At 22.8% G+C, this 62524-nt stretch overlaps 19 protein-coding genes across 19 annotated transcripts in view; 10 read left to right on the top strand and 9 right to left on the bottom strand.

The window, feature by feature from the left end:
* Window positions 1-177, top strand: part of PCHAS_1246800 (fam-c protein) — a gene marked incomplete at both ends in the record, with an annotated part of 966 nt that extends 789 nt beyond the window's left edge. The window contains one exon of the mRNA XM_016799093.1: window positions 1-177. This exon is cut by the window's left edge and continues 537 nt beyond it. Coding sequence (XP_016652892.1) covers window positions 1-177 — 177 coding nt within the window.
* Window positions 178-1457: 1280 nt separating this feature from the next.
* On the bottom strand, window positions 1458-2154 carry PCHAS_1246900 (conserved rodent malaria protein, unknown function; the record flags this gene model as incomplete). The annotated part of the gene is made up of 2 exons (XM_016799019.1): window positions 1458-1720; window positions 1881-2154. The coding sequence occupies 2 exons, from the start codon at window positions 2152-2154 to the stop codon at window positions 1458-1460; spliced, it is 537 nt and encodes a 178-aa protein (XP_016652891.1).
* A 2965-nt stretch (window positions 2155-5119) lies between these two features.
* Window positions 5120-6374, top strand: PCHAS_1247000 (conserved rodent malaria protein, unknown function; the record flags this gene model as incomplete). The annotated part of the gene is made up of 3 exons (XM_016798962.1): window positions 5120-5146; window positions 5502-5880; window positions 6025-6374. The coding sequence occupies 3 exons, from the start codon at window positions 5120-5122 to the stop codon at window positions 6372-6374; spliced, it is 756 nt and encodes a 251-aa protein (XP_016652890.1).
* An 813-nt stretch (window positions 6375-7187) lies between these two features.
* PCHAS_1247100 (fam-b protein) lies at window positions 7188-8115 on the top strand (the record flags this gene model as incomplete). Its single annotated transcript, XM_016798904.1, has 2 exons — window positions 7188-7256; window positions 7405-8115. 2 exons carry the CDS (start codon window positions 7188-7190, stop codon window positions 8113-8115), a joined length of 780 nt encoding a protein of 259 aa, XP_016652889.1.
* Window positions 8116-11411: 3296 nt separating this feature from the next.
* On the bottom strand, window positions 11412-13405 carry PCHAS_1247200 (conserved Plasmodium protein, unknown function; the record flags this gene model as incomplete). The annotated part of the gene is made up of 2 exons (XM_051321004.1): window positions 11412-11494; window positions 11587-13405. The coding sequence occupies 2 exons, from the start codon at window positions 13403-13405 to the stop codon at window positions 11412-11414; spliced, it is 1902 nt and encodes a 633-aa protein (XP_051176958.1).
* A 2181-nt stretch (window positions 13406-15586) lies between these two features.
* PCHAS_1247300 (fam-a protein) lies at window positions 15587-17089 on the bottom strand (the record flags this gene model as incomplete). The annotated part of the gene is made up of 6 exons (XM_051321005.1): window positions 15587-15661; window positions 15809-16039; window positions 16133-16236; window positions 16407-16476; window positions 16573-16810; window positions 16959-17089. The coding sequence occupies 6 exons, from the start codon at window positions 17087-17089 to the stop codon at window positions 15587-15589; spliced, it is 849 nt and encodes a 282-aa protein (XP_051176959.1).
* Window positions 17090-20654: 3565 nt separating this feature from the next.
* Window positions 20655-22732, top strand: PCHAS_1247400 (CIR protein; the record flags this gene model as incomplete). Its single annotated transcript, XM_051321006.1, has 2 exons — window positions 20655-22499; window positions 22610-22732. 2 exons carry the CDS (start codon window positions 20655-20657, stop codon window positions 22730-22732), a joined length of 1968 nt encoding a protein of 655 aa, XP_051176960.1.
* Window positions 22733-24600: 1868 nt separating this feature from the next.
* PCHAS_1247500 (CIR protein) lies at window positions 24601-25825 on the top strand (the record flags this gene model as incomplete). Its single annotated transcript, XM_051321007.1, has 3 exons — window positions 24601-24615; window positions 24754-25575; window positions 25715-25825. 3 exons carry the CDS (start codon window positions 24601-24603, stop codon window positions 25823-25825), a joined length of 948 nt encoding a protein of 315 aa, XP_051176961.1.
* A 1126-nt stretch (window positions 25826-26951) lies between these two features.
* Window positions 26952-27374, top strand: PCHAS_1247600 (fam-c protein; the record flags this gene model as incomplete). Its single annotated transcript, XM_051321008.1, has 2 exons — window positions 26952-27032; window positions 27150-27374. The coding sequence occupies 2 exons, from the start codon at window positions 26952-26954 to the stop codon at window positions 27372-27374; spliced, it is 306 nt and encodes a 101-aa protein (XP_051176962.1).
* Window positions 27375-28759: 1385 nt separating this feature from the next.
* Window positions 28760-30444, bottom strand: PCHAS_1247700 (fam-a protein; the record flags this gene model as incomplete). The annotated part of the gene is made up of 6 exons (XM_051321009.1): window positions 28760-28864; window positions 29020-29253; window positions 29350-29453; window positions 29605-29674; window positions 29769-30153; window positions 30344-30444. The coding sequence occupies 6 exons, from the start codon at window positions 30442-30444 to the stop codon at window positions 28760-28762; spliced, it is 999 nt and encodes a 332-aa protein (XP_051176963.1).
* Window positions 30445-32129: 1685 nt separating this feature from the next.
* PCHAS_1247800 (fam-a protein) lies at window positions 32130-33560 on the bottom strand (the record flags this gene model as incomplete). Its single annotated transcript, XM_051321010.1, has 6 exons — window positions 32130-32134; window positions 32269-32506; window positions 32599-32708; window positions 32879-32948; window positions 33045-33282; window positions 33430-33560. 6 exons carry the CDS (start codon window positions 33558-33560, stop codon window positions 32130-32132), a joined length of 792 nt encoding a protein of 263 aa, XP_051176964.1.
* Window positions 33561-34971: 1411 nt separating this feature from the next.
* On the bottom strand, window positions 34972-36420 carry PCHAS_1247900 (fam-a protein; the record flags this gene model as incomplete). Its single annotated transcript, XM_051321011.1, has 6 exons — window positions 34972-34995; window positions 35152-35382; window positions 35474-35583; window positions 35752-35821; window positions 35917-36148; window positions 36290-36420. 6 exons carry the CDS (start codon window positions 36418-36420, stop codon window positions 34972-34974), a joined length of 798 nt encoding a protein of 265 aa, XP_051176965.1.
* Window positions 36421-40005: 3585 nt separating this feature from the next.
* PCHAS_1248000 (CIR protein) lies at window positions 40006-42313 on the top strand (the record flags this gene model as incomplete). Its single annotated transcript, XM_051321012.1, has 3 exons — window positions 40006-40023; window positions 40165-41907; window positions 41993-42313. 3 exons carry the CDS (start codon window positions 40006-40008, stop codon window positions 42311-42313), a joined length of 2082 nt encoding a protein of 693 aa, XP_051176966.1.
* A 1319-nt stretch (window positions 42314-43632) lies between these two features.
* Window positions 43633-44055, top strand: PCHAS_1248100 (fam-c protein; the record flags this gene model as incomplete). The annotated part of the gene is made up of 2 exons (XM_051321013.1): window positions 43633-43713; window positions 43816-44055. The coding sequence occupies 2 exons, from the start codon at window positions 43633-43635 to the stop codon at window positions 44053-44055; spliced, it is 321 nt and encodes a 106-aa protein (XP_051176967.1).
* A 2304-nt stretch (window positions 44056-46359) lies between these two features.
* PCHAS_1248200 (haloacid dehalogenase-like hydrolase, putative) lies at window positions 46360-47533 on the top strand (the record flags this gene model as incomplete). The annotated part of the gene is made up of 2 exons (XM_051321014.1): window positions 46360-46431; window positions 46526-47533. 2 exons carry the CDS (start codon window positions 46360-46362, stop codon window positions 47531-47533), a joined length of 1080 nt encoding a protein of 359 aa, XP_051176968.1.
* Window positions 47534-50422: 2889 nt separating this feature from the next.
* PCHAS_1248300 (CIR protein) lies at window positions 50423-53249 on the top strand (the record flags this gene model as incomplete). The annotated part of the gene is made up of 3 exons (XM_051321015.1): window positions 50423-50443; window positions 50574-52853; window positions 52938-53249. The coding sequence occupies 3 exons, from the start codon at window positions 50423-50425 to the stop codon at window positions 53247-53249; spliced, it is 2613 nt and encodes an 870-aa protein (XP_051176969.1).
* Window positions 53250-53302: 53 nt separating this feature from the next.
* PCHAS_1248400 (fam-a protein) lies at window positions 53303-54752 on the bottom strand (the record flags this gene model as incomplete). The annotated part of the gene is made up of 6 exons (XM_051321016.1): window positions 53303-53326; window positions 53482-53712; window positions 53807-53910; window positions 54082-54151; window positions 54241-54478; window positions 54622-54752. 6 exons carry the CDS (start codon window positions 54750-54752, stop codon window positions 53303-53305), a joined length of 798 nt encoding a protein of 265 aa, XP_051176970.1.
* Window positions 54753-56299: 1547 nt separating this feature from the next.
* Window positions 56300-57803, bottom strand: PCHAS_1248500 (fam-a protein; the record flags this gene model as incomplete). Its single annotated transcript, XM_051321017.1, has 6 exons — window positions 56300-56371; window positions 56525-56755; window positions 56849-56958; window positions 57127-57196; window positions 57291-57525; window positions 57667-57803. 6 exons carry the CDS (start codon window positions 57801-57803, stop codon window positions 56300-56302), a joined length of 855 nt encoding a protein of 284 aa, XP_051176971.1.
* A 1334-nt stretch (window positions 57804-59137) lies between these two features.
* On the bottom strand, window positions 59138-60668 carry PCHAS_1248600 (fam-a protein; the record flags this gene model as incomplete). Its single annotated transcript, XM_051321018.1, has 6 exons — window positions 59138-59245; window positions 59392-59610; window positions 59714-59823; window positions 59971-60040; window positions 60131-60350; window positions 60529-60668. The coding sequence occupies 6 exons, from the start codon at window positions 60666-60668 to the stop codon at window positions 59138-59140; spliced, it is 867 nt and encodes a 288-aa protein (XP_051176972.1).
* Between the last annotated feature and the right edge of the window lie 1856 nt (window positions 60669-62524).

Below are 62524 nucleotides of genomic sequence, written 5' to 3' on the forward strand. Positions count from 1 at the left end.
GAAAATAAATCAGAGAATAAATCAGAAAATAATAAAGAATTTCTTCCTTCGGTAGAATTTAAGCTGAGGAATGATACGTATAACCTTGATCCAGAATATCAATATAATTTATCTCTTTTATCACGTTATAAAAAAACAAGAGGAAGACAACCTTCAACTGATAAACAAAGTGAATAATCTTTATATGATAATTATATTAAAGTGATATAGACCTAAAAAACGAACAAAATAATTCTTTAATTATCACTTAAACTACACCGTTTGATTTGTGATCCCTATAGACAAATGAATTGTCTGGGATTTCCGACGTATATTACCTCAAATTTTAAGTTTACAATTTTATTATATAATTATTAAAATAAATGTAATATATTTTGATTATACATTTGAATAAAACGCTGACATATATATTTATATGAATTTGTGCGTTATTTATACTTATTTGTAGTATAGAATTTTGAAAGAATGTTCCGAAAACAATTCATAATTGAAATGATATTGATCCGTTTGCTATAATCATAGTATTTATTATTTGTATACGTATAATTTTATATTATATACATATGTTTATATTTTATATAATGAAAGCATAATTAGACAAATTTTTATCTTTTGATGTTTCTTAATAGAAAAATGCTATAAACAGTTTCATATATGCATTATATACGTTTTTTTTATTCATAGTTTTCTTTCGCCAATGTTATTTGCATGTATAACTTAAACGACGTTGTTTTTGCAGCGTTAGAACAAAATATTAATATATATAACATTTATAAATTTGCTTAAATTAAATTAAATATTCTTTATACATATATTATTTTTACTAAGATAATATTTAAGGAATGAGCGCGGTAAATAGTAAAACGGCGTTATTTATAACCAAAAAGAAAATTATTTTAACAATCAATAATTTAAGTTATAGCAATGACAGAATCGTTCTTACTTAAAAATAATTAAAAAAAATTATTAAACGTTTTTATAAGTAACAAAAGCAATGACATGAAACATATAGACTCGATTGACATCACACAAATATAAAGACAGTTTATTCAATTATGCTAATTATATGGACAAAAATATTATTTCTTAAAAAATACAATCTTCACATACACACACGTTTATTTATGAACAAAAAAAACTTTCAATCACGTTACCGTACTATTTTATCATCTTATAAAAATTGAATAAATATAATAAATGTATTGGAATGTTATGAAAATACAATAAAATAAATACAATTTATTAAAATATATTTAAAAATGATAATACTTTCTTATTATTACAAAAAAAAAATTAATCCATAAGATATGCATCCATTTTTATTAATATATTTTTATGCTTTGTCTTTTCTACAAAATTGTCTGTCTATGTATTAGAAATGTATGAACATGATTCATATACATATTTCGGTTTGAAGCTATAGTAGGGGATATATTTGTTAATATTTTAAATAAATATTATGGATTTTTGTTTTTAATAGCTACTGTTTTTTTTATTAATTTGGAAATACTAGAATTAGGATTTGAAAGGCTGTTTGTGATGTATCCTCTCATAAAGTATAAAATAGTGAGAGCAGTTATTGAGGTTATAGCAAAGGCGTAAGCTTTCTGTCTTTTTGCTATTTTTTCGGCCTTAGCTCTTCTCTTTTCCATTTTACTGACTGAATGTGTAGATTCTTTTTTATTTTCATAAAATTTTTCATTATTTTCTTTTAGTATATCTATTAAGAAATCATATGAAGAAGGTTTAAAGAAAATATATAATTCATGTATTTATTGATACAAAAAGGAATATTAAAAACAATTTAAATATTCTTATATAATAAACAAGAGTAATGTGAACAGTGAAGTAATATTATGATAAGCATTTATATCGGACACAAACTTTTGTATTTACACAATTTTGTATAGTTTGTATGTATGCATAATAGACACATTTATATAAATAATTAATATCAAAATTACCTGTATCATCCTCATCAGTTCTTTGCATATGTTTATTCCCTTTATTATAGTTTTTTTGGGATTTCTTTTTGATCATATTGGATTCATATATATCATTTTTTCCATTGACATTCTTTTTTCCCTGAACAGTAGCACAATAGGCTATTAATAAATATACGAAAACAAACAAGCTGTATAATTTTGTATTCATTTTGAATATTTTAATGGTTAAAAAGGATAATTAAAGTATTTTAAATGTTAAATGTCTTTTTAAGCTTAAAACAACGGGAATAATCCTTTAAAAATTTTTTAACGTATATATATATGATAAATGAATATAAGACTGTGACAAAATGATAAAAATAAAACTGGTAATATTTATATATAAAATGTTTTATTACAATTTTATTATAAAATATATTTGTTATTTGTGAATTATAAAAATTAAATATAACTATTTAATGGAAAGTATAATAATTATTAATACATTGTTAATTAATTTGTAAATTTTGGCTAATGGCCAAAATAAGAAAAATGCTGTAAAACCATTACAATATTATATATTTGTTTTCCATAATAATTTATTATATACATAATTTCATTGTGAAAGAGTAAATATTTTAGATAATCAATGCATGCAAAATTTGCATGCACATAAAATCCTCTTATATAAGATGCTACTATTGTATGCATGTTAGCCATTTGACCTATGCAATAGTTCCATTATACACACACTTATTATTTATTATTATTGCTGTTGTTTGGCGTTTTATTTTTGTTTTATAATATGTAAAACAATTTGAATTTATTTATGAAATATTGGCTCAAATTTAGTGGCTTAGATTCATGATTTTGTTTTGATTTTATTTTTTATTGATGATAATATTTATCGGTTTATATAAGTTCATTAAACATAAATAAACATTATATTATTAAAATAAAAACAAGTGTTTAGCATAACCATTATTTTTAATATCTATATGGGATCTAAGATGTGGCCCACAAAAGGGGAATAGACATTAATATGAAAAGGATCACATAATATATTTTCCATAAAGTACGATATATACAATTGAGTGTTAATATATATTTAATATGAAGAAAATAAAATAACAATATGTCCTATATTAATATATATATTTCCTATATATTTATTGTCTATTTATAAACTTTGTTAATCAAGGGGGTATATTAAATTATGCATAGCACAATATAAAATGTTTCTTTATTTGATGAAACATTTATTTAACAAAAATTATTATTTGTATAATATTTATTTTGATTTAAATCTTATTCTGATAACCGAACAGTATAATGGTCATATATATCAGGGTATAAATTATAATTATGTTCATTTTGAATATCCCTCTATGCTACAATATATATTCGGATTAATATGTGTTTTTAAGATTAATTAAACATAATACTAATATATAATATGTAATCATAAAATGTCGATTGAGATTCGAGAATGCAACGATATCTATAAAATATATATAAGTATATTAATAAAATTTCATATCATATTTTGTTCTAATAAATTTTCTAATAATTACAAATAATATGGTAGATAGAACTAAAGGTATTATTATATACCTATATATATATAATAGTAAAATACTTTACAAATAACTAATATTGAAATATTGTTTTATTTTGGAAATTCCATATAATTAAATATTAATATTAATTTTATCGAAAAGGCAAATAATAATTAATTTTCTTTGAACTAATACACAAGCTTATAAATTTACATTTAAAATGTATTGTTATTATGAAATAATGCATATGTTATAAAATGTTGTACATTAAAACAATAAAACAATGAAAATTATTAATGAGTTTAAAATATGCATTGTGAATGAATCAATTATCTCATTGTAGTATACAGTGGTACACCATTAGTAACAACAACAATAATATTAGATTAATATATTATTAAATACTAACAAATATACTATGCTTGTTTGACACACTACATGGGTATAAATTCATTGTATATATTATTAATCGGCTTATAAAATCAAAATTGTATGCATACAAGATCATATAAAATATTATAACATCTATTTAAGCTTTACTGTGGTAATATTAGAATCAACATTATCAAGCAAAATAACATTAAATTTATTAATAATTCTATATTTTTCATTAAAAATACAACTAGTTAATTATAGAAATAAATAAAATTTTATTACAAGATATGCAATATATAATATATGTTTATATTATAAGAATAAATATGTACTTAAATGGTAGCTCATATTATATTGCTTCTCAAATTAATTCATTATTCTGATCAAATTATGAATACAATATTAAAATTAAAAATTAACATATTTAAATTGAATTGTACGAACACATTTACATTTATTTGTTTTAATGTGTTAAATATTGTTTTAACCATTTATATATTAAATAGATAATACGAATGAAAAGAATAATATACATTTTATATATGCTAACTACGATTCTAAAACTAATTTATACCCATGATTCATTTTAATTGTAATAGTTCAATGAACCTAATTTGTATATTATGTTTTTTTAATTTTAAAAATTAAATAATATATGCACTCATAGCTGTCCATTAATTGTATTATATATATAAACAAATGCTAAGACATAAGCAAAGTTATTATATACCCTAAAATTAATGATTAATTTATGCATACTAATTAAGATAATTAAACGATTATATGCTATTTATTTAGAAAATGGAACAATAATAAATTTAAACATAAATTGTGTTTATATTTATTAGAAATATATAAAAAGTTGTAATATTTCGCGTTGAATAATAACATATATCAACCTCTGTGGTCACATTTAATTAATGAATTGTACAAACAATCCAAAGACAAACGAAGACGTGAAAATGATGATAACTAATATGTTGAATACGTTATGATGTGGCTAGGTTATAGATTATTTAAGGAAGAAAGCTATAATTCGTCAACTTTAAATGGTTTTTATAATGATTATTTAATGAAATCGGAAGTATTTAATAATGAAAAAAAATTTTGAAGGATACCAATCTTTATTATATGAGCCAATATTATCAGTTATTTCAACAAATATCTTATATACTGTGAAATATCCAAAAAATAACCTCAATGTGCAAGGAATTAAAAATGATTCTACCATTTTTTATAATAAGTATACAAGTCTTTATAATGATGTTAACGAATGTGATTCATATCGTAATTTATTAAATAGTTTAAAGACATAATATGAAAATTAAAAAAAAATTCTTATTAATAGCAATCGAAATCGTCGTCATATTAAAAATTCGCTTATTTATAATTTTAAAGATATTCCTTCTATAAAACAACAAAAACAAATAGTTACAGTTGGATTTAATTGCGAAAAATGCAAGAAAGTAAATTCAAGCGCTAAGGAAAAAAAAAAATCTGCGCCAAAAAATTCACAACCTGTAAAGCCTGAAACAGATCATCACAACAAGCAGAACAAGATTCCCCATCATCACCACCAGTATTGACCAAATCGATTCAAAAAGGATCACCCGATTATCAAGGCGCATTAAATGTTGCATAGGGTCAGTTATCAAATCAAGAGAATATATCAGAAAGTTCAGATAGTGGCCAACATAATTCATCAAGTGAAATAAAAGAACAAGGGGATAATATAATAGATAAACCAGAACAATCACAAGATGATCAACAACAAACTTCAGGTTCTAAACACGAAACTTCAAGTGATGCGCTAGAAAATGGAAATAATGATTTAGGAGGTCAAGATATTGAACCGAAAATTTTAATGACTCAAAAGACCTATAAAAGTATTACAGGAATAGATTCATTGAGGCATCATGAAGATTTATGGAAGATAAAAAGGTTACTGGGGTTTTTAATTGGCGCTCAAAATACATTTGAAAAGTATCGTTCCCCTTTTTATAAAGCATTTACTAATATTGGTAATATCTTATATGAGGAAGCAACTTAACCTTAGAAAATGCTTACGATAAATCTATAAATTTTGCTGGTAGCACGATTAATTATGTGAAAGAGCAACTTAAAAAAGCACACAAAACAAAAGCATTCGAGAATATTCCAGCAAGTAAAGAAAATGAACCAGAGCCCGGGCCCTTCTTTGTCAGAACCAGAAAATATCCAAACAACAATACCAGTTGATCAAAGCAATGCTACCACACAAGCGTCACTTCCTACACAAAATATTGGTTCACCAAATAGTAAACAAGTAAATCCTTCTGATTCACCCTCTGAGAAGCAACTTCAACCATTAGTTGATCCTAGCAGTAAAACACCTAGTCTAAATATTGAAAAAGGAAGCACTGGAACCAATGTGGAAGACAAAACACCACAATTAGTAAACTCCATAGATATATTTAAAGGATATAACCGACCTGAAATTGTTGTTACAGTTCTTTTTATATCCATTATTTTATGAATTATGTACAAGGTAAATAAAATAAAACTATGAAGTATACAATTTTTTAAATATTTCCTCACTATAAAATATTATATATTTTTCATAATTTATATTAGTATTTGTAATCCGAATGGAGAAAGGAATTGAAGAAAAAAAAACATGAAAAAAAAAATTTACAAAAAAGTGGTAAATAGAATGCAGAATATTATTAAATAATATTAAGCATTTGAGAAGTATAATAAATAATAAACAATTTAAAGTAAATAAAAACGATGGTTTGTTAATGTTTTCATTATATGTTTGTATTTATTCATATAAAAAAAATATATATATTCACCTAATATTTTATTATTTTAATTGATATTTATTAATTTGGTTGTATGTAAGCAATAATAGAAAAATATAAGTTTCCAAATATTGAAACCGCATCACTAAATATATCAATATATTGTAAATTATATTAAAAGACGATTTGTATAACAAAATTGTAAAAAATATATTTTATGGAAAATTATTATATACATATATATTTTTATAATTAAAATATTAAAAATAGTGTATTTTTAGAGAAAAATTAATATTTATTTGAAAAAGAAATAATATTTATATCCATAAATACTTTTGATGGATATAACGAAATTTATTACAACAATTACATTAATTGATTTTATAGGAAATGGAAAAAATGAATGAAATAAATATTATAGTTTTTTTATAAGTATATTCATTTATTCATAAACTTTAGAGAAAAAAACTAATAAATGCTACTATTTTGTGAATAAATATGAAGCTATCATCAGTATTTCATTTATTTAATAAACAAAATTAAAAATGATAATTAAAATTTTAAAACATGTTTTGCTTTCAATTATTATTTGTTCCTTTGAATATGCCCAAAATGTAAGTTGCACATTATTTTATTATAGTTTTCGTATCTATTTGTTTTACATTAACCTTAATTATTGTTTCATGGGTTGGTAAGACGCTTAAGTTAAAAAAACAATTAAAATGAATTATATATATTAATAAATACTTCATTTCTTTGCAGGAATTATACTATGTAAACGAGAGAAGCATATACCTTGAAAGGAATATAATAAATTTTGGAAATAATAGAGCATTAACAGATGCAGACAACCAATTCGATTTATATGATTTTTATCAATCAACTTTGAGTCTTGGAAATCAATTGAATGACGGCAATGGTGATGACGAAAAAATGATGCCTCTTCGAAACTTTATAGATTCACATATAACGAAGCATAAAGAAAGTAATACATTACCCAATTTAAATGATCTTGATGAAAAAACGAAAAAGTTAATCTATGAACTTCAAAAAGAATTAGAAGAAACAAAAAAGGAGATTGATAATATAAGGAATAATGAATTAGCAATACAACCGGTACAAGATAAAATAATAATAAAAAACGATGGAAATATTTCTGTATCAGAACAAGACTTTAAACAATTGGAAAATGAAGGAAACTTCTTGAAGATTGAAGATTATAACTTTGAAGATGAATATAATGAAATTATATCAAGTGATATTTATAAGGAAATAAAAGATAGTAAAAAAGCAAAAAAAGAATTTAAAAAAACTTTTATAAATATGATGATTATTATGGTAGGTCTTGCTATGGCAATAGCATCAGAAACGTGGTACTTAATATTTCTATACACACCACAGATGCTTTCCCTAGCTAAGAGCTATTGGAAAGAGTTTAAATATCGCATTAATAAACCAAAATATCCAAAATAACCACTTTTTATTATGTTTTATTATATTTGTTTAAATGATTAAAAATAATATATTTAATAATTTATGGCATAAATGTTGCAATTTTTACATTTTATAGAATAATGAAATTTGTTTAATTGTTTGTTTTATTATTATATTATTTAATTTAATATATAATCATTTATGTAATTAATTTATCCTTTTTTAGTGTTTGTCAAAAATTCATTTGTCCTTATTTTCATGCATACATATTATATATTAGTGGATTTTTAATATACTCATTTTTAGTTAGTATTTATAATTGTTTTAAACAAACTTTATTTAAACATATTTATAAATAAAATTATAAACTATATTTGGGGTTATGGTTCAGGAAATAGAGTTACGTTTGAGGAAACCCATATATAGGGTCAGGGGTTTTCATTATGAGTTATAGTTTTGTTTTATGGAACCTATGTTTTGGATTAAAGCCATATTTTAATTAATTTATAATTTGGCCATATTTATTTGTCTATAAATGTTGATTAAATATATGTCATTCCGTATGCTTAATCTCAGGATGGTGTCTAAATGTGGAACTAAAATGTCCATACCCATTAATATGAAAGGGGGCAAGCAACATATTTTCCATACGCTATAATACTTTATCTAATTCGTTCATACATGTTAAATGCGGCAATATTATAACTTCACATTTTATATTTTATTTATAATTTTTGGCTAACTATATATAAGAGCCCTTATTATATACTATATAAAACTTGTTAGCCCATAAATATATCGAATAATGAACAACCCGATATGTTTCTTTATTTGATGAAATGTTTTGTTTTGTCATTATTATTTTTATTTAAATTACAGCATTCCAACCAAACTATATAGTAACCTTATATATGAGGCTATAAATTATAATTATATTAATATAGAATCACTGTCTGCAATATAATATACATTCGGGTTAATATGCGCTTTTAAGATTAATTAAACATATTACAATATATAATAGACAATCATAAATATCGATGTATAAAATATCGATCAAGCTTCGACAATACAACGCTATCTTAAAAGATGTTTTATGCATCTAACATTTTTAATAGCGCAATAAAAATCGTAATGTATATATTACCTTTTTTAAGTTTGAATTGTAGTTACTATTTTCTTTTATTATTTCCTTTACATTTGTATTAAAATTAATTAGTATTAATAAGAATAGTTTTATAAGCTTCCATTTATTTTCCATAAAGGTATAATAATAGATTCGTTATACAATAATTTTTTAAATTCATAAATTTGAAGTATAAATATATTATATTTAAAATAGTTAATATAATTCCGTATAAGAATATTAATAAAATTTAATATTATAGTTTGTTATAATACTTATAAACAATTTGGTATATAAAATTAATGTTATTATTCTAATATTTATATATATAATATTGTATCAATGGTCAAGCAATAAATATTTTAAATTCTGGAAACATGTACAATTATATATTAATGCAAAGTATATAGAAAAAACGTGTAATAATTAATTTAATTTAAACTAATGGTTATATACATACAAATTCACATATATATAATTTAAATATAATGCTTATACAATATAATATATTTGTTCTAAAATAATTGATTTAAAAACTATGAAATAAGGAAAATTACAAATTGGTTTAAAGTATTTTTATTATGCGCATTAATTATTCCGCTGTACTATACAGTGATATAGCAAGAAGCAACAATGATAACAATAGATAAAGTATTAAATACGAAAAAGTCAATAAATTCATTTGATTCGAATACGTTGATATATATTAATTATATATATTATTAAAAATGAAAAGATGTAGACGACAATAAATAATTATTATAATTTATACTTAAGTATAATTTTAATGTAGTAATATTAAAACTACAAAGCCATATATTATTAATTCTATTAACAATTTGAATAAAAATGTAGTTTTCTATATTGAGTTAAATTTTTTATTATAAAATATTTAGTATATAATATGCTTATGCTCTAAGTAGCAACATGCACTAGAATGGTAATTTCACTTATATTGTTTCTAAAAGTTTATTATTACATTTAATCAAAAGTAATTTATAAACTAATATAAGTAACAAATTCGAAGAAAGAAAAAAACATGAAAAGAGTTATAAACTCAACTAGTGGAAAAAAACAAATCCAAATAATTATAAAATCATCTACTAAAAAAAAACAGACTAAAAAGTCTATAAAACCCGTTTATAGGGAAAAACCTCCATTATTAAATATATACAAACATATGCAGGCCGATCCTATGCCATTTATTAATTTATTTTTTTTGTTAATTTTTTTTGTCTATAAAAGAAAACGAGATATTATAGAATCATAAATTTAATTAATGTCTTATATTTTTTTTAAGTAGCCAATGTCTAGATATTAATGGTTCTACAGTTTAAAGTACATATAAATACGTAACAATAATAAATAAGTAAATTCATTTATTGTTATAAATGATTAAGTTCGATGAGATAAATAAAATATGTATTTTTATGTAATAGTTGAATGTAACATTATCATTTGTTATTTTCATAATCTATATAAAGATGTCATTTTCGAGGATTATTATTTTTTCCAAATTTTTATGAATAATAGTGGTTAATAATATATAAAACCTTTTAAAAAATATAATTTTATTATAAATTGAATTATTTATTATTGAAAAAATTCATAATAAAATTTTAAAAAAAAATAAGAATGACCCTCTAAATCTCTATCATACATTACAATATAGAACAGTTTTTTAATAAATATTCAGTAATAATTGCATAAAAATAAATGTATTGTTTCATAAAACCTTTCTATAATTGTCTAATTATATTAATAAAAGCTTTAATATTATATATTTTTTTCATAATATAAAATGTGTATATATAAATATATATATACATTTCCATTCTTTATTAAAAATTATGCTAAGTGTGTATAATAATATTATAGAAATATATGTAATACTTAATGAAGTTTAATTTTTATTATAATAATGTTCAATAAATATATATAGATTAATAAACATTATAAAATCACATAAATTAAAATCAAATTGAAACAAAATCATGAGATTAATCCATGAAACATATTTAAATTCAAATGTATTTTTCCAAACATAGTGTTATCTTATTTGAATAATCACATTAATTAATTTTAGGGAGGTAAAAAAACAAAAAATTACGATTATTAAAATGGAATAGGAAAATAAATAAGTTATACTATCATCAAATAATCGAATAAATGAATAAATGTTGGAAATTCCACACATCTTCTTAGTTGTTTATGATGAATTTCTTAAACTTTGAATAAAGTTCATATAAATGTACATCAATATTATTATAGAAGAGGAGGCAAATTTTGGGGCTGTAAAGGGAAGAATAAGCAAATGATGTTTATATAAGGGGAAAATATGATGTATTTCGATATACTATTAATACGGGGAATATTTCACTTACTTTTATCGGAAGGCGTCACCATGGGATTAACCTGCATTGCTTCGTTTATGTAATTGCCTACGATATTTTTAATGTGTTTCGTATTTATGATTGTTTCATTATTTTGGGATTTTTTTATTTGATTTTTGAATCCATCTAGTGTCCTATTTTGAGGATCAGAATGTCTTGATTGCTCATTATTTGTAATACAACTACTGGGGCCGCTACTATTCGATGTTCTAAAAATATTGTTTATATTGCTAATTTCGATACCACTTTCACGCAAGGCTTTGCTCTTATATATGTCCCATATACATTCATTTAAGCATATCTTAAACTTTGAACAAGTTATTTCTAATAATGGTAAAAGATTATTTGTTATATATCCTTTGAAGAATGAAAATTCAAAAAAATATACGCCATACCGCATATCTATCTGTGTACCATTTTTTCCGCTACCGTCTTCACTAGGAACATCGTGTAAAATCACTGTTATGACAGCTCGGAAAGATTTAAGAATTGGCAACATAGATACAAAGCTAATTTGTGTTTGTAAAACTATACAGCTATCAAAAAAAAATAATTTAATAGTTTCACTAATATCTGATCTTGTAGGTATTGTAAAAATTCCATATACTTTTCTTTTAGCTTTTGTCAATGATATATTATATTTAAAATTAAATGAATGTCCAGATGGAATTTGTATGGTATCGCCTAATTCATTAAACTCGTCATAATTAACACCTTGTGGATCTAGTCGTTTATAAAATTCATAATATGGATTTTTTTCAGTAATCTTCGAAAATACGTTATAATAAACATCTTTAAAATTTTTATTTATATATAAACTATTTGCATATTTTAAATCACTATAAAAATCATTTTCTTCTAATAATTTAATTTCTTCGGGATATAAATTCATAGATATCATATCATCCATATCTTTTATAATTAAAACTTTTTCTGACAATTCGAGAGAGGATGTTATGTCATTTGAATTTAGTTTGTTATTTTGACTTATCATTTGTGTTTTATCGCATGGTGTCGTATTTGTTTCCAATTTTTGTTTTGAATCTATTGCATATTTGATCATGTCCGATATCGAATTATGTATATCGTCTTTATCTAATAATGATGTAAACGAAAATAATTGGTTTTCATCTGGATTTATTTTAAGCCATTTAGGAATTATATTCAACTCTTGTGCATATTTAGATAATAGGAGTGTATCATATTTTACTCTAACAATCGATGAATTTTTTAATATTTGATTAAACTCAGAAACAAAATAAATGGTATCACTCGATATGAAGCATTTTCCTTCAACTAAAACAGGGCTTTTTAATGAAAGTTTGCATTCATCTGTTTTTATTATAGCACGATTTCCTTCATGAGTTTCTTCCACTGTTTCGCTCGAAGAAGCTTTTTGTTGATCATTGCCATCTAGTTCTTCTTTTTTTGAAGTAGCCCTTAAATACTTTGCAACTTTGTCATTTGGGCCCAAATTATTCGATGAACTTTCATTGTTTGTTCCTTTTGGTAGCAAATTTTCATAAACATAATTTATTATTTCTTGATTGATATTTGCATCAGGAATGTCATCTGAAACACTTTCGTCGTCACTTGGTTCTGTCGCACTTTGACAAAGTTCATTCATTCCAATTGTTATATTTTCATTATCGTCTTTTATATTAATTTCAAAAATTTTATGGTAACCTATATATTCATCATTATCATCTAATATTAATTCGGAATTCTGATGGCTGTTAGTAAATAGAGGCGATTCTTCCACCTCAGTTGCAAAATCATGATATTGTTTTGTTTCATTTAACGATGCCATCACCAAATAATGATATTAAAATGAGCTATCATTCGGTATATATATGTATATAATATTGGAGGAAACGGAGTTTGAATTTTTATATCAAATATAAACAAAAACATAAAAATAATATACTTTATTAAGGATGCGACAAATGCATAAATATTAACAAATTTATAAATAAAATTTTAAAAAAGGCGGTAGCCCATGGCACAGAGAGTTATGCCATTTTATATATTTTTATAATATAAAAATGATATTATTAAATCAATTAAATATTAATAAATGGATGAAAACATTATTATTTTTTTTTAATTACTATATATTAGTAGTTCATTTATTATACTATATTAGCAACAACAAATATATATTACAGAATAATAGTACGCGAATTAATATAATAATTAAATTTATAATTATATTAAAAAAATAATGCAAAAAATAAGAAATGTATAATATTTGTCGTATAAAAATAAATTAAAAAAAAATAAATATATTATATTTTTTCTATATGTATTTATTTTCATATAAAAAATTATATGTTGCAGGAAAAATCTGTGTTGTATAATCGAAAAAAACGACTAGCAAATAATAATGTATTCACTATATCATACAAATATATTATTCATATATTATAAATAAGAACGAAATAAAACAAAAAATATTATTTCGCAAAAACATGTAATTTTGCAATATTTAACTATAAAAATATATATGTTTAATAAGTTTAACTAAAAAGTATTTTTTACAAATTTGGATGCAAGTAAATTTTTAATCTAATTTATATTTAAACAAATGTTAGCAATATGATTTATGACGCTATATGTGTAATAACAAAATGTATAGAGCTCAAACAGGTTAATTTATATGTTCTTTTTTATAAAATCGGTATCCATATATAATTATATGATGCTATCATTCATACCAACCAATATTTCTTTGTTTCGTCCTTGATAAAATAGCCTTTAAGCTCATATGCATTAATAGTATAAAATTATGATAATTTAAATGTCGAATTTTTTAATAGAAAATTTATTAAGAAGAAAATATATTTGGAATATTATTGAATATATACACATATGTCCATTTTAACCGTTTTAAAGCATAATATATATAATCAACCATAAGTCTTATATATTGATGGATAGTAGTTTAATATCATATCTTTATGCCAAATAAAAGCGTACAAAGCTATTTTTATTAATATAAATTAAGATTTTAACAATATAAAATAATGAAATAAAAAAAAGGTGAAAATTTTATGAAAATGAAATAATTTCTTATAATATACTTTTTTATTAACATATGTTTTTTAGACATTATAAAAAATGCTTTCATAAACATTTATTGCATTATAGATAATGTAACTTTGTCAAACCGTGATTTATAGTTTGTGTATCAAAAAAATATAAAGATTTATTTCATTAATATTATAAAATATGCGTATTAATTCGGCTATATTATAGCGTAGACAATTGCTCATAATGAATATGATTATACCTATATATATATAATGTTTATTACAGTTTTATCGGCGAAACTATAATTTAAACTAAAAAATGCGACGTATGAAAATATGGAAATATATATACATATAATATAAATATCCATATTCGTGAAGCCCATGCCTTCATAATGATTAATATTCAAAACCCCATTTTATAAATTTCTTTCTTTTTTGTACTCATTAAAAATAATCTCACTTTTACCAATAATATTTCGAATACAGACATATGTTATGTGATGACCTTGATGAAACTGAAATGGCAATAAAATATGCAAACGGGGCTTCAAAATTTTATAAAAACGTGCTGAGAATATGGGAGGTTACTCGCCCAATTCTACAGAAAATGAAAGCAAACCATTTGGCCATATTTATTTGTTTATAAATGTTGATTAAATATATGTACCATCTCGTATATTTAATCTCGAGATGATGTCTATGCTTGTAAAAAAAAGGGGTGAAAAACATTAAATGAAAGGAATATCATAAATAATAACAGCTATATTTGTAGTATTCACAAAATGAATACAAATAAATGCATCCTAATATTAAAAGACATACAAAAATAATATACAAGAAAAAATTATTAAAACAAAAAAAACTTATGATGGTAATTTAAAACAGACATTATGCATGGAAATAAATTGTTTTATTAACATAAATCTTCTAATATTACGGTGGTGAAAAATATATGTTTATGTAGGAAGGAATTCACATTTAAAAACCGTTCCAATCATACATTCGTGATAAATGGAATTATATCCATCAATCTAAGAAAAAAAACATAAATGGATGAATATATAAAATGTTTAAATTTTTTGAAAATTATAGTATATATTATAAATATGTGTATTTATTTAAAACAATATTTTTTTAAAGTTGTTGAAATAAGTTATTAAAATTTGTATATCGCTTACAGATTTAACATAGTTGATATCAACCTGATTGTCCTTTTTTTCAATATGGTATCCAGCTATGTTAACAAACACTTTCTTTAATTTTCCTTTTCTAATATCTTCTTCAGAATCAATTTCTGTTGTGAATAAATTTGCGCTTTCTACGATAGTGTTTTTATATTCTTTCGTGGAAGGGTTGTGATCATTTATATTTGCTGAAGCCATGACAATTACAGTTGTACCTTCTAATGTCTACAGAATTAATAAAAATATATTGCATAAATTATTGTGAATAATATGAAAAATATGATTTATAACGAAATAGAAGAGTATATTTTTCCTTACTTCAACCTTTGTAGCTAAAGCATAAAAATATTTCTGGCGGGATCCCAATTTTTTTTTGTATCGTTGTTGTATCATTACTAAATTTGGGTTGTACACACGGGCAACTTTTCAAAAAAATAATAATTTTACAGTATGTATATTAAAATATTATGAATTTGAAGATATGGAAAACAACAAATAGTATAATATAACAATGGAAATAATAAATCACGAATTTTCGAATAAATAGTAACACTATTATGTTAAATTGCCTAATTATTTGTGTTTTGTATACTTTTAATAGAATCCTCATTGAAAAAATTGATTTTATCGGGGCTCCATATTTTGTTTATTATTTTATTATACTAATGGAAATAAAGAGAAACATATGTATATAAACTATAATAATTTTTTGATTATAATTTGGTTTATAACTTTTTATGTTGTTGGCTATTTGTTACCTTATTCGGATTATTAATTGTATATTGAATTTTACCAACATCTGCTTGACCTTCATGGTTTTTTTTATAAAAAAACGTTTGGTGAACATTATATTTACTACATAATTCATAACCTTCTTTACTTGTAGCAAGATGTTCTAAACGCATTACAGCTTCATTCATAAATTTTTCCGCTTGTTTAATTTCTTCTGGATTGGTGCATAATAGTTGCTTGTTTTCTTCATGTATTTCTTCTGAACTATCATTGATAAAAATGGACATATTTTTTATGAGTACAAAAATAAAGTTATTGTATTTATATTATATCATTGGTGCATAGGCCTATATTTAATATTTTCATAATGAAATATGCAATATATATTATATATATTGTTGCATTTTCTTACGTATCGTTATCATGTGTGGATCTGAGTGGTGTAGCTTTTATTGGAGCGGGCTCAGTTGCAAGGGTTTCATTTTTCACATATAAGGAGATGCTTAAAAGAAAAAAACCTATTTGAATATAAAATTTATTCATTTTGGACTTTACAAACAAAACATTAAAATGTATATTAGTATTTTTTCAATAAAAATTAACAACTTGAAAAATAGCACAAATATAACTAAAATTGAAGCAAACAATTTTCTCCAATAAATCATAAAAAACTAATATTTAAACGACGGAGCATATGTTTTTATTATATTTATAAGTTTAATATATTTTTATTTAAATAATTCAACCACAAGACGACATCAATAGCAGAAGCTTTCATAAATAATGAATATTAAAAATATTATGATTCATAATTTAATTAATATTATAATATATAAAAATAAATAGTTTTGATTATATTATACAAATGATATTTTTAATATATGGAATTATTAATACGCAAGTTTTATATTTTTATAAATGATTAAACTAAAATTGAAATTTATAAAACGGGCCTTATGTATGGAATCACATATATACCTATATTTATATATAATAGAAAAAATAATTGTTTTTACCTAATAGAAAATTAATCATTTAAAATATAAATATAAAAGTAAGAAAATAATATAAAGCATATGTTTGTTTTGATATAATTATATACACTTACCATTAATAATTATATTAAAATAATTGTTTTGTTATTTTTTCCGATTTGTTTTACAACATTTTTTTGATAATACTAGTTTTAATATAAAACATGTCTATTATATTTTTAAATATTAAAATAATTAATTTAATTTGAGAAATGCAGTTAATTTTACGCATTATTAATATTACTATAATAAAAAGATTTTTTGCCTGCCATAATAATAGTATGATAAAATTTATATTATGAGAATCGCACATTCTGAAATTTTTTTGTACCTTTAATACACATTTTTCTAGAAAATTTCTTAATTTTATAAAAATTATTTATTGGTAGTAATATTGATGCTCATGCTTTTTCATATATTCATACAAATTATGAAATTCCTTTTAATAGTAAAACAAGGTATATGTAAAATTTAAAAAAATATAAAAATAAAATAATGAAGCATAATGTTGCAAAATCAGGAAATATGTATAATACATGAAATTAATTTATTATTTTATTTTAATATTCTTGATGCCGAGGTGTTAATGTATTATGGGTCAAGGTTATATATTATGGGTTATTGTTTCATTCACTGGATATGCCTTTTGAGTTAGGGTTCGGGGTATATTGTAATTTAATTTTTTATAATTTGATAATATTTTTGTCTATAAATTGCGATTAAATATATGTACCATCCCCGTATGCTTAATCTTGAGATTATGCCTAAATATGCACCTCCAAAGGAGCATGCCCATTAGTATGAAAGGGGGTACTTAACATATTTTCATAAGCCACAATACTATATCTAATCCGTTCGTATATATTAAATTTGGCAACACTATAACTTCACATGTTGCATTTTATTGCTAATTTTTGGATGGGTATATATAAGAATCCTTATTATTTATTCTATAAGTCTTGTTAATCAGGGGTGATATTGAATCATGAATAATACATTATTTTTCTTTATTTGATGAAACATATTAGCATAATTTATTATTTGTATCATATTTATTTTAATTTCAATTACAAAGTTCCCAAACAAAACTGTAATAACAAAACTGAATAGGCATCTATAGATTATAATAAAAACCATTTTGAATATTCCTCTATATTACAATATATATTCAGATTAATATATGTGTTTGTAACATTAATTAAACAAACTACTAATATATAATAATAAAATATAGATTCATAAACTATCGATCGATGTTCGATAATACAACGTTATCTATAAAAGGCATGTTATGCATCTAATATTTTTAATAACACAAAATTACATTATAAATGTATGTATACTATCCTTTTAATTTTCGATTATATTTAATATCACTTTACGTTAAGGTTTTAAATTCAAATAATAGAAATAGTTATATATACTTTAAAGATATAATATTAGATGCATCACTATTAATTTATAAACTATATAGCTTTGATGTATAAATAAATTATATTTTAAAATAGCTAAAAAATAAAATATAAGTATATTAATAAAATTTTATATCACATTTTGCTCTAGTAATTATAAATAATATTATAGATGGAATATCATTATTATTATATGCTTACATATATAATATAATATAATAAAATACTTTACTAATAAATAATATTGAAATATTGTTTTATTGTGGAAATTTCATATAATTAAATGTGAATATTATTTTGTCGAAAAGGCATATAATAATTAAATTTCTTTGAGGTAATAATATTTATATTAGGTTATTATATATACACAAACTTATAAATATATAATTTAAATATATTGTTATTACGAAATAATATATATTCTAAAATATTGCACATTAAAGCAATAAAATACAGAAATATTGTGCATTGATTTAAAGTGCTCCTATTAAGTGCATTAATCGTATCACTGTAGTATACAATGCTATAGCCAAAACAACAATAACAATATTAGATTAATATATTATGTTTATTTGATACACAATATAGATATAAATTTATTATATATGTTCTTAAAGGTATGATGAAATTAAAATTGTATGCATAAAACATCAAATGAAATATTACAATTTTGATTTAGTATTTTTTTTAATGTGTTAATATTAGAATTAACGATGCCAATAAAAATAATAATTATTATCCTCAAAAGTATAGTTTTTATATCTAAAACTAAATACTTTTTATTATAAAATATGTAATCATAATATATGTTTAGGTTCTAATAAAATTTGGGTATATAAAATGTAAATTATGTTGCACTGATCCAAAATTAATTGATCATTCCAACCAAAGTATGAGTAAAATTATAAATTAAACAAACCGTCGATTTAAAATAACTTATATGAAAACATTTTTATTAAACTCATTTTGATAACATAAAACCGCGTTTATTATATATTTACATATAATATAGTTAATAAGAAAGAAAAATGTGATATATACTAATTATTATTCTAAAAATGTATTATATGCAATGGATTATTTAAGTTTATAATTAGTTCGAATAACCTAATTATATATTATATGTTTTTTAAAATATAAAAAGATAAATAAATATGCACCCAATTATTCATATGATGGATTTATATAGAGAGTAATATTAGGATATAAAAAGGTTATGCACACTTTAAAATGCTTTTTAATCGATATAAATAAATTAAAATGTTTACACATTATATTTCACTCATTTTGGAAAATAAACAATTCAATTTGTTTTTAAAGGTTATATTTAAAACAAAAATTATTTCATATTGTTTATAAATAAGATTCAATATATTATACAAAATAATATAATATATAAATATACTAATGATACATAACTAGCATTTTAACAATTTAAATATAATATATATATATTTCTTAATTCTTATATGGATGAAATATATAAGCTTTGAAAAGTTTTTTATTAAAAAAAACAGGAAATGCATTTCGTTCTTCATCCGTGGTAGCCGAGAAAAGACACTACCTGGAATAGGTTAAAGGGATGAATTATATTCTACAAGATATAAATCATTAAATATTGGGAAGAAATTAAAAGGTTTAAAGGGTGATTTTATTGTAAATATGATGGAATTTGGCGGTCAAACATATGGATTGAAAGGTAAAGATGGTGAATTAAGCGGCCAAACGGATGGATTGGAAGGTAAAGAAAACATATTAAGTGGCCAAACACGTGGATTGAAAGGGCAAAGAGGTGAATCAAGCGGTCAGAATAGTGGTTTCGAAATTATGGGTGAAATAGGCCCCAAAGTGAAGGGATTACATAGAGAGTTGAAGAAAATGAACGGTCAAACGAAAAGATTGAAAGGTCAAAAAGGTGGCTCTCAAGTTGTATTTGGAGGTCGTTCAATTTTAAAGGATAGATTGAAAGGTAAAGAAGGGGATTTTGATGGTCAATCTGATGTATTAAGGGATGGAAAAAAGGGATTGAAAGATCAAAAAGATGGATATATAGGTATATCTGGGTTTCAATCATATATAAGAGATAAATTATCGGGTTTAGAAGGCGATTTTTATGGTCAATCTGATGAATTCAGTGGTTCAACGCAGGGATTGTATGGCCAAAAAGGTAAATCTCTGGGTAGATGGGTGATTCAACCATATTTAAAAGATAGCTTGCCAGGTTTAGAAGGTGGATTAGAGGGTGTTTTAGAAAGTGATTCAAATGAGCAATATAGTACAATAAGTAGCAAGAATAGTGGATCCGAAATTATAGGTGGAATCAGTCCCAAAATTAATATGTCGTATGATACGGTAAAGGGAATAAGTGGTGAGACGCCTATTTTGAAAGGTCAAGAAGGTGATGTTGATGGCCATCATGATGTATTAAGTGTCCGTGGTAGTGAATTTATAGGTGGAATAACCCCCCAAATGAAGGGATTAAGTGGTCATAGGGAGGATTACCCAGATAAAGAAGGTGATTTTTATGGTCAATCTCATGGATTAAGCGGTCAGACACTGGGACTAAAAGGCCAAGAAGGTGGATCTCTAGGTATATCGGGGGCTCAACCAAATTTAAAAGATAGTTTGCCAGGTTTAGAAGGCGATTCAGATGAGCAATATAATACAATAAGCAGCAAGAATAGTCTGTCCGAAATAATAGGTGGAATAAGTCCCAAAATTAATATGTCGTATGATACTGTGAAGGGAATAAGTGGCGAGACGCCTATTTTGAAAGGCCAAGAAGGTGATGCTGATGGCCATCATGATGTATTAAGTGTCCGTGGTAGTGAGTTTATAGGTGGAATAACCCCCCAAATGAAGGGATTAAGTGGTCATAGAGAGGAATATCCAGGTAAAGAAGGTGAACCTCAAGTTTTATTTGGGGGTTATTCAGAATTAAAAGATGGATTGAAAGGCGAAGAAGGTGGGTCTCTAGGTATATCAGGGGCTCAACCAAATTTAAAAGATAGCTTGCCAAGTTTAGAAGGCGATTCATATGAGCAATATAGTACAATAAGTAGCAAGAATAGTGGATACGAAATTATAGGTGGAATAAGTCCCAAAATTAATATGTCGTATGATACTGTGAAGGGAATAAGTGGCGAGACGTATATTTTGAAAGGTCAAGAAGGTGATGTTGATGGTTATCATGATGTATTAATCGATCGAACAAAGGGATGGAATGGCGAAGAAGGTGGATCCTTAAATATGAAGGATGATTTTTCACATTTTACAATTGAATCCGAAAATATTTCAACCATAACAGAAGAAAATGTAAATCCACCTCGTAAAATTCCAACTTTACTGTTTGAAAACCTTTTAGAACATTCAAGCGCTGATTCAACCCCAGATTCAAAGTCAATTTTAACCTCAGTTTCAAACTCATTTTCAAATTTTGGAAATAAAATACCATACATCGTAGTTCCATTTATTTTAATTCTCATTCTTTTAGGAATTTCATATAAGGTAAATAATAAGATAATTTGAAAATATAAAAATTAAAAATATATATTACAACATATTTTGTGAGTGCATAAAAAACAAATAATTATATGTTTTTACCACTTTTATGTTAGTATTTTGGACCTGTGTGGAGAAAAAAGTTGAAAAAAAAGCAAGATACGAAAAAGGTTATAAATTTGTGTGATAAACATAAAAACGAAAAGGAAGTCACAAATACGCTCACCGAAAATAATTAATGGGAATATTATAAATTGAGTTGATGATAAAATGGGATTATTAAATATATAGAAAATTATATGTCAGTTATTATTTTATTTTTTTGTTGATTTTTTTTGTTTATAAAGAAAAAGACTATTCTTTTGAATGATAAGCTTAATTAATAACTTTTATTTTGGGGTTCAGAATCTATGAGTCTATTTTAAAACTCAATATAAGTATTGAAAATTATAAATATGTAAATTCATTTATTATTACTATTATAGGTAAATAAACTAATAATTATAATTAAAAAATGAATTTATGAAATTATGACAAAAAGTTATATATTTTTATAATTGTATAAGGGTGATGTTGTTAGATTTGTTCACTTAATTTTCAACTCTAAATTTATCTATATAATTCTAAGAATAAAAACATTACTAACATAATGAATGAATAAAAAATATATTTTTATAAAATTATTTATTATTTAAAAAATTAATAATAAAATTTTAAAAAAATATAAGCAGTGGCCCTCTATATATCTATCATACATTACAATGTAGAATAGTTTTTTATCCATATTCAGTAAAAAAAATATAAAACTGGATATTTCCTAAGTTTTCCTATATTTAACAGTTTATATTATTGAAATAATAAATCAATGGGATGAAGTAGTGCATTATAAAGGTATCAATGTTATTTATTTTGTTAAGCATATAATTTAGGATATGTAGTTTTGTATTCTAAACTTTTGGATAAATAGAAAAAAGATTAAAGACCTTATTAAATTATTTGTCTTTTATTATTCCATATTAACACGTATTATATTATCACTGTTTTTGAATCATCTTTAATTCAAAATGGCATTATTTTATCATAGAATTTTTAATAAATTATTTGAATGTATATGCAATGACAACTATAACAATAGAATATATAAGATAAAATGAACAATTCAGAATATTTAGCTAACATTTATCTAAATTTATATATTAAAAGAGAAATTATATTTTATCGTTATCCTCTTAAGGTGCAATATAACAGCCTAATTGCGCTTAATTTTCTATTATATTTAAAAGTTTGAATCAATAGTTATTTATTTGTTATATATTTAATATTTACTAAGTATTATTTTAAAAATAATATGTATTTAAGGAGATATTTAACCTTATAAATAGCTCAATAAATATGGGCTCAGTGCTAATTGTTGTTTTAAACCGTAGAAAAGATGATCAAAATATATTATAAAAGAGCCTAAATAGTATATTCCTAAATTGGTGTACATAGGAATCAAAATAAAGTTATTGAATACATTAAAATGGATCATTAATTAATCTATATTAAATAAAAATGATATAAATTTACGTGATTTATATAGAAAATGGAGCATGTGACTAAATTTGAAAATACTATAGTTTTAGAAAAAACTATAATATATTATAAGAAACAGGTATATAAATATTTAATATATCTTATTAAATAACTATTTATATACTTTTAAGGATTATCGTAATATTATTATTTTTAGATTTATATTGTATTTAAGTTTTAGAAAAGGTTATACTAAAAAAGGAGATGCTATAGGTTTTTTATTCTCAAACATAATGCAAGGGGATATTTTTTAAATTAATTATAAAAGAATTTCCATTTTTATAGTAAAGTTATAGCAAATATAGTAAGAATAGTATTTTTTGTATAAGTGCATCATATATACATATGGCAAAAGTATATTAATAAACCCTCTATTTAAGGTAATTTAGCTAATTGCCATAAATAAGTAAATATGTTTAACGAAAGATAATTTCTATGTGAAGAGATTAACCAAATACAGCATATGTTTATGTAATATATATAAACAATATCATCCCACATAATTTCCAAATTATAAAAGAAGTTCATTATAATGATTAAGGATCTGGTATATAATTTTGTTAAATATAATATGTTCTTCGCATGCGATTCGAATAGTTCATTGTCTATAAATTATATTAATTTTCATTTTGATAACATTTACATTTATACTTTTTTTTGTTTAATTCGTAAAATATATTCGTAGTGTGATGCAATTGATGGGATCGATAAATTAATTAAAGTGGAAGTGAAAGGAGACGGAATAATTTTTGAATATGATAAGATGCTTGACACTTATTGTCCTACCAACAAGGAGGCGAAAACGAGGCATCAGGGACAAGATGGGCAATGTTCTGGTTATAGAGAAACAGTTATCTCTGCTTTTATACAATTGCTAGAAACATTTAAGAGTAATGGTGATGATGAAAATTTAAAAAGTAACAAGCTTGCTCAATATGGTATTTTGTTGTTAAGTGATAAAATTAATCAACATCCAAATGTAAATTCTGGAATAAGTGATATTTATAGCTTGATTAGAGGATATAAGTATTGGAATAATAATTATCATAATTACATAGAACAAATAGAAAATTTGATGAATATGGATACTAAAGATACGTCTACATTTTATAATATATTAAAATTATTATGCGACATATATACTGCATTTGATGAAGACAATTTAAATTGCGTAACATGTTTGGAAAAAGCTAAAAAATTTGTTAAAAAATTTGAAGAACTTAATGACGATTCTAGTATTACTGGAAATAATTCATATAGTCAAATATTGTATTATTTATCAACTGATTATAATAGTTTTAAAAGTGATTGTGATGGAAAATGCAATAATTGTAGCGATATTCCATCACTTCCAAATATAAAAGCAGCACAGATTTCTGGACAAGATAATTCAGATGGTTTTGTAGAAATTTCTGAAGCTACATCATCAAATTCGTCGATAGCAAGCAAATTAATTCCAGCTTTATTGATATTTTCAATACCAGCTTTGTTGGGAATTGCTTATAAGGTAAATAATAAGGAATTTATAAATATAATATTTAAAATTTATTTCCGTGATTCCTTATATGCGACTATCAAAAAATGTATATACGTTTACCATTTCTATATTAGTATTCATTATTTGGATTCGATAAACGACTTCAAAGACAATATTTAAGAGAAAAACTAAAAAAAATAAAGAAGAAAATGAATCAATATATATGATTCAAAGAGTAGTTATTATTCCAGGAAGATTAATAATAATTGATATAAGTTAAGAAACTGTCTATTTGGAAATAAGTAATTTTTGATTATAACTTTGGAACATAATTTTTAGGTTTATTAGAATATTTAAATAATATAATCAATAAAATATTTATGTATATTTATTGTATTTTTGCATATTTTTTGTATAATTTTTATATAGTTTTTATGTTGTGTAACCCATATATGGGTTAGGGTTAAGTACCACGTTGCATTTATTAGTATAAATGATTCACGTATAGTATGTAGGGGCCATATTAAGGCTCATTTACCCTATTTTTATAAAAAATATAGAATATTATTAAATAATATTAAACACTTGAGAAGTATAGCAAATAAGAATTTTTGATAATTGCTTTTCATATGTTTGCATAAATTGATTTACAATATATATGCATCCAATATTTTATTACCATAATTAATATATATTAATTTGCATGTAGACATACAAAAATAAAAAATATATGTTTATAAGGTATCAAAGATGTTATTAAATGAGCCTTTAAGTTACACTAAAGACTTACTTTATAAAAATATGCAAAAAATATTTTAGGTTGAATTTGTTGCATAAATGATTGGTTTTATAATTAAAATAATGTATTTTGTACGAAAATATGATTCTATTTGAAAAAAACATAAATATAAAAATTTGGGTAGTTGTATATTACATCTTTGATGATAGCAGTTATTATATATTTATATAATTCTGTATGTATATAAATTAATGGAATAATTTATTTATATTTTAAATATTAAAAATAATTTTGTTATATTTAATATAATGGCGTAAATAAAAAAAAATATTCACGAAAAAAAAAATTTTTTTATGCATTTAAAATATAATATTTATTTATTTTTATTATTTATATTAAAGTAAAAATAAAATATAAAAATTTATTATAATTGCAGGATCATAAAATTTGGATGATTTAAAATAGAACCAAAGTATAATTTTATTATAATATATTTCCATAGATATCATATAACTTGTTTATATAAATTAAAATTAAGCAATTTGTAATATTAAACAATAGCATTATTGTTTTACAAGAATAATATATAAAAAGGAAACCCCAAAGAATACATCGTATATATTATTTAAAGCATCTGCTTCGAAAAACCCTTTTTATCAATAAGAAAATGAATAAACGGATATTTAGTTTAGTTTGTATCATATTGTATGTCATTTTGGCTGTATCAATACATTGCTCGGAGGAGAAAGTAAGTTTCCAAAACAGAATATAAACAAATATATAGAAAATTATATAATATTGGGTATTTACATGCTGTGACGCATATATATATTATTATACTTATTTCTAGCATGATCGATCTAAGGAATCTGGCTTAAGAAATAGAGTCATTCGTGTTATCAAACAAATAAAGAGAAGTAACAAAAAAAATGATATAGCATCTCAACGCGAAACCAAATTAAATAATAATAATAATAATAATTATAGACGTTATGGTGATGATGATGATGATGATGATGATTATTATTACAGCGATGAAGAAACGATCATTACATGCTGTGGTTGTCGTTGTAATAAATGCGCTGGTTAAGAATACGAATAGGCTCTCCATTTCTATATTTATGTATTAATATTTTAAGTTTATGGCTTATTATATAAATGTTAAAATAAATACAATTAGTTTATTATAAATTGTTAATATAAAACTTATGTATTTACTTACATGGAGAATATTTTGGCGTATTTACATTATTGTATATAATTTGTGAAAAATATTCCGAAAATAATTAATAATTGAAATACGATTGATTCATTTGCTATAATCATAGTATTTATTATTTGTATGCGTATTGTTTTATATTTTGTACGCATTTTTAATGTATATTATGTCTTATAGCTTATGTTTGTTTTTGTTTTATTATTTTACACAAAATTTGAGCATGTCACTGTGCATTTAATTTATTAATATATTTGGTGGGACTATTGTTTTGTAGACACCAACCTAGCATTTTTTTATATTTTTTGTAATACTACACAATAATAATTAACTTTATAAGTATCACTTTGCAACATTTAAGAACTCATTAAGTAAAATATAAAAATATATTTTATAAATTGAAGAATAATAAAAAAACGTGAAATTATAGGAAATATTATTATATTTTATATGTCTACTTAGCCAAATAGTTTATAGTTATTCATAAATATTTATTGCTTATATAAAATTGATTAAAAAAATATATAACAAGATTACCATAAATAATGATTTAAAAAATAGCAATGATGGCATTGCTCACTATATGAAGAATAATATCTCCTTTAGACAGAACGTATTCGATATTTTATACAGGTACAATTATTATGTGAATATGTCTGCAATATAGTAATATTAGGAAATAATTATAGTATAAATATCGTTTTTTTAAACTATAAAGGTAAAGATAACTTTAGACATGTGTCACAATTATTCAAAGGGAACATTGATTTATAGACATTCCAAAAAGGAGATATTTTTTATTAAATAAAAAATAAGTACATATATATGTGAATTGTGTTAAATTAGCATAATAATTTAACTTTGTACTTTATTTAAATGAATATTATGTATATATTTCATGTAAGAACATATTTCTCTCTCTTTAAGTTTGTACATATTTTCTTATTTCTCTAGAATCCGCAAATGCTCTTTAAAATCGAATTTATAAATTCATCATTTAATGTTTGGCACCTATGGAGGTTGTTATTTAGTTTTTCATAGTCATATAAATATACAAAAACACTCTCATGGTTTCCAAATATATTTAATTATATTTACAAAAAAAAATATGAACAAATTATATGCAAATCAAACGCTATTTAAAAATCAAATGAGGGTTCCGTAACAATAATTTAAAACATGTATAACCCATGAAAATAAGTTTATTTTATTAATATAAGTATCAATTTTTTAAAAGATGTCATTTGGAAAGACGTTTATTACTTTTTAAAAATATCTCTTAATTCGACAAAATTTAACATTTTGTAGGCTGTCATAGTTCTAATATTATCTTGTGGGATTGTGGGAGAACCAAGATGATCAATCTGAGAAAAAAAAGAAATAATTAATAAATATATAAATGCTCCATTTTTGGTGCGAATGAATAAATATATTATAAATGTGCACATTTATATAGAAAATATATTTTTTTGATAATGGTGAAATAAAATTATGTTACTATAATTTTTATATTGCTTACAGAGCAGAGATGAGTAATTTTAACATCATTAGCTTCCTTTTTAATGAAAAATACCATTAAGTTAATATACAGTTTGGTTAATTTTCCACTTCTAATATCTTCATCAGAATCGATATCAGGAGTGAATGAATTTGCACTTTCTACGATTGTATTTATATAATTTGTATCCCCGAATTTATTATGATCATTCATATTTGATGAAACCAAGAGTATTGCAGTTTCGTCTTCTGATAGCTATAAATTAATAAAAAGTATATTTTCATAAATTAGGATATAATCATACAAAAAAAATATATATAGAAGGATGATGGAAAAGAAAAATTTTCTTACTTCAACTTTGTGGGCTATTGCATGATAATATACATTCCATACTGTGCCGTTGTAAATTTGTTGTATAATAACTAAATTTTCATTGTAAATTCGAGAAATGTTTCCTAAAAAAATTATAATTTTGCATACATGCAAATTAAAACGTGGTTAAATTTAACAAAATGAAAAATATTAAATACCAGATTGGACATTGATAATAAAAAAAAAAATGCATCATAAAGATTGATGAACACATTAAATAAATTAATTATATACCTTTAGCGAATACAATATTGAATTTCTTTTCACCATTGGGATCCCATAACATATTTACTATATCATCATACTAACAAAAAAAGCATATTTATATATTAACAATTATATATTTTTTATTTTAAAACAATTTAATGAATTAAAAATTATTGCCTTTTAATTCATACATTATCAGGGTTGGGGATTGTAAATACAAGCTTTCCAATATCAGTATCGTTTACTTTCTTAAAATATACAATTTCTCCATTTCTCTTAGAATATGGCCTGTAATCATTTGTATGTATGGCATGCTTTTTTGCAATCTCTAAAGCTTCGGCCATAATATATTCTGCGTGTTTAGCTTCTTTAGCTTTTAAAGACAATTGGCGTTTACATTCTATAGGATTAAAACATGTTTTTTGTTTGAATCCTATAGGATTAAAATATTCTTTTTGTTTAAATCCTATAGGTATGAAATGTGCTCGCTGGTTAATTTTTTTAGGGGCGGAAGATAATTTTTGTTTAGCTTTTTTAGGGGGGGAAGATAATTGCCGCTTATATTCTTCATTTGAACTACAAATGGAAAAGGGGATATATTTTTAAATTTATTTAAATTTTTAATTTAAAAAAATATATATTTATAAGAAGTTATTTTGGTTTTCCAAATGTTATACATATCCACATTCACATGAATATATATAATATTCTTATAATAAACAGTATATATTTGATATAGGTATATATGTTGCAATTATTTTCTTACGAACTGGGGGTTGGAGCATGCTCGCTTGCAAATGCTACATTTTCCATATATCTTGCGACGCATAAAAGTGCCAAAACAACCTTAATATATCCTTTATTCATTTTTGGACTTGATATATAAAATAGAATATATTTTTTAGAAATTAACAAATATAAAGGTTGTTATGTATGTTAAATCGAGGCAATCGATTTCGAAGAAATTATAAAATTTAATATTTCTTTAAATATATATATAAATAATTTGTAAATTTTATTTATTTCATCATTTTCAAATTTTTTAATCTAATTATTTTTTTAAATATTATTATACACTAAATAAATATAGAATTTAGTGATGTGTCTTGCGTTCGATATATCATTAATTAGGTTTCGCCTCTTTAAATGTTAGCTATTTAATTATTTTTATTTATATTTATATAAGAATATTACGATTATGTTAAAATTGTATATGAAAAATATAATATATTATAATAAATAAAAATTAACGTAAATGTATTTTTTAAAAAAATGTAAAAATTATTTTTTTTTTTGTTTAAGGCGTTACATATAAGTGCATAATTTATTACAGCTTTAATAAATATTATATAAAAAATATTATATATTTCAAAAATTGTTTTAGTTAATATAACATTATTAATATTTTAAATTATATGTAGACAAGCTTCTTATTTTTATAATTAATAGCATAAAAATAAAACTGAAATATATTAAATTGGGATTGTATGTGAAATTTATGCATACATAAAAAAACTCATATTATATGACCCCAACATTTATTTAGCTAGTAGAAAGTTGATAATATAAATATAAAGGTAGGATAATAGTATAAAAATTATATATTGTTTTAATGTAACAATTTATTAGATTTGATCTAATATACGCAAACAATTATATTACTGAATAAATATCCATGGTAGAAATACACATGGTAATAATTAATATACAAAAATAGTTGTGTTGCTTTTTAACAATAGCTTGATAAAATTTATATTATGAGAATCAACCATTCTGTGATTTTTCATCACTTTTAATACACATTTTACTAAATAAGATTTTTTATCAAAATTGTTAGTTTTATAAAAATTATTTATTGGTAATAATATTGACGCCCATTTTTTTGATAAATGGGTACAAATTATAAATTCCCTTTTAATAGTCAAACATAGTATGCATAAAATTAAAAAATATAAATAAATAAAATATTAAAATAAAATAATGAAACATAAAGTTGTAAAATAAAGAAATACATATGCATACATAAAATTAATTTAGTTTTTAATTATAATATTTTTGATACCGAAATGTTAATGTTTTATGGCTCAGGGTTCTGTGTTATGGAATCTATGCTTTGGATTGTAGTAACATTTTTATTAATTTTTTTATAATTTTATTATATTTGTTTGTAAATGCTGATTAAATATATGTACCATCCTAGCATGTTTAATCTCGGGATGATGTCTAAATATGCAACCCAAAGCTACATACACATTAATATGAAAGAAATATCATAAATAAAATATCTTCATAAATAATAGCAGTTATATTTGTAGTATTCACAAAATTAACACATATAAATTTATCCTAATATTAAAAAACAAAAACAAGTTATATACAAAGAAAACATTCTTAAAACAAAAAAACACTTTATGATGGCAACTTAAAGAGGCCATTATACATGATTTATTAACATAAATCTTCTAATATTATGGTACTGAAAAATATGTATGAAAGAAAAAATAATTTAAAGCCTTTTAGTAATACATTTTTGTTAATTGAAACCATTTTCATCAATCTAAGAAAAAAAACATAAATGGATAAATATATAAAATGTTTAAATTTTTAGCTAAATATAGTATATATTATAAATATGTGCATTTATTTAAACAATTGTTGAAATAAATTATTATGTTATTAAAATTTGTATACCATTTATAGATTTGATATAGGTGATATCAACACAATTGACTCTTTTTTCAATGATGTATCCAGCTATGTTAACAAACATTTTCTTTAATTTTCCTTTTCTAATATCTTCTTCAGAATCAATTTCTGTTGTGAATAAATTTGCGCTTTCTACGATTGTGTTTTTATATTCTTTCTTGGAAGGGTGGTGATCAATTATATTTGCTGAACTCATGACAATTACAGTTTTGTCTTCTGATATCTACAAAATTAATAAGCGTATTTGAGTAAATTGCGTGTAATAATATGAGAAATACGATTTATAACGAAACAGAAGAGAATCGATTTTCTTACTTGAGTTTTTTTGGCTAAAGCATAAAAATATTTATGACGGCCCATAATCGAACCTTTGTAACGTTGTTGTATTATTACTAAATTTGGATTGTATACACGGACAATTTTTCCTAAAAAACAATATTATAAAATTGCATAGATGAAATTAAAATATCACGAATTCGAAGATATGGGAAACAATAAATAGAATTATATAACAATGGAAATAATAAATTATGAAATGTCGAATAAATAGTAACAGTCATATGTTAATTTGGCTAGTTATTTATGTTATGTATACTTTTAGCAGATTTATTATCGAGAAAACTGATACAATCGGGATCCCAAAACTCGTCTATTGTTTCATTATACTAATGAAAACCAAGAAAAATGTATGTATATAAGTTATAATAATTTTTTAATTTTAATTTGGTTTATTACTTTTAATGTTATTCATTAATTGATACCTTATTGGGCCCAGAAACTCCATATATATATTTTTTAACCTGTGTATGTCCAGTATGTTTTTTTTTATAAAGATACAAATTATTAAGAGGATCATTCGCTACAAATCTATAACCATCTTTACTTCTAGCATGATCTATTAAATGAATTGTAGCTTCGTTCATAAGTTTTTCTGCATTTTTTATTTCTTCGGGTTTGGTACACAATAATTCTTTGTTTTTTTCATATATTTCTTCCGAACTATCATTGATAAAAGTGAACATATTTTTTTATGCGTACAAAAATAAAGATATTGCATTTATATTATAACACTGTTGTACAGACATATATTTCGCATTTTCATAATGTAATATACAGTATATTATATATGTTGTTATATTTTCTTACGTAGCATAATTATTTTTTGATATAGTTGATGCATTTTCCTCTGGAACTGGCTCAGTTGCAAGGATTTTATTGTTCAGGTATACTGAGACACTTAAAAGAAAAAAAAATATTTGAATATAAAATTTATTCATTTTGGGACTTTATAAACAAAATATTAAAAAATATGTTAATATTTTTTTAATTAAAAATTAACAACTCAAAAAATAACACAAATATAATTAAAATTGAAGCAAATAATTTTCTCCAATAAAGTATAAAAAAATACAAATTATTATTTAAACGGTATAATGTAGGCTTTTATCAGATTTATAAGTTTAATATATTTTTTATTAAAATAATTCAATCACAAAACGACGTCAACAACAGAACCTTTCATATATAATGAATATAAAAAATATTATAATATCTAAAAATAAATAATTTTAATTATATAAATGACATTTTTAATATATAGCATTGTGAATACACAAGTTTTATATTTTTATAAATGATTAAACCCAATTTAAAATTTATAAAAGATACCATTATGTATGGAATCACATATATACTTACATTAATAATTATATTAAAATAATTGTATTACTATTTTTTACCATTTGTTTTACAACATTTCTATGATAATGCATAGTTTTTAATATAAAACACATCTATTATAGTTTTAAATATTAAAACAATTAATTTAATCGATGATGCAGTTTATTTTTTATATTGCTAATATTACTATATAAAAATATGTTTATTTCATTATAATAATAGTATGATAAAATATATATGATGGTAAATCGTGCTTTCTGTAATTTTATCACCATTTTTAACTAAATTTACTAAATAACTTTTTTCTAACAAAATTGAAAATTTTATAAAAATTATTTATTGGTAGTAATATTGATTCCCATATTTTTTTTTATAAATGAATACAAATTATAAATTTCCATTAATAGTAAAGCATAGTGTATATATAATTAAAAAAATACAAATAAAATAATGAACCATAATGTTGTGAAATCAAGAAATATATATGTGCATATATAAAATTAATTTATTTTATTATTTTAATATTGTTAATGTCGAGGTGTTCATTCATTATGGGTCAGGGTTCTATACTACGGGTTATTGTAATATTTTTATTAATTTGTTTGTAAATGTTTATTAAATATATGTACCATCCTAGTATGTTTAATCCCGAGATATCTAAATATGCACCCAAAAATGGGCATAATCATTAACCGAAAAGAATATCATGAATAAAATATTTTCATAAATAATAATAGTTTTTCATAAATAATAACAGTTATATTTGTAGTATTCACAAAATTACTACATATAGATGTATCCTAATATTAAAAGACATAAACAAGTTATATACAAAGAAAACATTATTAAAACAAAAAAATATTCTATGATAGCAACTTAAAGTGGCCATTTTACATGGTTTATTAACATAAATATTCTAACATTACAATGCCCCCCAAAATATATATAAATATATGTTTATATATGAAGGTAATAACAATTCCACCATTTTCCAATAATGCATTTGTGTTAAAAGAAAATATGCCCATCAATCTAAGAAAAAAACCATAAATGGATAAATATATAAAATGTTTAAATTTTTTGCAAATTATAGTATATATTATAAATATGTATATTTATTTAAAACAATATTCTTTTAACAAATGGTGAAATAAACTATTGTGTTATTAAAATTTGTATATCGCTTACAGAGCCGACATAGGTGATAAGAACACATTTGTCTTTTTTTTCAATGATGTATCCACCTATGTTAAGGAACTTTTTTTTTAATTTCCCATTTCTAATGTCCTCTTCGGAATCAATTTCTGTTGTGAATAAATTTGCGTTTTCTATGATTGTGTTTTTATATTCTTTCTTGGAAGGGTGGTGATCAATTATATTTGCTGAAGTCATGACAATTATTGTTTTATCTTCTGATATCTACAAAATTAATAAAAATATATTGCATAAATTATTGTGAAATATGAGAAGTGCGATTTATATAGAAACATAAGAGAATCGGTTTCCTTACTTGAGTTTTTTTGGCTAAAGCATAAAAATATTTCCAACGGCCCAAAACCGCATCTTTGTAACGTTGTTGTATGATTACTAAATTTGGATTGTACACACGAGCAATTTTTCCTAAAAAACAATATTATAAATTGTATAGATGAAATTAAAATATCATGAGTTTGAAGATATGGGAAACAATAAATAGGATTATATAACAACGGCAATAATAAATTATGAAATGTCGAATAAATAGTAACAATCATATGTTAATTTACTAATTATTTATGTTATGTATACTTTTTGTAGATCTAGGATCGACCAGGTTTTTAATATCAGGATCCCATAACTTGCCTACTACTTTATTATACTAATGGAAGCAATGAGGAATATATGTATATAAATTATAATAATTTTTTAATTTCATTTGGTTTATAAATTTTTATGTCGTTCGTTAATTGATACCTTATTCGGATCATTCTTTCTATATTTGATCTTTACAATATCTGTATTATTGTCATGTTTTTTTTTATACAAAAACGCCTTATATATAGGATTTTCCCCCACACGCTTATAACTGGATTTAGCATGATGTATTAAATGTACTGCAGCTTCGTTCATAAGGTTGATTGCGTTTATAGTTTCTTCAGGATTGGTACACAATAATTCTTTGTTTTTTTCATATATTTCTTCCGAACTATCGTTGATAAAAATAAACATGTTTTTTATGCATACAAAAATAAAGATATTGTATTTATATTATAATATTGTTACATAGGAGTATAATTAATATTTTCATAATGAAATATGTAATATATATATTGATGCATTTTCTTACGTAGCATAACTATTTTTTGATTTGGTTTTTGTAGTTTTTCCTGAAGCAGGCTCAGTTGCAAGGGTTTTATTATTCAGGTATACTGAGACACTTAAAAGAAAAAAAACAATTTGAATATAAATTTTATTCATTTTGGGACTATAAACAAAATATTAAAAAATATGTTAATTTTTTTTTAATTAAAAATGAACAACTCAAAAATCTGGACAAGTATAATTAAAATTGAAGCAAATAATTTTCTCCAATAAAGTATAAAAAATACAAATTATTATTTAAATGACAAAATGTAGGCTTTTATCAGATTTATAGGTTTAATACATTTTTTATTTAAATAATTCAATCAAAAGACGATACAATACAGAAACTTTCATAAATAATAAATGTCAAAAATATTATGATTCATAATTTAATTAATATTATATATCTAAATAAATAATTTTAATTATATTATATAAATGATATTTTTAATATATATCATTATATATGCGCAAGTTTTATATTTTTATAAATGATTAAACCCAATTTAAAATTTATAAAACATCCAACTACGTTTGGAATCACATATATAGTTATATTAATAATTATATTAAAATAATTGTATTGATATTTTTACCATTTGTTTTACAACATTTCTTTGATAATGCATAATTTTTAATATAAAACACATCTATTATAGTTTTAAATATTAAAACAATTAATTTAATCGATGATGCAGTTTATTTTTTACATTACTAATATTACTATATAAAAATATGTTTATTTCATCATAATAATAGTATGATAAAATATATATGATGGTAAATCGCGCTTTCTGTAATTTTATCACCATTTTTAACTAAATTTACTAAATAACTTTTTTCTAGCAAAATAAAAAATTTTATAAAAATTATTTATTGGTGATAATTTGACGCCCATGTTTTTTTATAAATGAATACAAATTATAAAATTCATTTTAATAGTAAAACAAAGTACCTATAAAATAAAAAAATACAAATAAAATAATGAACCATAATGTTGTGAAATCAAGAAATATATATGTGCATATATAAATTTAATTTATTTTATTATTTTAATATTGTTGATGCCGAGGTATTCATGGATTATGGGTCAGGGTTCTGTACTATGGGCTATAGTTTGGTTCACTCAATCTACGTTTTGAGTTTGGGTTCGGGATATATTGTAATTTAATTTTTTATAATTTGATAATATTCATTGGTCTTTGAATACTAATTAAATATATGTACTATCTCTATATGTTTAATCTCGAGATGGTGTCTAAATATGCAACAAAAAATGGATACAACCATTAGTATGAAAGGGGTTGGATATCATATATTTCCGTAAAGCATAATATTTTCACCAAATACGTTCGTATATATTTAATGTGGCAATATTATAAATTCATATTTTATTGACAATATTTGGCTAACTATATATAAGACATGTTTATCAGGGACTATATTGAATCATGAATAACACTGTATTTTCTTTATTTGATGAAACGTTTTATTTGGTAAAACATAATATTTGTGCCGTTATTTTTATTTAAATTATAATATTCTACCAAACTAAATAATAATCTTATGCATGAGACTATAAACTACAATAAAACTTATTTTGAACATTCCTCTACATTACAATATATATTCAGATTAACATATATGTTTTTAACATTAATTAAACAAACTAATAATATATAATAGGTAATCACAAAATATAGATTCACAAAATATCGATCGAGTTTCGATAATATAACGTTATCTATAAAAGGTATTTTATTCTTATAACATTTTTAGTAATATAATAAAAATTGAACTATATATACAATACTTTTTTTATTTTATAATTTTGAGGTATAAATAAATTATATTTAAAGATCGTTAAAAAATAAAATATAATTATATTAATAAAATTTCATATCATATTTTGTTCCAATAATTATTCTAATAATTATAAATATGATATAAATAATAGCGTTATTATACGCCTATATATATAAACTAGTAAACTGTTTTACCAATGACAAATATAGAAATACTATTTTATTGTGAAAACTTCATATAATTAAAATTAATATTAATTTTGTTGAGAAAGCAAATAATAATAAAATTTATTTGAATTAATAATATTTATATTAGGTTATTATATATACAAGCTTATAAATTTACATTTTAAATATATTGCTATTACGAAATAATATATATATTATAAAATGTTATCCTTTAAAACAATGGAACAAGGAAAGTCACTAATTGGTTTAAAATATTTATCGTGAGTGCATTAATTATCTCATTGTGGTATACAGTGATATGCCAGTAACAATAATAATAGTAGTAATAAGGGATTAGTATGTTACTAAATATGAACAAATATATTATGTTTATTTGATGCACCACATATGTATAAATTCATTATATATATTATTAAATGGGTGGTAAGATTAAAATTGTATGCATAAAAAATATCGTATGAAATATTATAACAGTTATTTAAGCTTTGATATGGTAGTATTAGAATTAGCACTACAAGAAAAACAATATTAATTAGAGTAATAATTATATATTTTCATTAAAAATGCATTTATTTTATTATAGAAATAAATAAAATTTTATTACAAAATGTGCAATATATAATATATGCTTATGTTATAAGAATAAATGTGTACTTAAATGGTAATTCATATTATATTGCTTCGCAAATTAATTCATTATTTTAGCCAAAGTATTAATAGAATTTTAAAATTAAAAATTAATACATTTAAATTATATTTATATTCTTTATTGCTTAAATATATTCCTTAATCATTTATATATTAAATAGATAATAAGAATGGAAATAATAATATACATTTTATATATAATAACTATTACACAAAAACTAATTTATATTCATGATTCATTTTAATTGGAATAGCTCGATTAACCTAATTTGTATATTATGTTTTTTTAATTTTAAAAATTAGATACTATATGCACTAAAAACTATTCATTAATTATGTTACATATATAAAGAAATATTAGCACATAAGCAAAGTTATTACATATTCTAAAGTTAATTATTAATTAAGATAATTAAACGTATTATATTCATTTATTTAGAAAAAAGAGTAATATTAAATTTAAACACAATTTGTATTTTATATTTATTAGATATTATATAAAAAGTGTAATATTTCACGTTGAACAATAACATATATCAATACATGACATTCAAATAATGAGATACAAATACATTTTTAACAATTATAGTAATAACACATTTTTAATTCTTTATATATTTATAATAATATAAAATTGGTGATGTTTTTACTATAAATCTAGAGAATACATAGTTCTCTATATAAAGGAATATAATGATTAGAAAATGTGTTTTATTTAAGCTTATTGAAAAGCTACACAAAATAATACAATGAAGCTATTCCGAATATTATTAAGAGTGTCTGCATTTTGAATATGATAAAAATGTTTCAAACAAATCACAGAATAAGGATAATTATCTAAATTGTAATAAAAGTTAATATATGTTTTATTTTATTATATTGTTGCATATTAATTTAAAATTAACATTATTATTGAGAACAATACTAATAATGCGTTTAAGTTTGACAATTTTATATAAAAGGATCGATCCATTGTTTAACCTATTTTGCTGCAGTGTATATATTTTATATAAAAACAATATGATGCCAATCTACAGATTAAAGAAAATCCATTACAATGGACATCGAAAAAATGGTAAATAATTTTATTTTAAAATAAAGCGTGACTTTCCATTATTTTATTGGTTTTGTATTATATATAGATCATATTATATTTTATCTCAATAAAATTTGGATGAATACATATTTTTACTATTTTTTATAAATATGTTCTTAGTGTAATTTACTTATTGAAGCCGATAGTTATTTTACTGGTAAATATGTCAATACGGAGAAAATTAACAGCCAATCAACCATCAAAGGATATTGCCAAAATGATGGTTGTAAAACAAATGAAGCTGGTATTAATGCTTTGGCCGTATATATACTTATGCTATTCAAAGGATCAATAAAAAATGATGACTATAATGATTATGATGAATATTTTTTGATGTGGATAAGTGATAAATTATTTAATATTCACAACGAAAGCAAAGACAAAAAGCCTAAAAAAGCCTATATGGGTACTATGACTTTAAATCAGGCTTATGATAAATATTTAAAGAAACATAAAGTAATATTGGATTATTGGATTCTTTTGAATATTATACCGGGTTTGAAAAATGCTAATCTTAGGTATATGGCCGAATTTTATAAATTACTTAATAATATATGTAAAACAATTGCAGATTATAATGATAACGGTGCCGAAAGTACGAAACTTTTTAAAAATTCAAAAAATTGCCTTAATCAATATCAAAACCTTTATATAAACATTTCTAAATGCAAATCATATCTTCATTTATTGAATAAATTAAAAGGTATATATGATGATTTTAGAGTTTCTGCTATTCAGGGCACTGATCCAAACAATAATTTAGAAACTAATCTTAAAAAACTTACAAAACCAGATGGAGGGGAGATGGACGCGGCGAGAGGTTTTATATTATATAACTTCAGTAATTCAAAATGTTATCCCCAAAAAAAAAACCCTACAATCCCCAAAGCTTCAAAACCTAATCCAGGACCAGCACCACCAATAGCAGCATCATTGCCAAAATCACAAAAACAACATTCACCACCGCCACAGCCACAACAAGTACCACCATCATTGGCACCATCGCCAGAGATACAAAAAAAAGATCAACAACCTCCACCACCGCCACTACCACAGCCAGAGGAACAAAAACAAGATTCATCATCTCCACCACAACCTCCAGAACAACCAAAAGGTAATCAAGAGAAAGCACCATCACCACCTGCAAAAGAATCATCTCAACTTCAATTACAAAATTCCCCCCAATCACAAGAACCAAAGTTAGAAACTAACCAAGAAGGTTCAGATACATCATCAAAAGACCCATCGAGTGAGCAAAAAGATTCAGGAAGCATCAAATTGCAAAATATTTTTAATATCGTCAAAAATACATTTGAAATGTATCGTTCCCCTTTTTATAACACATATACTGATATTGGAAATAGATTATATAAAAAAGCGACATCAACCTTAGAAGATGCTTACGATAAATCTATAAAATTTACGGGTATCACGATTAATTATGTGAAAGATCAACTTAATAAAGCATTAGAGAATGTCCCACCAAGTAAAGAAAAGAAACCAGAACCTTCCCCTTCTTCACAAGAAGGCGAAAAAAAAGAATCACAAAATATTCAAACGCCAACATCAGGTGGTCAAAGTAATGATAATCCAAAGGAACCACCTTCTACGCAAGATCTTGACTCACCAGATAGTAAGAAAGTAAACCCTTCTGATTCACTCCCTGAGAAACAATCTCAAACATCAGTTGATTCTAGCAGTGATACACATAGTACAGAAATTGGATCAAAAGACCTTGGAACCAATGTGGAAGATAAAACACCACAACTAGTAAACTCCATAGATATATTTAAAGGATATAACCGGCCTGAAACAGTAATTACAGTTATTTTAATACCCATTATTTCATTAATTATTTATAAGGTAAATAAAAAGAAAATTATGAAGCATACAATTTTTAAAATATTTCCTGATAAAACACTATATATATTTCATAATTTTATGTTAGTATTTGTCATATGGATGGAGAAAGGAATTGAAGAAAAAAAAAAACATGAAAAAGGTTATAAATTTATTTGGTGTAAATAAAACAACAAAGGCTGTTATAAATTCAACTGATGGAAAAAAGCAAATGCAAATAATTATAAATTCATCTACTCAAAAAAACCAAATTAAAAAATCTATAAATATTGTTTATAGGAAAAAATCACCATTATTAAATATATACAAACTTATGCAGGCTGATCCTGTACCATTTATTAATTTATTTTTTTTGTTGATTTTTTTTGTCTATAAAAGAAAACGAGATATTATAGAATCACAAATTTAATTAATGTCTTATATTTTAATTTTAAAAATATGTGAATACGTATTTAAAATGCAATATAAAATTCAAACAATAGTAAATAAATAAAAATTTATTTATTAGTATAAATAATTAGGGGGTATATGGGATCCGGGCTAAGGACCACCCACCCTATTTTTATAAAAAATATCGATTACATTTTCTATATGAGGAAATATGCTATGTTTATTTTTTATTTAAATAGTATTTATAAAAATAAAACAATGCAGTGTTTAATTGTTAAGGATATAATAATATGTGTTTAATGAATACGACATAATAAAGCGTTTGGTTATTAAGTGTCTTCATTTTCTGGTATCATATATACTAGGTATATTTGAAATATGAATATGTTATACGATTCTAATAGAAAAAACACATTTGATTTTGCATATTCTGAGATATATTTATAAATAAAAATATGGTGTCGATCTATGGAGATAATATATTTTCGCAAAAGTGGTAAATAAAATGTAGAATATGATTAAATATCATACATTTGAGAAGTGTAACAAATATGAAATGTATTTAGATGAAAACGATAAATTTTGTTAATTGTTTTTCATATGTTTGGATAAATTGATTTACAATATATATGCATCCAACATTTTATTAACATAATTAATATATATTAATTTGCATGTAGACAAACGGTAATAAAAAATATAATTTTACAAAGCCCCAAACATGTTATTAAATGAGTTTTTAAATTATATTAAAGGCTTATTTATATAAAAATATGCAAAAAATATATTTTAGGTTGAATTTGTTACATAAACTTATTTGCTTATAATTAAAATAATGTATTTTTACTAAAATTCGTTGTTATTTGAAAAAAACATAAATATAAAAATGTTCACAATCGTATGCTTATATCTCTAGTGGTGGCAGCTATTATATATTTATATTTTAAATATTAAAAATATTTTTTTTGTAATTAATATAATGGCGCAAATAAACAAAAATATTCACGGAAAAAAAAATTTTTTTATGCATTTAAAATATAATATTTATTTATTTTTATTATTTATATTCAAGTAAAAATAAAATATAAAATTTTATTATAATTGCAGGATCATAAAATTTGGATGATTTAAAATAGAACCAAAGTATAATTTTATTATAATATATTTCCATAGATATCATATAACTTGTTTATATAAATTAAAATTAAGCAATTTGTAATATTAAATAATAGCATTATTGTTTTACAACAATAATATATAAAAAGGAAACCCAAAAGAATACATCGTATATATTACTTAAAGCGTCTGCTTCGAAAAACACTTTTTATCAATAAGAAAATGAATAAACGGATATTTAGTTTAGTTTGTATCATATTGTATGTCATTTTGACTGTATCAATACATTGCTCGGAGGAGAAAGTAAGTTTCCAAAACAAAATATAAACAAATATATAGAAAATTATATAATATTGGGTATTTACATGCTGTGACGCATATATATATTATTATGTTTATTTATAGCATGATCGATCTAAGGAATATGGCTTAAGAAGTAAAATCAATCGTGTTATCAAACAAATAAAGAGAAGTAACAAAAAAAATGATATAGCATCTCAACGCGAAACCAAATTAAATAATAATAATAATAATAATTATAGACGTTCTGGTGATGATGATGCTGATGATGTTGATTATTATTGCAGCGATGAAGAAACGATCATTACATGCTGTGGTTTTCGTTGTAATAAATGCGCTGGTTAAGAATACGAATAGGCTCTCCATTTCTATATTTATGTATTAATATTTTAAGTTTATGGCTTATTATATAAATGTTAAAATAAATACAATTTGTTTATTATAAATTGTTAATATAAAACTTATGTATTTACTTACATGGAGAATATTTTGGCGTATTTACATTATTGTATATAATTTGTGAAAAATATTCCGAAAATAATTAATAATTGAAATACGATTGATTCATTTGCTATAATCATAGTATTTATTATTTGTATGCGTATTGTTTTATATTTTGTACGCATTTTTAATGTATATTCTGTTTTACAACTTATTTTTATATCTGTTTTATTATTTTATATAAAATTTGGCTTTAAACACACAAATCTTGGATATGACACAGTGTATTTATTTATTAATATATTTTTTTGTATTATTTTGTAAGCACCAACCTAGCATGTTTTTCTTTTTTTCGTAATACTACACAGTAATAATTAACTTTATAAGTGTCACTTTGCAACATTTATGAACTCATTATGTAGAATATAAACATTGTGTATCTTTTATAAAAAAATTAACATCTATTTAAAAAAAAAATAATATAATATTTACACCCATAAATACTTTTAATGAATAGAATTAAATTTATTGCAACGGCAGATAAATAAATTCTATAGAAATCGCAAAAATTAATAAATAATAGGAAATTAGCAGATGCAGACAATCAATTTTATTTAAATAATTTTTATGAATCAAATTTGAATCATGTAAATGTTTGTAAAGACAATGGAATAAAATGTATTTAAAATGTTATAGATGAGCGTGTATAGAAATGTATGGTCAATAACGTGTTATTCAAATTAAATGGCATAAATATGGGAATGAAAATATTAATTCATAAGGTTGTGATGAAATCATCAAAAATTCCAAAGAAAAAATAATAAGTTAATGATAGGCTACCAGTGGAACAGACACAATATAAGACAATAAAAAAAATGATACGCCATTTTCTGTATGAAAATATAGGCAATTTAAACAATTGACAAGCGACACGGGTATTTTAAATATTGATTATGACCATTTTGAAAACGAATATAATGAATTCTTTGAATAGATAATTATAAGGAATTAAAATACAATAAATTGCTTAAAAAGACGCTAAATATCATATTTAAATGGGAAACATTCAACATAGCATTTATTTTGGAGGTGTTTGTGCATGTGATATTGGAGCGCCATTTGGGATTTTAACTGAAATTGGTTTAAGTTTCAATTTTTGGAACTTTACAATTTATGAAAATAGACACAAAATAAAAAATGAATTAGCATAACCTTTGTTCATTATTATTATTTTTTAATTATTAAATATTACATGTTGTCGATAATTATAAAAGTAAATATATTCATATCCTATGACTCTGGAATTATAGGATAATGTTTTACGAGTTTTATTTGAATTGATTTGGTCATATTTGATAGCATTTGTTGGATTATATATTTTAAAATATTATTATATAAGTTAAGTATAATGTTTTATTTAAAAATAAAAAAGCATATATTATATATAAAAGAAAAACAAGGATTATATTAATGGTTGTAATTTTTATTTTAATTTATTGTTTTTGTCATTAAAGATCAAATGATATTTAGTTATATAAATATATAATGTATTCATTTGTTATAAATGATAACTATACAACGTTAATTAAAAAATATAGGTGGTGTTCTTCTGTAAGTTAATTAGTTTCTTATCACTACATCGAAAATATGATATATAGGATTATACTATAAAATAAAAAATGATATTTTGAAAAGTGTTGTTAAAATACTTATAAATAATGGAAAGTCTAATTATATAAAAAATATGGTAAAATTCAATTAGGAAAAAGAAAATAATTCAAGTTACCAAAATAATTAGACATACTACATGTTTATTATGGATATATGTCGTTAATTAATTATATATTACAACTAAAAATAAATGTATATTGTTAGATCGGCAACATAAATTTTTTGGAAAAATAATTTTTTTTGAATATATAATATATATTTTTTTTAAAATATTAATTAAAAAAATAATAATTAAATTGCATTATTAAATATTTAACGACATTTTTTATGAAAATTTCATATATTTATAGCTTTATTACAAATTAATATAAATAAACGATGCCATATAATATAATAAATCGACATAATTAATATCAAATATCATAGGTACAAATATAATTAAATAAAACTAGTATGATATTTTATATATAAAAAGACAATTTTATTAATTTAAAAAATTTTTTATGGGATTAAAAAAAATAAATATATACTGGAAAGATGAATCCCAAATTAATACAAATAAGTTTATCTCTTCTTTTAATGTGCTTATGCGGATCATACAGTAACGAGGTAAAATATCGTATATTAAATTTATAATATGGTGGCATTTTACATTATAAAATAAAATATAATTTAAATATATTCAAAATTTATGTATTTTTAGAAAAAAAATAATGATGGATTTATGATTGCAAAATCGAATCGATTGCTATCTGAACTCGGAAACGATGAAGTAGGAGTAAAAGTACATGAAGACCAACCAATTTATAAAGAGCAACCAGTTTATGAGGACCAATCAAATTATGAAGTGCTCGTAAGAGATAAAAATGGGAAGCCTGCCGATAAAAATAATTTAAAAAATAATATAAAAATTGTTTTTATCGATTTAGATGGGACATTATTAAATGATCGAAATAAAATATCCAAATTAAATATTGAAAGTTTAGTAAAGGCACATAATAAAGGAATAAAAATAGTTTTTGCTACTGGTCGTTCAATGTTTTTAGCTAATTCTATAATAGGAAAAGACGTTAAACGAAATAATTTAAGTTTAATTCCAGGAATATATATAAACGGCTGTATCGCTTATGGGCCTAATGGTGAAAGAATAATTGATAATTATATTGATGAAAAATTATTAATGGATATATTTAATTTTTCAAAGGAAAAAAATTTACTTGGTTGTGTGTATTGGTGTGGGTTAGAAAAAAGAGATACACTTGAAACGAATGAATGTACTGATGAAAATTTGAGTTTTTTACCTATAATGCCTAATTTTATTGATGAAGAATCATTAAAAGATACAAAAATATACAAAGTTATGATTAGATTAGATAAAAAAAGTGTATCAAGTGTAATAAAAATGTATCAAGACAAATTTTCGGATCGAATTTCTATAGGTAAAAAATTTAAAACATATGTAGAATTGTTTCATCATAATGCAAATAAATTTGAAGGTGTAAAAGCATTATGCAAACATTTCGATATAAGTTTGAATGATGCATTAGCTATTGGAGATGCTGTCAACGATATAGAGATGCTACAAGGCGTAGGAACTTCAATAGCAGTCCAAAATGCTTCTAGTAAAATAAAGGAATGCGCAAAATATGTAGGTCCATCAAACAATGATGATGCGGTACATCATATACTACAAACATTTTGTGATATTTAAATAAAAAAGCCGAAATAGATAAGCATACATATAAAATTCTATGAAAATAAAATAATATTTCTTAAATGGATTGTTATGACTCCTACTATTTTCATTACCCTCCTCAGTGTTATAGTATATATTACTATCAATACTGTTATTAAATTTTTTAATTAAAAATTAATTTTGTTCCCCTTCTACATCTTATGCAACAATAATAATATATATTTATGTTGTATTTTTACATTATCTGGCTTGTTTATTTTTTTTGTTTTTGTCTGTTTAGTGACCATTATTGGTAGAGATGCAATCTTCTACTATACATATTGAATTATGCCACCAAATTTGTGCATACATTTCAGTTTTAAGAAAGACGAAAGAGTATGCTGAATTTATTTGATTTTGAATTTTGATTTTTAACTTTTAATTTTTGAATTTTTATTTTTGATTTATGAATTTTTGAATTTTGATTTTTGGTTTATGGCTCAGGCTTTAGGATTGTGGTTTTTCATTATTCGGTTAGACTTATTACAAAATATAATAAGAAACTATTTAGGAAAATAGGACTGTATGCTTGTAGAAGAAAGACTCTTAATGTATTTATTATGTAATAATAGTAATAATATCAGTATTTATTTTTTCTACCCCGTTTTTATAAATAGAAAAGAAAGCATGGTCATTTACATAAAAATGTAATTGTAATTAAATATATATTTATATAATTTTTGTTCGTATTTTGGGTCAGAGTTCTGTACTATGGGGTATTGTTTTGTTCTATGGAACTATGTTTTGGGTTATTATATTTTTATTAAATTGTTTATATTTTGATCATATCTATTTGTCTATAAATGTTGATTAAATATATGTACCATCTCTGTATGTTTAATCTCGAAATGAAATCCAAATATCCAGCCAAAAATGGCCGTAACTATTAATATGAAAGGGGTCGCATAGCATATATTTCCATAAAGTATAATATATATATTGAGCTTTAGATTATAATAAAATTCATTTTGAATATTCCTCTACATTACAATATATATTCAGATTACATATGTGTTTTAAACATTAATTAAACATATTACCAATATATAATAGATAATCATAAAATATAGATTCATAAAATATCGATCGAGAATCGACAATACAACATTATCCATAAAAGATGTTTTATGCATCTACCATTTTTAATAACACAATAAAAATTGAACAATATATACAATATTTAAAATTTTATAGTTTTGAGGCATAAATAAATTAAATTTTAAAATAGTTAAAAAATAAAATATATGTATATTAATAAAATTTTATATAATATTTTGTTCTAATAATTATAAATAATATGATAAATAAAACTATAGTTATTATTATATACCTATACATATAAAATAGTAAATATTCTACAAATAATATTGAAATATTATTTTATTGTAAAAATTTCATATAATTAAATATTAATTTTGTTGAGAAAGCACATAATAATTAATTTTATTTGAACAATAATATTTATATTAGGCTATTATATATGCAGAAACTTATAAATTTATATTTTAAATATAGTGCTATTACGAAATAATACATGCTCTAAAATGTTGCATTTTAAAACAATGTAGCAAGGAAAATTACTAATTGGTTTAAAGTATTTCTCTTGAGTGCATTAATTATCTCATTGTAGTGTACAGTGGTATATTAGTTGCAATAATAGTAATAATAATGGACTAGTATGGCGCTATGACATTAAGGTTATCAATCAATATAATAATAATTCCATAACGTTCGTTAAAAATACAGTTATTTCATTATATAAATAAATAACGTTTTATTATAAAGTATATAACACATAATATATGTTTAGATTGTAAGTATAAATGTGTACTTAAAATGGTAGCTCATATTATATTGATTCTCAAATTAATTAATTATTCTAACCAAAGTATTAATAGAATTTTAAAATTAAATTATACGAACACAGTTATATTTATTTTCTTTATTGTTTAAAATACATTTATTAATCATTTATATATTAAATAGATAATAAGAATGAAAAGAATAATATACATTTTATATATACTAATTATTATTCTAAAACTAATTTATATTCATGATACATTTTAATTGCAATAGCTCAATCAATATATTTGTAATTATGATTTTTTAATTTTAAAAATTAGATACTATATACCCTCAAAACTATTCATTAATTAAATTTATATATAAAGAAATGTTATTACATATTCTAAAGTGAATTATTAATTAAGATAATTAAACGTATTATATTCATTTATTTAGAAAAAAGAATAATATTAAATTTAAATACAAATATCGTTTTATATTTGTTAGAAATTATATAAAAAAGTGTAATATTTCACGTTGAACAATAACATATATCAATACATGACATTCAAATAATGAGATACAAATACATTTTTAACAATTATAGTAATAACACATTTTTAATTCTTTATATATTTATAATAATATAAAATTGGTGAAATTTTTACTATAATTCAAGAAATGTATAGTTCTCTAATGTAAGAACGTATAATAATTAAAAAATGTGTTTTATTTAAACTTATTGAAATGTTACAAAAAATTATACAATGAAGCTATTCCAAATATTATTAAGAATAGCGATATTTCGCATATGATAAAAATGCTTCGAACAAATCCCAAAATAAGGATACTTATCTAAATTGTAGTAAAAGTGAATATATGTTTTGTTTTATTATATTGTTGTATATTAATTTTAAATTAATATTATTATTGAGAAAGATGCTAAAGTGCGCTTAAGTTTGACAATTTTATATAAAAGAACCGATCCATTGTTTAACCTATTTTGTTTCAGTGCATATATTTTATATAAAAACAATATGATGCCAATCTACAGTTTAAAAACAAAATTCCATTACAATGGACAAACATAAATTAATGGTAAATAAATTTATTTTAAAATAAAACATATCTATCCTTAATTTTATTATGTTTAACTTATATTCAAATCATATTAAATTTTATTTGATAAATTTTGAATTAATGTATATTTTTATAAATATTTTGTTAGTGTAATTTACTTCTCGAAGGTGATAGTTATTTTAATGATGAAAATGTCGATACGCCGAAATTTAACAAACACTCAATCATCAAAGCATATTGCCTTAATAATGATTGTAAAACAAATGAAGAACGTATTAATGCTTTGGCCATATATATATTTAAGAAATTCAAAGATTCAATAAAAAGACAATCTAAGCATAATGATTATGATGAATGTTTTTTGTTGTGGCTAAGTGATAAATTATTTAAGATGGACGACGAAAGCAAAGACAAAAGACGCAAAGTCTATAATATTACTTTAAATCAGGCTTATGAGAAACATTTAAAGGGTCATAAAGTAAAATTGGATCATTGGGTTCTTTTTGATAATATAAAGGGTTTGAAAAATGCTAATCTTAAGTATATGAGCGAATTTTATAAATTACTTAATAATATATGTAATACAATTGCAGATTATAATGATAAAGGTGCCAAAAGTAAGAAACTTTCTAAATATTCTTCCAATTGCAGTTATCAATATAAAACCCTTTATATGAACGTTTCTGAATGTAAACCATATCTTGATTTATTGAATAAATTAAAAGGTATATATGATGATTTTAGAACTTATGCTATTAAGAATAATAGTTTAATCAATAATTTAGCAACTAAGCTTAAAAAACTTACACTAGAAGATGGAACAGAAATGGAAGCGGTGAGAGGTTTTAAATCATATGACATCAGAAGTCAACAATGTAAACGCAAAAAAAAAAAACCGGCCTCATCACAAAAAGCGGAACCACCATCGCCAAAAGAACCAGAACCAGAAACACAACAATCATCATCAACAACACCATCTGAAGAGCCACCTGGAAAACTGGAATTACCTTCATCTTCACAAGAATCTCATAAACCAGGAAAAAATGATCAAAATGAACTAAAGGATTCAGGCAAAGGAGGAGGGGGTCCTAAAATTGAGATAAAGGGACCCGACGTTGAAAGTAGAAATATGAATGGTGAAGTTAAAGAATCCGGAGCTCCAAGTGGTGGGGAAGGCATTCAAATAAGTAAAGGTGATGGATCAAATGGTGAATCGTCTGGTACAAATGCTGGAAAAGGAGACTCAGAAGGTGGATCAGGAAGTTCAAATAATGAGCAAGGTGGCAAAGATAGTCAACCAGGGGGTTCAAGTAGTGGAACCGAAAATCTTGGCCGAGAATCAAGTGATAAGGATCCAGGGGGTAACACAGGAGATAAAAAGAATCTCCAAATCGATACAAGTATTACGCAAGATAATTCACTGGAGAAACACGAAGATTTAAGTACATCAGGAGATTCAGTAGATGATTCAACAAAAGATAAAGAATCCACAAATAATACAATGGAAAAACATCAACAAAATGACTCTCTAGAATCAAATCCGCAAGAAAAACCACAAGATATCCAGAAAGGGACGTCACCACTACAAGAGCCAGAACAACAACAGCAACCGCCTTCAGGACAACCAAAAGAAAGCCAAGATGGATCAGGAGATTCAGAAAATGGACCAGGTAGTGAACAAACCCCCCCGGATAGTGATCTAGGAGAAAAAGAAACTCAAAATCCATCATGGCCACTTTTTGATATTAGATCATACATTTATACGATCACATCAAAAGGCATGGAACAAATAAATAATGCTTCTAATTTTATTATATCACATAAGACCAAAATAACAGAGGGCATTGATAACATTCGTGAATTATATAATACATCTGTATCTAATTTAAAAAACACTTTCAATAATTTTACTGAATTTTTTAATAATTTTATTATCGATCTAAGTATTGATTCTAAACCGATAGAAAAAACTCCTAATTTAGGTGATGATCAATCTGGATCAGGGGGGTCAGAGGGTGATCCACCCACAGATAATGATCCATCACAACGCCAAAAAGATTCAGATAAACAAGATTCAACTCAACAAAATTCACATCAACCTTCATCAGATACACCACAAACTCCCAAAGCTCCACCAACTTCACCAACTTCACCAACTCCACCAACTCCACAAAATTCTAAGGACCAAACTCAAGAACATCGATTGTCTCCAGACACGTCTGGAAAACAAACTTCTGATCGAGCCGATCAAGAAGGACCCCCAAAACCAGTACCAGCTTCAGTAACTAAACAAAAAAATTCAGGAACCGAATTAAAAGGAAATAGAATAACAGAAATAGGTGATATATATATATTAAAAGAATACAAAAAAATTGTAATTTCAATTATAGTTATTCTAATACCCATTACTTTAACTATTCTGTACAAGGTAAATAAAAGAAAATTATGATGTGTACTATTTTTAAAATATTTCCTCATAAAATATTACATATTTTTCATAATTTTATGTTAGTATTTGTCACTTGGACGAAGAAATGAATTGAAGAAAAAAAATAACATGAAAAAGGTTATAAATATGGTTGGTGTAAATAAAACGACAAAAACAGTTATAAACTCAAGTGATGGAAAAAAAAAAATACAAATAATTATAAAATCATCTAGTAAAAAAAAAAAGACTAAAAAATATATAAATTCCGTTTATGGGGAAAAATCTCCATCATTAAATATATACCAACTTATGCAGGCTGATCCTGTACCATTTATTAATTTAATTTTTTTGTTGATTTTTTTTGTTTATAAAAGAAAGCGTGATTTCATAGAATGACAAATTTAATTAACTTATATTTTAAATCGAATTAAAAAAAGTATACATTTTTGTTAAATGGTAGAATATCCATTAATCTAAGAAAAAAAAACATAAATAGATGAATATGTAAAACGTTAAAATTTTTCAAAATATAGCATATATTATAAATATGTACATTTATTTAAAACTGTATTTTTTTTAACAATTGTGAAATAAATTATTATATTATTAAAATGTGTATATCGCTTACAGATTCGATATAGGTGATTTCAAGATCATCGCCTTTTTTTTCAATGAGGTATCCAGCTAAGTTCACATATATTCTTTCAAATTCTTTATTCATAATATAATTTGTATATTCTATGGAAGGACGTAATGAATCTGCTTTTTTTAATATTGGGTTTTTATGTTCTTTCCTGGAAGGGTTTTTATCATCTACATCTACTGAAGTCATGGCAATTATAGTTTTGTCTTCTGATATCTACAAAAATAATAAAAGTATATTTGAATAAATTATTGTGAATAATATGAGAAATACGATTTATAACGAAAACGAAAAGAAAAGGTTTCCTTACTTGAGTTTTTTTGACTATAGCATAAAAATACTTCCGAGGCTCGTTACGTTTTTTTTTGTAAAGTTGGCATATGGCTAATAAATTTGGATTGTACGCATAGAGAGCTGTTCAAAAAAAAAAATAATTTTGCATTATGTAAAATAAAATATTATGAATTGGAAGACATGAGAAGCAATAAATAGTATCATATAACATTGTCAACAATAGATCACGAAATATCGAATAAATAGTAACAATAATATGTTAATTTGACTAATTGTTTATGTTGTGTATACTGAGAACAAGGCCTTTATTGAAAATACTGGGGGAACTGTGATTCCATAACCTGTTTATTATGAAATCATACTAATAGAAACCAAGAGAAATATATGTATATAAATTATGATAACTTTTTAATATGGCATATAAATTTAAAATTGTTCGTTAATTGATACCTGATGGGAAGCATATATATTTAAATTAATTTTTAGAATATCTGTATTGTCGTCATATTTTTTTTTATAATAAGATATACCATCACCAGAATTTTCTATGCATAGTTTATAACCATCTTTACTTGTAGCATGGTATTCTAATTGTTGTATAGCTTCGTCCATAACTTCGAACACATGTGTATTATTATTGGGGTCGTAATCTGGTATGTGCGTTTTTTGTTCATATATTTCTTCTGGGCTGTCATTGATAAAAATAAGCATATTTTTAATGTTTACAAAAATAAAGTTGTTGTATTTATATTATAACATTGTTGTACAGGTGTATATTTATTATTTTCATAATGAAGCATGTAATATGTATATATTGTTGCATTTTATTACGTAGCATAAGGACTTATTAGTTTGGGGTTTGTATCTTCTCCTGAAGCAGGCTCGGTTGCAAGGGCTTCATTATTTCCATATACGAAAATGCTTAAAAGAAATAAAGATATTTGAATATAAAATTTATTCATTTTGAACTTTACAAATAAAATATTAAAATTTACATTAGTATTTTTTTTTAATTAAAAATTAACAGGTCGAAAAATAGAATAAATAATTTTCTCCAATAAAGTATAAAAAACTAATATTTATTTCAAAATGTAACAATTTTAAAATTTTATTTATTTTTTTATGTCATCCAGTTATCCGATTTTTAAATATAATTATTTTTTAAAATATTATTGAATGCTAATAATACATATATAATATAAAATTTAGTGGCGTGTTTTGTATTCTCTACATTATTAATTTTGTTGGATATTTAAATGTTAACTATTTAGTGATCATGCCAATTTCATTTTGTTTTAAAATATAATATATTCCAACCATAAATCTTATATATTGATGGCAAATAAGTAAAAGCATCCAAAAAATTTCTATTAATACAAATTAAAATTTTAACAACAATATAAAATAATGAAATAAAAAAAATAAGTGAATTTTTTTTGGAAAAGAAATAATTTTTTATAGTATAATTTTTTATTAATATATGTTTTTTTAGACATTATAAAAAATTCTTTCACAAATCTGTATTTTGTTATAAATAACATCGATTTGTCGAATTTCGATTTATATTTTGTGTATCTGCAATTTATAATCGTATATTAAATTATATACATATTTATTTCATTAATATTATAAATATGTGTATTCATCTGTCCATATTATAGCATAGACAATTACTCAAAATGAATTTGATTATGACTTCATATATAAATTTTTTATTACTGTTTTATCGGGGAAATTAGAATTTAATTAAAATATAAAAGCGTATAAATAAGAGGTTATGTTAAATAAAAATATTCATAAAATGAGCATGTTATGATTATATGAAGGTATGAATTATAATTAGGTTTATTTTGAATATTCCTTTACATTATAATATATATTCAGATTAGCATATTACCAATATACATTATACAGTCATAAAATATAGATGCATGGAATATTGATCGAGAATCAACAATACAACGTTATCTATAAAATATTATTATGCATCTAACATTTTTAATAATACAATACAAATCGCACTATATATACAACATTTGTTCAAGTTTTATAACTTTGAGGCATAAGTAAATTAAATTTTTAAACAGTAAAAAATAAAACATAAGTATGTTAATAAAATTTCATATCATATTATGTTCTAATAATTATAAATAATATGATAAATAGAACTATAATTATTATTATATGCCTATATATATAAAATAGTAAATATTCTACAAATAATATTGAAATATTGTTTTATTTTGGAAACTTTATATAATTAAATATTAATTTATCGAAACGGCAAATAATAATTAATTCCGTTGGAGCTAATAATATTTATATTAGGTTGTTATATATATACAACCTTTAAAATAATAAAAAGACAGACAAATAATATACAAAGAAAGCATTCATAAAATAAAAAAGCAATCTATGATAATAACTTAAAGCAACAATTGTGCATGGAAATAAATCATTTTATTAATACACATTTTCTAATATTGAGATACTGAAAAAATATATTTATTTATGAAGGAAAGAATTTATTTAAAGCCCTTTGATTAATTAATTCTTGAAAATTGGAAGTATGCCCATCAATCTAAGAAAATAACATAAATAGATGAATATATAAATTGCTTAAATTTTTTACAAATTATAGTATATATTATAAATATGTGCATTTATTTAAAACGACATTTTTTTAACAAATGCTAAAATAAATTATTGTTGTAAAATTTTGTATATCGATTACAGATTCGAGATAGATGATATCAATATACCAATCTCTTTTTTCAACGAGGTATCCAGCTATGTTAACAAATGTTTTTTTCAATATTCCATTTCTAATAAATATATTAGAATCAATGTCAGTTTTAAATAAATTTGCGCTTTCTATTATTGTGTTTTTATATTCTTTCTTGGAAGGGTGGTGATCATTTATATTTGCTGAAGCCATGACAATTATAGTTTTTTCTTCTGATATCTACAAAATTAATAAAAATATATTACATAAATTATTGTGAATAATATGAGAACTGCGATTTATATAGAAACAGAAGAAAATAGGTTTCCTTACATCAACCTTTGCAGCTAAAGCATAAAAATATTTCCAACGGCCAAATTTTGAATCTTTGTAGCATTGCTTTATAATCACTAAATTTGGATTGTACACACGCTTAATTTTTCCTAAAAAAAATATTATAAAATTACATGGGTGAAATTAAAATAGTATGAATTTAAATATATAGGAAACAATAAACAGTATCATATAACAATAGCAGCAGCAAATCACGAGATGTAGAATAAATAGTAACAATAATATATTAATTGACTAATTATTTATGTTTTGGATACTTTTAACAGAGCTATTATTGAAATTATTTGCAAAAGCAGGATTCCATAACAAGTTTATTACTTCATTATACTAGTAGAAACAAAGAAAAATGTATGTATATAAATTATAATAATTTTTAAATTTTAATTTGGTTTATAACTTAATATTTTTCATTAATTTATACATGATTGGGATGATAATATTTTAAATTAGTTCTTTGAACAAGTGTATCTCCATGTTTTTTTCTACTAAAAGTCCTACTACAAGATGCACTCGATTTACATAATTCATAACCATTGTTATTTGTAATATGATATTCTAAATGTGTTGCAGCTTCGTTCATAAGTTTTTCCGCATTTATAGTTTCGTTGCGATTGTTACACAACAGGTGTTTGTTTTTTAAATATATTTCTGTTGGCCTATTATTGATAAAAATAAATATATTTTTAATGTTTACAAAAATAAAGTTATTGTATTTATATTATAACATTGTTGCACAAATGTATATTTAGCATTATCATAATGAAATATGTAATATATATATTGTTATGTTTCCTTACGTAGTATAACATTTTTTTGATTTTGTTTTTATTTTTGTGTCTTCTTCTTGAGCAGGCTCGGTTGCAAGGGCTTTATTATTCACATATAAGGAGATACTTAAAAGAAATAAAACAATTCGAATATAAAATTTAATCATTTTTGAGCTTTACAAGCAAAATGTTAAAATATATTAGTATTTTTTTTAATTAAAAATTAACAACTCGAAAAGTTGCATAACATAATTAAAATTAAAGCAAATAATTTTCTCCAATACACTTAAAAAAATACAAATTATTATTTAAACGGTATAATGTATGCTTTTATCAGATTTATAAGTTTAATATATTTTTATTTAAATAATTCAATCATAAAACGACATCAACAACAGAACCTTTCATATATAATGAACATAAAAAATATTATAATATATAAAAATAAATATTTTTAATTATATAAATGACATTTTTAATATATTATATTATGAATACGTAATTTTTATATTTTTATAAGTGATTAAATTCAATTTAAAATTTATAAAACTTCCCATTACATATGGAATCACATAAATACTTATATTTATATATAATAGAAAAAATCTGTTGTTTTTACTTGATAGAAACAAATAATATAAAATAAAAATAAGAAAATAATATAAAAAATATATTTGTTTTAATACAATCATATATATTTATATCAATAATTATATAAAAATAATTGTTTTGCTATTTTTTTCATTTGTTTTATAAAATTTTTTTGAACTAATGTACAAGCTCTCAAATATATAATTTAAATAAATTGTTATTGCAAAATAATATATATATTCTAAAATATTTTATTTAAAAACTATGAAATACGGAAATGTTATCCATTGGTTTAAATTATTTTTGTTTAGTGCATTAATTATCATATTGTAGTATATAGTGGTATATCAGTAACAACAATAATAATAATGATAATGGATCAGTATGTTACTAAATACGAAAAATATATTATGATTATTTGATACATCACATGGGTATAAATTCATTATGCATATTCTTAAACATGTGATGTTATTATAATTGTATGTATAAAAGATAGGGATTTAAGGTTATTTTAAAATAAATAGCTATTTTTAACATAAAATAACTATACTAGTCATATGTTAAATATTAATTATATGGAAATATCAAGTTCAGTGAATTTAAAACAATAAAAGTACGAAACATTATTTTTTATCATAAACAAAGTGACCGAATTAATATAAAATATAATCACACAGAAAATATAATCGAATTATAGCATTAATTATATGATTTAATAACAAATTAAATAAATTCCATATATTTTAATACAAAAGAAATGAAAAACTACATATTAATTAGTAATTTTTAAATAGACAAAATGATGTGATGGTAATTTACAAAGGTACTACGTATAAAGATAAATTAATTGCATTAATATATGTATCCCAATATTCAAGTGTTGAAACATCTTTACATGGGGTTATTGTTATTCATTAGATACAATGCGTTGTGCTAACTTTAGGATTTTTTTATATGCAAGATCTCTCTCTCTTTTATTGTGGGCAAACTCGGTAGAATTGCCAGTATCATAGATCTACGTAAAAAATGAATAAATATATAAAATATATCAATATTTAGTATGTGAATATTATATAATATATGACTTATAGAGAAATTAAATTTTGATAAATGCTAAAATGAGAAAAAATGATTATGTTATTATTTTTTGAGATTGCTTACAGCGTTGATATAAGTAACATGAACTTGATCATCATCGCCATTTATAATTACAAATCCGGATAGATTATCACCCAATTTGTTTAATGCTTCCTCAGGATCAATATCAGTTTCGATTGATTTTTGATTTTCGTAAACTTCTTTCAAATTAGTTTCTTTATTGACTTCACCGTCATAATTTAGAGTTCTGGATGGACATACAATTACAGTTATTTCTCGTCGCTAAAAAATTAATGAATAAAAAATATATGTATTGCGTAAGTTAATGTATAATAATATGAATAATAGAATTTTTAGAAAAATAATGGAAAAAAAATGTGCTTACATAAATTCTTGAGCCTAAAGTATATACTTTTGTGAGGGGTTTATAATTAGGATCTGGGTTATGTTTTTCAAATAAGGCCGTATTTTTGCAGTATACACGAGCAACTTTTCCTAAAAAATGATCATTTTGCAGATATAAATGAAATATTATGAATATAGCAAAATATTAATGAAAATAATGAACAAAGATTAGTAAAATTGAAAGATGCGTAAATAGTGATAAAGAAATATTAAATTTATTGATTATTTTTTATGTACCATTAATAATTTTTTCATCTGTATTTTTGTCATATTTGAAATCCCAGTATTGCCTAAATACAGTAGGGTACTAATGAAAAAAAATATATGGATAAATATAATAATTATTATTTAATTTAAAGTTATTTTTATATGTTAAAAATTGTTTGCTATTTTATACCTTAGAGGAAGATGGAATAGTAAAATCAAGTCTTCCAATATCCACATTTCCAATTTTCTTAGTATATATTTTGTTTTCATTTTCTGTAGAATAGGCCAAGTAATCGTGTACACCAAGCTTAGAAAGTTTTACTAAAAGATCTGAAGCTTCGCGTGCATAACATACTGCTGCTAAACCTTCATCAATGTCGTCATGTGCCTCGTCTTTGTATTGCTCATATCTTTCATTGGAAATATTATTGGTGAAAGTGAGATAATTTATAATGGGTAAAAAAAATAGAAAGAAATGAATTTATAAATGGTAATATGAATATTTAATAATTATAAAGTCATGGATTTCAAGAGTATGCATATTTATATTATATGTATATATTTTTTCATTTTTTCATTTTTTCATACATTGATGATGGTACTATATGGCGGAAGCTGGATTTTTTCGTACAACCATTTTCAGCAGTTTCGCTTGCAAATGCTGCATTTTGCATATATCCTGCGATACCTAAAAGTGCTAAAGCAACCTTAATATATGCTTTATTCATTTTTGTATTTGATAAGTAAAATATTAATTTAAAAAATGTAAAAAGACGCTATATAAGTATATTTAAAATAGACGGAAAAGAATATGCGAAAAATTTATAAAAAATTAATAAATATTTAAAAATAAAAAAATAAATTTATATAATTATTTAAACGACAAATTTTTTATTTAAATGAACTCATTGCAAAAGAAGAAAAATAACGTACAAAAATTATAGAGCACCGCAAATATTATTATTTTAATTTTTATAGATTATAATAATATTTAAAAAACTAGCTTTAATTATATATAATATATTTTGTATGCTACGCGTTATGAGAATATCCATTTTTTTTATAGTTTGCTAGCCAAAAATATATATATATAGGACTTTGCATGTACTTATATGCATCTTGAAAAAAAAAACATATGCTTACATACGTGAATTATTTAATGAAAACGACAATTTAAAATATAAAGAGAGCAACAATATAAAAAGTAAATATTCGTTTTAATCTAATTTTTACAACATATGATTTGGGATAGCTATGATTATATATATATATGCGTAATGAATAATAAACGGTTATACCGGAATAGATATAATAGTATTGTATAAAATATATAGTTATTGTTTTGTTATTTTTTACCTTTATTTGAGTATACATATTTTGTATATTTTTATGTATTAATGAATTTAATTTATCTGAAATTATATATATTATTTATATATGGTTACAACAATTACAACTACAATAACAATATTCCGATTCATCATACTAACAGTATATTAATTTTTCTGTTATGGTTAATCACAGGTTTTGCAATTTTATTTTTTATTTTTAATCTTAATACAACTGTTCTAATATTAATAAAATATAAAACAATACAAAATGTAAAAAAATATATAAAATAAAATTTAATAAAAATTCAGTAAAAATAAAATTGTAAAATAAAATATAAAGTATTTATATACGAAAAAAAAATATTTTTTTAATTATATATTTTTTAATGTTAAGGTGTTCAAAATAAGGTTTTTTTGTATTATGTACATTGGAGTTAGGATTCAGGAATATAATTACATTTGATTTTTAATAATATTTATTAGTCTATTTAACTTATTTAATATATATAATAAATTATTAAACGAAAAAACACATATATTACAACTTCTGTATTTTGGTTGCTAAATGCAACATACGTCTGCAATACATAAAGGGGGGGGTATAAGCATTAATATGAAAAGGAGTCAACCAACAATACATATTCATAAATTACAACAATTACGTTTGAGTGTTATAAATTAAATATTAATATGTTGAAGCATAATTCTCGGTATTTTGTATTTGTTGTTATTTTTCAGTTCGTCTATATATTGAAATTTATGGGTTTAGGTCTATATTGAATTATATATATCATAATATGCTCATTTTAACCGTTTTAAAATATAGTATATATTAAGCATAATTTTATAAATTGATGGACGATAATTTATTGCTATATCTTTAAGGAAAATAAATAAAAGCATGCAAAATTATTTTTATTAATATAAATTAAAATTATAACAACATAAAATAATGAAATAAAAAAAAGTGAATTTGTTTAGGGTTCAGGGTTTAGGGTTCAGGGTTTAGGGTTCAGGGTTCAGGGTTTAGGGTTTAGGTTTAGGGTTTAGGGTTCAGGGTTTAGGGTTCAGGGTTTAGGGTTTCAGGGTTTAGGGTTCAGGGTTTAGGGTTCAGGGTTTAGGGTTTAGGGTTTAGGGTTTAGGGTTTAGGGGGGGGGGGGGGGTTTAGGGTTCAGGGTTTAGGGTTTAGGGTTTAGGGTTTAGGGTTCAGGGTTTAGGGTTCAGGGTTTAGGGTTTAGGGTTCAGGGTTTAGG

This window comes from Plasmodium chabaudi, assembly GCF_900002335.3.
Source record: "Plasmodium chabaudi chabaudi strain AS genome assembly, chromosome: 12".
NCBI lineage: Eukaryota > Apicomplexa > Aconoidasida > Haemosporida > Plasmodiidae > Plasmodium > Plasmodium chabaudi.